Here is a 71514-nt window from a genome sequence, read left to right as displayed (position 1 = left end):
TCTCTGAATGTTATGCACTTACATCTTGGACAGTTGTCATTTGTGGTCTTCCACTGTCTTTGAACACTCTCCCTAGTTACTGTAATCTTCCCACATTACAGGCTTTCCCGTCTTGGTGGAATACAGACAGTGGTGATACAGGGTGTTTCCACTAAACAACTCCTATGAGGGCGAGGCATTTTATTACTGCCCATGTTCATCAGAGTCTAGCTTTCTAATTACCAAGTAGTTTGTGTGCCATGTAATATCCTTTAAGACAAACCTTTGTAGCTAAAACTTGGCAGAAGTAGATCCTTTCCTTTCCAGTTTATAATATTGATGGAATCACAGTTTCCCCAAACTTGAAATATTTTCCTCTGAATCTCTGGCTCTTTGTTACTTTGGAATTCTTTTCAGTTTTCAACTGGGTTGGATCCATTTTCTTGGTTAGGGCTCATTTCTCTGGAGTATTATCTTCAGGATCTTCCTAGAGTCACATGTAGTAGGTAAAATTTCTGCAACCATACATAACTGAAATATTATTTTCCCTAAAATACTATTTAATTTATACTCTAGCTAATTATTAACTTCTTAAACACTTCATAAATTAGAAGACATTGTTCCACTGGTTACTATTACATAATGTTGCTGATGGAAAACGAGATGCCAGTTTGATTCATGTCCTTTTCTAGGTAGTTTTTTCATAGAGATTTACTTGGTGAAGTTTTCCCTCTGTCCCAGTATTCTGGCCATCTGTTGAGTGTTTTCAATCTGAAGACTCTGATCTTCCCTCATTTCTGGAAGATTCTCTTCTATTAGGTACTGAATATTTCTTTATATATATATATCATACATATATAAATTATGAGTATATTATACATATAATAATATATTATGTATAAATATTTTTATTTCTTTTTACTGTTCTCATTTTTAATAAATTCTTTCTTAATTTATAAATAAGTTAATGAATTTTAAGAATGGTGGACTCCACTATGTGTCTATTTACATGCATTTATAAAAAATTTTTATTGAAGTATAGTTGGTGTACAATATTATATTAATTTAGGTGTACAACATAGTGATTTGACAATTCTATACATTACACAATGCTCATCACAATAAGTGTAGTTGCTATATGTCACCATATATTATTACAATATTATTAACTATATTCCTTATGCTGTACTTCCCATCCCCATGATAACTCTATTTTATGACTGGAAGTTTGTACCTCTTAATCCCCTTCACCCATTTCGCTCATTCCTCCACCCAATTTTAGAATGGTTTTGGATTTATAGACAAGTTCAGAGTGAGTGCAGGTGTTGCCATGTAACTCCATCCTCCTTTCCCCTCATTAGCATTTTTTACATTTGTGTGGTGCTATAGTCCCACTAATGAACCAATGTTGATGCATTATTATTAACTGAAGTTCATATTTTATTCAGATTTCTTTAGTTTTTACCTAATTCTCTTTTTCTGTTCTAGGATTCTATCCAGAATACCATATGACATTAATTTGTCATGTAAACCTAGGTTACTCTTGGCTGTGATAGTTTCTCAGACTTTATTTTTAATGACCTTGACAGTTTGAAGAGTTCTGACAAAGCATTTTATACAATGTCCTTCAATTTGGGTTTGTCTTCATTTTTCTTACATGGTTAGACAAGAGTTAGATATTGGTGGATGAAGCCCACACTCTGTTGAATGAGGACAGTTCTCATCACATCATTTTGAAGATATATAAAGTCAACATGACTTATCACTTTTAATGTTAATCTTTTTTTTTTTTTTTTTAATTTTTTTTTTTTTCAACGTTTATTTATTTTTGGGACAGAGAGAGAGACAGAGCATGAACGGGGGAGGGCCAGAGAGAGAGGGAGACACAGAATGGGAAACAGGCTCCAGGCTCTGAGCCATCAGCCCAGAGCCCGACGCGGGGCTCGAACTCACGGACCGCGAGATCGTGACCTGGCTGAAGTCGGACGCTTAACCGACTGCGCCACCCAGGCGCCCCTAATGTTAATCTTCATTGCTTGATCTTAATCTGGATCATCCTAATCCTCAGAATCTGAAAAATATGTTATATTACAGAGCAAATAGGGATTAAGATAGCAGAAAAGATTAACGTTGCCAATCAGCTGACCAAGAAGATTATCCAGGGTTATCTGAGTGGGCCTAATGTTATGACAAAGATCTTTAAAAGTGGAAGAGGGATGGGGCACCTGGGTGGCTCAGTTGGTTTAACTTCCTACTCTTGATTTCAGGTCAGGTCATGATCCCACAATTGTGGGACTGAGCCCCATGTCAGGCTCTGTGCTGATAGTGTGGAGTCTGCTTGGGATTCTCTCTCTCTCTCTCTCTCTCTCTCTCTCTCTCTCTCCCCTCCCATTGCATGCTCTCTCTTACTCTGTCTCTCAAAATAAATATGAAAAAAAAAAAAAAGGGAGATGGAGATAGAACAAAAGGTCAGAGTGATGCCATATGAGATGAACTTAACCTGCCATTTCTGGTTTGAAGATGAAGGATGGAGACCATGAGCCAAAGAATATGAGCAGCCTTTAGAAGCTGGAAAGCCAAGGTGACAGATTCTACACTACAGCTTCCAGAAGGGAAGAATGGAATCCTGCCAACACCTTGATTTTAGCCCAGTGAGACCTGTCAGACTTCAGAAATTTAATATGATAATTTGTGAGATAATTTGCAAGCTACTAAATTTGTGGCAGTATGTTAGAACAGCAATATAAGACTATTATAAGGGTGTTTAAAACTCAAACTGTTATAGTTTGTCTATTTCTCTATTTAGTTCTGTAAGTTTTTGCCCCATGTACTCTGATATTCTGATGTAGGTGCATATGTGTTTAGGATTATTCTTGTTTCCTCAAGTTTTTATGTAAATTCCAGTTAGGTAACACATAGTGTAATATTAGTTTCAGGTGTAGAATTTAGCAATTCAACACTTACATCTAAGGATTGTTATATCTTCTTGGGGAATTAACTCATTTATCCTATGTATTGCCCTTAACAAAATTAATATAAATTAATCTAAATACTTCAGCTTGTTTTCAACTAATGCTAGTATGATTTATCTTTCCTTATCCCTTTGCTTCTAAGTATCTGAGTCTTTATCATTTAAAGTGAGTTTCTTAGTGACAGTGTATAGCTGGGTGTTGTTTTTTTTATCTATGCTGACAATCGCTGTCATTTGATTGGTGTATTTAGCCCATTCATATTTAGGATACTTTTTTTTTTATATAGTTAGATTAGTATCTACTATCTTTGTAACTGTTTCCTATTCATTGCATTTTTCTTTTATTTTATCTCCCTTTCCCTTTTTCTGCCTTTTCTGGTTTTAACAGAAACCTCCTTTAAACCTTTTAGGGATTTACCTGAAGCTTAACATATATATTTTTAAATAATCTAAGCTCACCTCAAATAACACTATATCACTTCATGTACAATGTGAATATTTTGTAATAGAGTACTCCCAAATCCTCTTTCCTATACCTTGTGATATTGCTGTCACTCATTTTATTTATCCATATACTATAATCACCCAAAACACTTATTATTGCTTTGAGCAGTTATATTTTATATCTGTTAATAATAAGAAAAAAAAGAAGGTTTAATTTTATTTTCATTAAAAAAATTTTTTAGGGGCGCCTGGGTGGCGCAGTCGGTTAAGCGTCCGACTTCAGCCAGGTCACGATCTCGCGGTCCGTGAGTTCGAGCCCCACGTCGGGCTCTGGGCTGATGATGGCCCAGAGCCTGGAGCCTGCTTCCGATTCTGTGTCTCCCTCTCTCTCTGCCCCTCCCCCGTTCATGCTCTGTCTCTCTCTGTCCCAAAAATAAATAAACGTTGAAAAAAAAATTAAAAAAAAAAATTTTTTTAATGCTTGTTTATTTTTGAGAGAGAGAGAGAGAGAGACAGCATGAGCATGGGAGGGGCAGAGAAAGGGGGTGACACAGAATCCGACGCAGGCTCTAGGCTCTGGGATGTCAGTACAGAGCCCAATGCAGAGCTCAAACTCAGAAACCTCGAGGTCATGACCTGAGCAGAAGTCAGACATTCAACCCCAATACCCAGGTGCCTGAGCCTCCTGGGTGCCCCTGACCTTTCTTTTTTTATGCAGATGTAATTTTCTGATGTCATTTTTTTTTCCTGCCTGAAAAACTCCTTTTCACATTTTTTTGCAGGCCAACTATACTAACAGTGAATTCCTTTGTTTTTTGTTTGTCTGTAAATCTTTTTTTTTTTTTTCAGTTTTGCTACATTTTAATAGTAGGTACTTTATGGGATTAGTTTTTCAGTCTTGTGAGCAACATCAAGCAGAAGGTACTGAGTACCCCACAGGGTACGAATGCTGCCAAGCACCTCAGAACATTTACGCAGCTTGGAGAAGATATGGCTCTTGCCCCTTGAGTAACTGACAGTCTGGGGTCTGACAACTCCCAAAGTGTTGAGTAAACAACAAAGTAATTTATTAAGGCAAATTATTCATCCCTCTGAGCTATTGTGGACTGAATCATTATGGAATTAATCTAATCAAGATGAGAGACAAGACTAAATTTGGTTGAGAATTCTTTCAGACTCAAAGTTTTTAACATCCCTCTTAAACAGAACTAACAGACAATTGGGGTGCCTAGGTGGCTCAGTCACTTAAACATCTGACTTTGGCTCAGGTCATGATCTCACGGTTTGTGAGTTCAAGCCCTGAGTTGGGCTCTGTGCTGACAGCTCAGAGCCTGAACCCCACTCTGTATTCTGTGTTTCCCTCTCTCTGCCCCTCCCCTGCTCACTCTCTTTCTCTGTCTTTCTCTCTCAAAAATGAATAAACTTAAAAAAAAGAAAGAACTAACAGATAACTGAAAGTAAAGACCAGCTTTTTTGAAATGCAAGGGTTAGAACACTTAATTGTAACTACTTATTTTATTTATTTTTTTTAATTTTTTTTTCAACGTTTATTTATTTTTGGGACAGAGAGAGACAGAGCATGAACGGGGGAGGGGCAGAGAGAGAGGGAGACACAGAATTGGAAACGGCCTCCAGGCTCCGAGCCATCAGCCCAGAGCCTGACGCGGGGCTCGAACTCACGGACCGCGAGATCGTGACCTGGCTGAAGTCGGACGCTTAACCGACTGTGCCACCCAGGCGCCCTGTAACTACTTATTTTAAAAAGCAAACATTGAACAGTATGACTAGGGTTATTACACTAGTTTAAAAATAGTCCAAGTATTGGTGCTGCATTCTCCTCATACTAGCATTGGTCATTTAAAACAATGAATATTAAATATGCGAGTTCTACATATAACCCACAGAAAGCCCACCCCAAATCTTAATCTATGTATCCAATATCCGCCTCATGTGTGCTCTGGAAGTTTTATTTATACTCCATTAAGTTGAAAGTAATGTAAATAGGGGCACCTGGGTGGCTCAGTCAGTTAAGCATCTGTCTCTTGATTTCGGCTCACATTATGACCTCAGGGTAGTGGGATCGAGCCCCATGTCAGGCTCCGTGCTGGGCCTGGAGCCTGCTTAAGATTCTCTCTCTCCCTCTCTCTCTCTCTCTCTCTCCTTCTGCCCCTCTCCCCTGCTCACACACTCTTTCTCTCTCTCTCTCAAATAAATAAATAAATACATACATACATAAATAGTAGTATAAATAGTCAAATTACAATAAGCTAATGACCTGTGTATTTAAATATGGATGAAAGTCAATACATCTAAATAGGAAATAATTGACAGCCCTATCTACCTATATAAAGAAACAGCAGAGGGGCGCCTGGGTGGCGCAGTTGGTTAAGCGTCCGACTTCAGCCAGGTCACGATCTTGCGGTCTGTGAGTTCGAGCCCCGCGTCAGGCTCTGGGCTGATGGCTCAGAGCCTGGAGCCTGTTTCCGATTCTGTGTCTCCCTCTCTCTCTGCCCCTCCCCCGTTCATGCTCTGTCTCTCTCTGTCCCAAAAATAAATAAATGTTGAAAAAAAAAATTTAAAAAAAGAAACAGCAGAGGAACTCCAGATTTTGCACACTGACCACTTTAAGAAGAGGTATGCAGGCTTTAAGATTTCAGTCAGTTGTCAGAAAAATAGCAGTTACTACTACAGTATCTCATTAACATTAGCATCTGACTCAAATTAGATTACACGATTTAGAAGACATTATAAAACCACTAAAAATCTGTAATTGTTCTGAGATGGTTCCATCATTTACCCTAGAATCACTATCAGAAGGAATAACAATATGATGTAGAACAGCAGCTAGTCAACATGAGTACAAATATGCTCTTTCAGAAAAACAATCTGATCACCTGGGAAAATCACAGTCTCCTGAAGGGGACTTCCTACTCACGAAGCAGTCAGTCTTCATTCCTTCCTCTCTTCATCCCTCGAAACCAGTACTCTGCTTCTTGTCTGAGCCATTCCATGTATTTCATATAAATTGCATTGTACCATTTGTGACCTCTTGTGTCTGGCTTTTTTTACTTAGCACACTGTTTTTGCTGGATATATAATTCATTCCACTCCACTGAAAGATTCCAATTCACTCTCTTTTTTTTTTTTTAATTTTTTAAATGTTTTTATTTTTGAGACAGAGACACAGCATGAGCAGGGGAGGGGCAGAGAGAGAGAGGGAGACATAGAATCTGAAGCAGGCTCCAGGCTCTGAACTGTCAGCACAGAGCCCAACGCGGGGCTCGAACTCACGGACTGTGAGAACATGACCTAAGCTGAAGTTGGATGCTTAACTGACTGAGCCACCCAAGCGCCCCGTAATTCACTCTCTTCTTGCTTACATGGTTTCTGACAAGAAGTTAGCTGTAATTCTTACCCTTGTTCCCCTATGGACAATATGTTTTTCTCCTGTAGCTTCCTTTGAAATTTTCTATTTGTCTTTGGTTTTATACAGTTTGACTATAATGTGCTTAAATGTGATGTTTTTAGTGTTTATCCTTTTTTTGGGTGTTTTTTGAGCTGTCTGTATCTGTGTCTCTGTGTCTGTCAAAAGGTTTGGTAAGCTGTCAGCCATTATTACTTCAAATATTTCTTCTGCTTTCTCTTTTCTCCTTCTGGTATTCCAACTGCACAGATGTCACATATTGTGTCACAATTATTGGATATTCTGTTCTCTTTTAGTTGTTCTTTTTTCTTTTTTCTTGGATTTTATTTGGGAAATTTCTTTTTTTTTTTTTTTTTTTTTTTATTTTTTTTATGAAGTTTATTGACAAATTGGTTTCCATACAACACCCAGTGCTCATCCCAAAAGGTGCCCTCCTCAATACCCATCACCCACCCGCCCCTCCCTCCCACCCCCCATCAACCCTCAGTTTGTTCTCAGTTTTTAACAGTCTCTTATGCTTTGGCTCTCTCCCACTCTAACGTCTTTTTTTTTTTTTTTCTCCCTTCCCCTCCCCCATGGGTTCCTGTTGAGTTTCTCAGGATCCACATAAGAGTGAAACCATATGGTATCTGTCTTTCTCTGTATGGCTTATTTCACTTAGCATCACACTCTCCAGTTCCATCCACGTTGCTACAAAAGGCCATATTTCATTTTTTCTCATTGCCACGTAGTATTCCATTGTGTATATATACCACAATTTCTTTATCCATTCATCAGTTGATGGACATTTAGGCTCTTTCCATAATTTGGCTATTGTTGAGAGTGCTGCTATGAACATTGGGGTACAAGTGCCCCTATGCATCAGTACTCCTGTATCCCTTGGGTAGATTCCTAGCAGTGCTATTGCTGGGTCATAGGGTAGGTCTATTTTTAATTTTCTGAGGAACCTCCACACTGTTTTCCAGAGCGGCTGCACCAATTTGCATTCCCACCAACAGTGCAAGAGGGTTCCCGTTTCTCCACATCCTCTCCAGCATCTATAGTCTCCTGATTTGTTCATTTTGGCCACTCTGACTGGCGTGAGGTGATACCTGAGTGTGGTTTTGATTTGTATTTCCCTGATAAGGAGCGACGCTGAACATCTTTTCATGTGCCTGTTGGCCATCTGGATGTCTTCTTTAGAGAAGTGTCTATTCATGTTTTCTGCCCATTTCTTCACTGGGTTATTTGTTTTTCGGGTGTGGAGTTTGGTGAGCTCTTTATAGATTTTAGATACTAGCCCTTTGTCCGATATGTCATTTGCAAATATCTTTTCCCATTCCGTTGGTTGTCTTTTAGTTTTGTTGGTTGTTTCCTTTGCTGTGCAGAAGCTTTTTATCTTCATAAGGTCCCAGTAATTCACTTTTGCTTTTAATTCCCTTGCCTTTGGGGATGTGTCGAGTAAGAGATTGCTACGGCTGAGGTCAGAGAGGTCTTTTCCTGCTTTCTCCTCTAAGGTTCTGATGGTTTCCTGTCTCACATTTAGGTCCTTTATCCATTTTGAGTTTATTTTTGTAAATGGTGTGAGAAAGTGGTCTAGTTTCAACCTTCTGCATGTTGCTGTCCAGTTCTCCCAGCACCATTTGTTAAAGAGGCTGTCTTTTTTCCATTGGATGTTCTTTCCTGCTTTGTCAAAGATGAGTTGGCCAAATGTTTGTGGGTCTAGTTCTGGGGTTTCTATTCTATTCCATTGGTCTGTGTGTCTGTTTTTGTGCCAATACCATGCTGTCTTGATGATGACAGCTTTGTAGTAGAGGCTGAAGTCTGGGATTGTGATGCCTCCTGCTTTGGTCTTCTTCTTCAAAATTCCTTTGGCTATTCGGGGCCTTTTGTGGTTCCATATGAATTTTAGGATTGCTTGTTCTAGTTTCGAGAAGAATGCTGGTGCAATTTTGATTGGGATTGCATTGAATGTGTAGATAGCTTTGGGTAGTATTGACATTTTGACAATATTTATTTTTCCAATCCATGAGCAGGGAATGTCTTTCCATTTCTTTAAATCTTCTTCAATTACCTTCATAAGCTTTCTATAATTTTCAGCATACAGATCCTTTACATCTTTGGTTAGATTTATTCCTAGGTATTTTATGCTTTTTGGTGCAATTGTGAATGGGATCAGTTTCTTTATTTGTCTTTCTGTTGCTTCATTGTTAGTGTATAAGAATGCAACTGATTTCTGTACATTGATTTTGTATCCTGCAACTTTGCTGAATTCATGTATCAGTTCTAGCAGACTTTTGGTGGAGTCTATCGGATTTTCCATGTATAATATCATGTCATCTGCAAAAAGCGAAAGCTTGACTTCATCTGTGCCAATTTTGATGCCTTTGATTTCCTTTTTTTTTTTTTTTTTTTTTTTTTTTTTTTTTTTTTTTTTTTTTTTTATGAAGTTTATTGACAAATTGGTTTCCATACAACACCCAGTGCTCATCCCAAAAGGTGCCCTCCTCAATACCCATCACCCACCCGCCCCTCCCTCCCACCCCCCATCAACCCTCAGTTTGTTCTCAGTTTTTAACAGTCTCTTATGCTTTGGCTCTCTCCCACTCTAACGTCTTTTTTTTTTCTCCCTTCCCCTCCCCCATGGGTTCCTGTTGAGTTTCTCAGGATCCACATAAGAGTGAAACCATATGGTATCTGTCTTTCTCTGTATGGCTTATTTCACTTAGCATCACACTCTCCAGTTCCATCCACGTTGCTACAAAAGGCCATATTTCATTTTTTCTCATTGCCACGTAGTATTCCATTGTGTATATAAACCACAATTTCTTTATCCATTCATCAGTTGATGGACATTTAGGCTCTTTCCATAATTTGGCTATTGTTGAGAGTGCTGCTATGAACATTGGGGTACAAGTGCCCCTATGCATCAGTACTCCTGTATCCCTTGGGTAGATTCCTAGCAGTGCTATTGCTGGGTCATAGGGTAGGTCTATTTTTAATTTTCTGAGGAACCTCCACACTGTTTTCCAGAGCGGCTGCACCAATTTGCATTCCCACCAACAGTGCAAGAGGGTTCCCGTTTCTCCACATCCTCTCCAGCATCTATAGTCTCCTGATTTGTTCATTTTGGCCACTCTGACTGGCGTGAGGTGATACCTGAGTGTGGTTTTGATTTGTATTTCCCTGATAAGGAGCGACGCTGAACATCTTTTCATGTGCCTGTTGGCCATCTGGATGTCTTCTTTAGAGAAGTGTCTATTCATGTTTTCTGCCCATTTCTTCACTGGGTTATTTGTTTTTCGGGTGTGGAGTTTGGTGAGCTCTTTATAGGTTTTAGATACTAGCCCTTTGTCCGATATGTCATTTGCAAATATCTTTTCCCATTCCGTTGGTTGTCTTTTAGTTTTGTTGGTTGTTTCCTTTGCTGTGCAGAAGCTTTTTATCTTCATAAGGTCCCAGTAATTCACTTTTGCTTTTAATTCCCTTGCCTTTGGGGATGTGTCGAGTAAGAGATTGCTACGGCTGAGGTCAGAGAGGTCTTTTCCTGCTTTCTCCTCTAAGGTTCTGATGGTTTCCTGTCTCACATTTAGGTCCTTTATCCATTTTGAGTTTATTTTTGTAAATGGTGTGAGAAAGTGGTCTAGTTTCAACCTTCTGCATGTTGCTGTCCAGTTCTCCCAGCACCATTTGTTAAAGAGGCTGTCTTTTTTCCATTGGATGTTCTTTCCTGCTTTGTCAAAGATGAGTTGGCCATATGTTTGTGGGTCTAGTTCTGGGGTTTCTATTCTATTCCATTGGTCTGTGTGTCTGTTTTTGTGCCAATACCATGCTGTCTTGATGATGACAGCTTTGTAGTAGAGGCTGAAGTCTGGGATTGTGATGCCTCCTGCTTTGGTCTTCTTCTTCAAAATTCCTTTGGCTATTCGGGGCCTTTTGTGGTTCCATATGAATTTTAGGATTGCTTGTTCTAGTTTCGAGAAGAATGCTGGTGCAATTTTGATTGGGATTGCATTGAATGTGTAGATAGCTTTGGGTAGTATTGACATTTTGACAATATTTATTTTTCCAATCCATGAGCAGGGAATGTCTTTCCATTTCTTTAAATCTTCTTCAATTACCTTCATAAGCTTTCTATAATTTTCAGCATACAGATCCTTTACATCTTTGGTTAGATTTATTCCTAGGTATTTTATGCTTTTTGGTGCAATTGTGAATGGGATCAGTTTCTTTATTTGTCTTTCTGTTGCTTCATTGTTAGTGTATAAGAATGCAACTGATTTCTGTACATTGATTTTGTATCCTGCAACTTTGCTGAATTCATGTATCAGTTCTAGCAGACTTTTGGTGGAGTCTATCGGATTTTCCATGTATAATATCATGTCATCTGCAAAAAGCGAAAGCTTGACTTCATCTTTGCCAATTTTGATGCCTTTGATTTCCTTTTGTTGTCTGATTGCTGATGCTAGAACTTCCAGCACTATGTTAAATAACAACGGTGAGAGTGGGCATCCCTGTCGTGTTCCTGATCTCAGGGAAAAAGCTCTCAGTTTTTCCCCGTTGAGGATGATGTTAGCTGTGGGCTTTTCATAAATGGCTTTTATGATCTTTAAGTATGTTCCTTCTATCCCGACTTTCTCAAGGGTTTTTATTAAGAAAGGGTGCTGGATTTTATCAAAGGCCTTTTCTGCATCGATTGACAGGATCATATGGTTCTTCTCTTTTTTTTTGTTAATGTGATGTATCACGTTGATTGATTTGCGAATGTTGAACCAGCCCTGCATCCCAGGAATGAATCCCACTTGATCATGGTGAATAATTCTTTTTATATGCTGTTGAATTCGATTTGCTAGTATCTTATTGAGAATTTTGGCATCCATATTCATCAGGGATATTGGCCTGTAGTTCTCTTTTTTTACTGGGTCTCTGTCTGGTTTAGGAATCAAAGTAATACTGGCTTCATAGAATGAGTCTGGAAGTTTTCCTTCCCTTTCTATTTCTTGGAATAGCTTGAGAAGGATAGGTATTATCTCTGCTTTAAACGTCTGGTAGAACTCCCCTGGGAAGCCATCTGGTCCTGGACTCTTATTTGTTGGGAGATTTTTGATAACCGATTCAATTTCTTCGCTGGTTATGGGTCTGTTCAAGCTTTCTATTTCCTCCTGATTGAGTTTTGGAAGAGTGTGGGTGTTCAGGAATTTGTCCATTTCTTCCAGGTTGTCCAATTTGTTGGCATATAATTTTTCATAGTATTCCCTGATAATTGTTTGTATCTCTGAGGGATTGGTTGTAATAATTCCATTTTCATTCATGATTTTATCTATTTGGGTCATCTCCCTTTTCTTTTTGAGAAGCCTGGCTAGAGGTTTGTCAATTTTGTTTATTTTTTCAAAAAACCAACTCTTGGTTTCGTTGATCTGCTCTACAGTTTTTTTAGATTCTATATTGTTTATTTCTGCTCTGATCTTTATTATTTCTCTTCTTCTGCTGGGTTTAGGCTGCCTTTGCTGTTCTGCTTCTATTTCCTTTAGGTGTGCTGTTAGATTTTGTATTTGGGATTTTTCTTGTTTCTTGAGATAGGCCTGGATTGCGATGTATTTTCCTCTCAGGACTGCCTTCGCTGCGTCCCAAAGCGTTTGGATTGTTGTATTTTCATTTTCGTTTGTTTCCATATATTTTTTGATTTCTTCTCTAATTGCCTGGTTGACCCACTCATTCGTGAGTAGGGTGTTCTTTAACCTCCATGCTTTTGGAGGTTTTCCAGACTTTTTCCTGTGGTTGACTTCAAGCTTCATAGCATTGTGGTCTGAAAGTATGCATGGTATAATTTCAATTCTTGTAAACTTATGAAGGGCTGATTTGTGACCCAGTATATGATCTATCTTGGAGAATGTTCCATGTGCACTCGAGAAGAAAGTATATTCTGTTGCTTTGGGATGCAGAGTTCTAAATATATCTGTCAAGTCCATCTGATCCAGTGTCTCATTCAGGGCCCTTGTTTCTTTATTGACCGTGTGTCTAGATGATCTATCCATTTCTGTAAGTGGGGTGTTAAAGTCCCCAGCAATTACCACATTCTTATCAATAAGGTTGCTTATGTTTATGAGTAATTGTTTTATATATTTGGGGGCTCCGGTATTCGGCGCATAGACATTTATAATTGTTAGCTCTTCCTGATGGATAGACCCTGTAACTATTATATAATGTCCTTCTTCATCTCTTGTTACAGCCTTTAATTTAAAGTCTAGTTTGTCTGATATAAGTATGGCTACTCCAGCTTTCTTCTGGCTTCCAGTAGCATGATAAATAGTTCTCCATCCCCTCACTCTCAATCTAAAGGTGTCCTCAGGTCTAAAATGAGTCTCTTGTAGACAGCAAATAGATGGGTCTTGTTTTTTTATCCATTCTGATACCCTATGTCTTTTGGTTGGCGCATTTAATCCATTTACATTCAGTGTTATTATAGAAAGATACGGGTTTAGAGTCATTGTGATGTCTGTATGTTTTATGCTTGTAGTGATGTCTCTGGTACTTTGTCTCACAGGGTCCCCCTTAGGATCTCTTGTAGGGCTGGTTTAGTGGTGACAAATTCCTTCAGTTTTTGTTTGTTTGGGAAGACCTTTATCTCTCCTTCTATTCTAAATGACAGACTTGCTGGATAAAGGATTCTTGGCTGCATATTTTTGCTGTCTAGCACCCTGAAAATCTCGTGCCAATTCTTTCTGGCCTGCCAAGTTTCAAAAGAGAGATCAGTCACGAGTCTTATAGGTCTCCCTTTATATGTGAGGGCACGTTTACCCCTTGCTGCTTTCAGAATTTTCTCTTTATCCTTGTATTTTGCCAGTTTCACTATGATATGTCGTGCAGAAGATCGATTCAAGTTACGTCTGAAGGGAGTTCTCTGTGCCTCTTGGATTTCAATGCCTTTTTCCTTCCCCAGTTCAGGGAAGTTCTCAGCTATGATTTCTTCAAGTACCCCTTCAGCACCTTTCCCTCTCTCTTCCTCCTCTGGGATACCAATTATGCGTAAATTATTTCTTTTTAGTGTATCACTTAGTTCTCTAATTTTCCCCTCATACTCCTGGATTTTTTTATCTCTCTTTTTCTCAGCTTCCTCTTTTTCCATAACTTTATCTTCTAGTTCACCTATTCTCTCCTCTGCCTCTTCCATCCGAGCTGTGGCGGTTTGCATTTTGTTTTCCATTTCCTTTAAAGCGTTTTTCAGCTCCTCGTGACTGTTCATTAGTCCCCTGATGTCTGTAGCAAGAGATTCTCTGCTGTCCTGTATGCTGTTTTCCAGCCCAGCGATTAATTTTATGACTATTATTCTAAATTCACTTTCTGTTATATTATTTAAATCCTTTTTGATCAGCTCATTAGCTGTTGTTATTTCCTGGAGATTCTTCTGGGGGGAATTCTTCCGCTTGGTCATTTTGGATAGTCCCTGGTGTGGTGAGGGCCTGCAGGGCACTTCCCCTGTGCTGTGGTGTATAACTGGAGTTGGTGGGCGGGGCCGCAGTCCGACCTGATGTCTGCCCCCAGCCCACCGCTGGGGCCACAGTCAGACTGGTGTGTGCCTTCTCTTCCCCTCTCCTAGGGGCGGGATTCACTGTGGGGTGGCGTGGCCCGTCTGGGCTACTTGCACACTGCCAGGCTTGTGATGCTGGGGATCTGGCGTATTAGCTGGGGTGGGAAGGCAAGGTGCACGGCGGCAGGGGGGGCAGGCTTAGCTCGCTTCTCCTTAGGTGATCCACTTCAGGAGGGGCCCTGTGCAGCCGGAGGGAGTCAGATCGCTGCCGGAGGTTTGGCTCCGCAGAAGCACAGAGTTGGGTGTTCGCGCGGAGCGAGCAATTTCCCTGGCCGGAGCCGGTTCCCTTTGGGATTTTGGCTGGGGGATGGGCGGGGGAGATGGCGCTGGAGAGCGCCTTTGTTCCCCGCCAAACTGAGCTCTGTCGTCCGGGGGCTCCGCAGCTCACCCTCCCTTTGTCCTCCAGCCTTCCCGCTTTCTGAGCAGAGCTGTTAACTTATGACCTCCCAGACGCTAAGTCGCGCTTGCTGTCGGAACACAGTCCGTCAGGCCCCTCCGCTTTTGCAAGCCGGACTCGGGGGCTCTGCTTGGCCGGCGAGCCGCCCCTCCGCCCCGGCTCCCTCCCGCCAGTCCGTGGAGCGCGCACCGCCTCGCCGCCCTTCCTACCCTCTTCCGTGGGCCTCTCGTCTGCACTTGGGTCCGGTGACTCTGTTCTGCTAATCCTCTGGCGGTTTTCTGGGTTATTTAGGCAGGTGTAGGTGGAATCTAAGTGATCAGCAGGACGCGCGGTGAGCCCAGCGTCCTCCTACGCCGCCATCTTCCTAGTTCCTATTTGGGAAATTTCTATTCACCTCTCTTCAGGTTCACTGACTTTTTCCTTGGCCATTTTGAGTTTACTGACAAAAAGAAATGCCATCAAATGCATTCCTCATATCTGTTACTGTACCTTTTACTTCTAGCATTTCCATTGGGTTTATTTTTATAATTTCTGTACCCCTGCTTATATTACGTTTCTTTTTTTCCCCACTGGAACCCTTACCATTTTATTTATAATTATTTTAAGTTTCCTGTCTGATAATTACAACTTCTATGTCATATTTGAGTCTCATTCTGATGCTGAATTTGCCTCTTCAGACTTTTGTTTGTTTGTTTTTTGTTGTGTATTTGTGTGTGTTATTTTGTTTTGTTTTCGCCTTTTGGCATGCCTTGCAATTTTTTGCTGAAAGTCATAAATGTTGGATGAGGTAATAGGAACTAAAGCAATTAGGCCTTTAGTGAGAAGATTTATGTTAATCTGATAGAAATTGAGCTGTATTTAATGTTTTCTGTAGCTTAGGCACCAATGGCTTTAACTTCTTCTGCTGTCCTCTGTTGTCCTAGGCCTTGGGGTTTCACCATGTACTGTTTTCTAGATTCCAATTCTAATTTCCTTTCCTTCCTTTCCTTTCTTATTTCTTATTTGTCCCAAAGTTTATAGAAGTATGTTATTTAGTTTCCAAATATGTGGGGATTTTTGCAGGTATCTTCCCAGGTTGCTTTCTAATTTAATTTTACTGTGAACAGAGAAGATACTTCCTACAATGTGAATCTTTTTAAATATTTGAAGATATAATTTGTGGCTCAGAAAATGATCTCTCTTTGTAAATATTCTGCATGAATATGAATAGAATGTGCTTTCTCTTGCTGTGTGGTATGTTGTATAAATGTCAATTAGGTCATGTTAGTTGGTGGTTTCATTCAAGTCTTCTATGTCCTTATAATCTACTTATTCCATCAATTATTGAGAGAAAGGTATTAAAGTCTTTGACTATATTTATGGATTTGTCTGTTTCTCCTAATTTTATCAGATTTTTATTTATAAAATTTAAATGACTGTTAGATAATATTCATCATGTATTGTTTGTTTACTGCAAATGATTATTATTATCTAAACATTTAGTATTGTAATGTTCTCTTGATGAATTGATCCCTTTAATGTTATAGAATGGCCTTCTTTATCCTGGATAATATTCTTTCTTTGTTCTGTAATCCACTTTAATGTTAATAGAGCCATTCCAGCTATCTTTTCATTAATATTTGTATAATATGTCTTTTCCCATCCTTTTAATTTTAACCTATTTGTGTTTTTATATTTATTTTTCTTGTGGTCAGCGTATATTTGGGTATTTATTTTGTTTTTTTTTAAATTTTTTTTAATGTTTATTCATTTTTGAGAGACAGAGCATTAGCGGGGGAGGGGCAGAGAGAGAGGGAGACACAGAATCTGAAGCAGGCTCCAGGCTCTGAGCTGTCATCACAGAGCCTGACACAGGGCTCGAATTCACGAACCCTAACCCAAGCCGTAGTCGGATGCCCAACCAACTGATTCACTGAGGTGCCCCAGGGATTTACTTTCTTAACCAACCCAACAATCTGCCTTTGTATTTAATGTCATTATTGATATGGTTCAAGTCTATCATTTGTTTATTTTCTATTTGTTCTATCTATACTACATTAACTTTTTCCTCTTTCTGTTTGAGTTAGCTGATTATTTAAAAAAAATTAATATAATTTATTGCCAAATTGGCTAACATACAGTGTGTTTAGTGTGCTCTTGGTTTTGGGGGTAGATTCCCATGATTCATCGCTTACATACAACACTCAGTGCTCATCCCAACAAGTGCCCTTCTTAATGCCCATCACCCATTTTCCCCTCTCCCCTACCCCTCATCAATCCTCAGTTTGTTTTCTGTATTTAACAGTCTCTTATGGTTTGCTTCCTTCCCTCTGTTTGTAACTATTTTTCCCCCTTCCTTCCCCCATGGTCTTTTGTTAAGTTTCTCAAGTTCTGCATATGAATGGAAACATATGATATTTGTATTTCTCTGACTGACTTGTTTCACTTAGCATAATACCCTCCAGTTCCATCCACGTTGCTGCAAATGGCAGGATTTCATTCTTTCTTTTTGCCAAGTAGTATTCCATTATATATATAAACCACATCTTTAATTTTATTTTGAGAGAGAGAGAGCGTGAGCGCGTGAGCAGGGGACGGGCAGAGAGAGATGGAGAGAGACAGAATCCCAAGCAGGCCCCTTGCTGTCAGCATGGAGCGTGATATGGGGCCCAAACTCACAGACTGTGAGATCATGACTTGAGCCAAAACTAAGAGTCCTATGTTTAACCAACTGAGCCACCCAGGTGCCCCAAGCTGATTATTTTTTAATGATTCAATTTATTTCCATTTCTGGCTTAATAACTGTACTTCTGTTGTTATTTTAGTGAATGTTCACAGTTTATAGCATTCACTTTTAACTTACAACGTTCTAACCTCAAATGCTGTTAATACTACTTCATGTCTAGTAGGAGACTTACAGCAGTATTTTTTCATGTCCTCCCTCCTGGTTTTTGTGCTCTTGTTGTTATACATTAAATTTTTTCTTCTGTTATAAATCCCATTCTTCATTGTTATTATTTTTGTTTAAAGTGTCTCTTATCTTTTAAAAATTTTGAACAAGAAAAAGAAATCATTTTATAATTCCTTATACAGATACCATTTCCGGTGCTCTTAATTCCTTTGTATAGATACAAATTTCCATTGGTTACCATTTTCCTTCTGTTTAAAGGGACTGCTTTTACCATTCTTGTAGTGTGGGTCTGCTGGTGATGATTGCTTTTTTTTTGCTTGTCTATGAATGAAAACATCTTTATTTCACATTTGCTTTTGAAAATTTTTCACTGGGTATTAAATGCTATTCTGATGATATATATTTTTTCCATGTTTCTCACTTACACTGTTTACAATGAGAAATATGTTGTCATCTTTATCTTTGTTTTTCTGAACATAATTTAATTTTTTTACTTTGGCATCTTTAAATCTCTGATTTTAAGCAATTTGATTTGCATATGCTATGTATTCTCTGTATTTTTGTTCTTTGAGTTCATTGAACTTTGCTATGGAATGAATGTTTATGTTCTCCCAAAATACATAGGTTGAAGCCTAATCCCCAAAGTGATGATGGTGTTTAGTATTTCCACCTTTGGAAAGCAATTAAAACATGAGAGTGGAGCCCTTATGAATGGCATTAGTGTCCTTAAAAAGGAGACCCCACAAAGCTCCATAATCCCTTCAACCATGTGAAGACACAGTGAGAAGACAACCGTCTACAAACCAGGCAACTAGCTCTCACTAGACACCAAAGCTAAAGGCACCTTGATCTTGGAATTCTCAGCCTCCAGAATCATGAAAAATGAATTTCTGTAGTTTGTATGTCACTGAGTCTGTGGTATTTTTGTTATAGCAGCCCAAACAGACTAGGACAGCTTTTTGGATCTGGAGTTTATAATGATCAAATTTAGAATATATATTTGGCTCTTATTTTCTCAAATCCTTTTTCTGTCCTCCCTTCTCTTCTTTTCAAAAACTTCAATTGCCTTTGTATTCGGTCCTTTAAAGTTTTCCCACAACTCACTGATACTATTTAAAAAATACTTTAAAAAAATGTGCGGTTTATTTTGGATCGTTTCCATTTTTATTTATTCAAGTTTACTAATCATTTATTTCTGTAACTGTTAATCTGCTGCCAGTCATAGCCAATGTAATTTTCATCTCATTCATGGTCTTTTCCAACTAAAGAATTTGAATTTGGGTCTTTCTTTTAAATGCATATTTCTAGTGAACTTTTTGAATATCTAGAATACAGTGAACTTTTTAAATATCTGGAATATAGTTACAACATCTGTTTTAATCTCCTTGTCTATTTTTTTTTATTTTTTTTAACGTTTATTTATTTTTAAGACAGAGAGAGATAGAGTATGAACGGGGTGGGTCAGAGAGAGAGGGAGACACAGAATCTGAAACAGGCTCCTGGCTCTGAGCTGTCAGCACAGAGCCCGACGCGGGGCTCGAACCCACGAACTGCAAGATCGTGACCTGAGCTGAAGTCGGCCACTTAGCCGACTGAGCCACCCAGGCGCCCCTCTCCTTGTCTGTTAAATCTCTAACACTTTCATCAGTTCCATGTCACTTTTAATTTATTGATTTTCTGTTCATTATGAATTGGATTTCCTGCTTCTTTCCAAGCCTCGTAATTTTTGATTGGCTGTGAATTTTAACTTGAACTCTGCTCTGGAATAAAGTTAGATACTTGTAAATAATTTGATCCTCTTGAGCTTTGCTTTTAAGGTTTGTTCATCAGTATTGGATCAGTTTAGGTCTAATTATTCCCTGCCACTGGGACAAGACTCTTCTGGGTACTCTACTCCATATCCACAGAATTTACCAGGTTTTTCAGTATAGTTCACAGGAGCACATTCTCTTCTTACCCTATTTAAACATTAATTATTGTTTCTTCTAGTCATTTCATTTTAATATGACAGTTTTGATTGGAAGGAGAAGAAGGCCCTTTCCTTATCTCTGCTGGTGTCTATACTTAGAATTCCCCAAAATATATAGTTATTTCCCTTATTAATATCTTGGGCAAAGCAGTAATAAAATGTCTCTCTCTTTCTTTAATAAGATAAATACTTCAATATGCTCTCACTGCATTAGTTTTCCCAGACTGCTATCATGTTGACATCATCACATTTGTTAGAATTGGATTGTGATTGATATTTATTTTTTCTTTCCTCAAATTATCCTTGCATTTAAGATATAGCTTAGCTTGCATCAAATTATAATTTAACTTTTCTCCTTCAGCATTTGAAAATAGCACTATTTTGTCACTTTTATTCAGTGTTGCAATGGGAAATGTGAAGAGGTTTATCTAACGTTTACTCCTGTGAATAATGCTTTAGAAGTGCTACTTAAATTATGGTTCACACACCAGTGAACTATATTAACTGTTTCTTACCACTTCTTTACAAGATAAATATAGAAATAGAGTATTTCTAACATTTAGAGTAAATTGACAGAGAAATTTTAAGAATGTTGAATCTAACAATAATTACAACTTGTACGCATGTTTTTTATTGACTTCATTTTTACAATAATTTGTTTTAGAAAATTATCAGTCTGTGATATATTAAATATAAAGCAATAAACAGCACTTATAACAATAACAACTACAACAAAAAGATTCTCTGCAATTCAGAAACACTGCTGGATATAGTCAGAAACTCTGGTCACAAGGACTCATGGACCTTCAGGCCAAGAGGCCTCATAATCAGTGAGCCTGAGGTCACTCATCAGAACTGTAACCTGGGTGGCTCAGTTGATTAAGCATCTAACTTTGGCTCAGGTCATGGTCTTCTGGCACTCACATGCTTCATGAGGTCAAGCCCTGCATCGGGCTCTGCCTTGACAGTGTGGAGCCTGTTTGAAATTCTCTCTCTCTCTCCCTCCCTCTATCCCCCTCCCCCACTCTCTCTCTCTCTCAAAATACATAAACAAACTTAAAAAAAAAACACCTTAGCAATCTAGAGTTTACAGAGAATGGGCTATTATCCTCACAGTATGGGTTCTTCCTCTAAGTCACTTAATATTACACCTATAAGGAGAGCTTCATGGATTTAAGGTTGAAGTAAGGATAGAGTGACCCAGAGAAAGTTGCCTGGGTGAAGGAGAAGATGTGGGTACCCTCAGTCATGTCATAGAAAGAAATGTCATTATCCTCATAATCCAAAAAAATCACAATCTTTTGTGGACACTTTTTTATCAAGAGACACTCTTGCAGAGAAATGTTTTGGAGGCAATAGGTGAGAGCCCTGTATTCACATCCTTTCTTCTCTAAGACTCTGAATTTCTTGTTTTGTAGATCTTTGGATAACTCCCTGCTGTCTGTGGGATTCTCATAAATGCCTAGAGTCCACTCATCAGCGTCCTTAACATCCACTTCCCAGTAATGTTTTCCTGAGGTGAAGTCTTGCTGATTCAGTGTGATAAGGTTGCAGTCTCCTTGCTTATCCCTGAGAGATAGATCGTGTGTTTCCTCTTTGAAGTTCTCTTTTCTCTCTGGGTCAGAATTATTCTGATGAAAGATTTCCTGATTTACAGTCACAGTGGCTGAGGATAAAGAAAAGGGAAGGGAAGGGCCAACATTATATATTTCAGAAAGTTGTGCAAGCGAAACCTTGGAAAAACAGGATCAAGTAGTGAAAGAACACCTATCCCCTGAATGTGTGTGTACTGGGGGAGGTAGAGCTGTGGAGTGCTCTCACCTTGGGTGCAATTTACTTATCTCTTCTTATATTACCTATGTTATTATCAATGTCTTGGCAGAGTGCCAGAATGAGCTGAGACTTGTAGTGTTTACTTGAGAATAGTGTTTTTCCATGTTCTTTACAAATTAGAACCATGTTCTTCAATTAGTAACAGACTCCATGTCAGCTGACCTCTTTAAAAAGAAGAGTCGAGTTACTCTCACCATTTTGAGCACTTGTTACTCAGTTGGGGATCTCCTCAACAGGGGCTACAATTTCTGTTCAGAACCAAGTGGAACCCCCACCACACACACATACACACACAGAGATGAGAAAGCGTGGCCATTATATGAAAGCGGAAATGCAACCAGAGTAGCTAATCCTAGCAGCAATTTTCAGTTCAGGCCAACAGTTAATGATCTTCATGTCCTTGCTTCTCTTTACCAGAATAATCATACTTCTGTCTTTTCAACTAGGAGGTAATGTTAGGAGGGAAAAACAGGGTACCCTCAGGTAGGTTGGAAAGGAGTCAGAAAAATAAACAAAGAGCCACTCACCAGGCTGGAACTGTTCCTTCCTCCAGTCTGTAAAAGAGCAATACAAATTGAGACTGTGATGGAAGCATACCCACAGAATGAAGATGAGATACACACTTCCTCCTGGATCATTGCTGTCTCTTCTCAGCTCTCTTTCCGTCCTCTGCTGAGCCCCTTGAACAACGGCAGTGTCCAGAAACTACAAGACAAAGGATGTACTTCCTGCCTGCTATCTCAGATTAGAAACAATCCCCTCAATTGAGCTGATGCTGCAGAAATAAGTCTGGAGAACACTTGGAGCAGGGTCTAGTGTCCTAGGCACCTAAGACTTTTGTGGCACTCCTCACTGAGGATGAAAGTTATAAAATGTCATTGTATATTTTGTTTTGTTTTGTTTTGTTTTGTTTTGTTTTGTTTTGTTTTAGGGTTTTCCCAGCTTATGACCACTTCAGAGTAGAGTTAAATTTATGACCAAGGTTTTTAAACTAAGCTCTTTTATTTGGATACTTGTAATCAGATTTTTAATATTTTTCTCCAGAGACAGATTTCTCATGGGGGATAGAACTACATCTGCTTCTGCCTGGGGCCACTTCTCTTATGATAAGATTTATGATTTTATTTAAAGATTGGATATTCTCTTAGTGTCTTGGGGCAATAGGCAGATAAGAACTTATCCATAATTCTTGATGGTCTCTCACTGACCTGCCCTCTTCTAAGAAGGGTAGTACTCTATATACAGAATCAATGAATATGTGAGTCAAGAAGGACATCTGTGATCATGTATTCCAATCTCTTCATCTTAGAAATAAGGAGGCTGAGGTAAAGAAAGCAAAAATGACTGAATTCCTCAGCTGTAATTAACTGATAGATTTGGAACTAAAACCCACATATCCTCATCCCTACTATACTATACTTTGCTCTCTCTTGTAGAATCATGGAACGTGTTAAAGCAGCTCCGGAAAGAAAGCTTTTAATAGAAACTGCTTACCTGACTTTAGCCTTTGAGAGGGGCTCCTTGATCCTCTCTTACCAAAGCATTTACCAGACTGTGTGCATTTGCCTGGTTCTTAGTTTACTCATCCCTCCCACCCCAAGTTTAAGACCATTCAAGTTCTAAATGGTCAGAGATCATGGCTATGCACCAACATCTAACACAATATCTGGCATATAAAAATTGCACAACTGTATGTTTAAGGAATGACCTAGTATGCTTTTGAGGTCTAACTCTGTATTACATATGCACATACACTGTCTTAAACACATACAGTACATGGGCACAGGTATTAGAAGATATAAAATAGCCAGTTCCCTCTACTACCAGATAAACATATTTTTACAAATAATATTAAAATATTTTGAGAGATTGTTTTCAAACTTAAACCTTGTTCTTGTGTACTGAACTTTCTTTATTTATAGGTAAAATAAATAAAATCATAATATCTTTTTCTCCAAATGTGAAACGTAACATTATCTTCTCTTTTGAGCTTTATTCACAGTATAGGAGTGCTGATATCATATAGGATATTCTTTATTCTTCTTAAGTCTCATCAAAATCGCTCTGAATTCTTTCTCTTCCTTCTCCATTGTGGATAGGTTAACAATTTATGTCAAGTCCTACTCTATTCATGTGGAATTTACCAGTCAACAGTTATTTCTCTTTAGCTCTGAAAAATAATTGAATATTTGAGCTCCCAAATACAAAATACTATAGATTGGTACCAAATAAATCTTCACATCTTGCAAGTGGATGTGTGCTTGTGTGTGTTTATGTCTCTGCTTATTATACTCAGAATATCAGAGGCTCATGGAAAGAGCTAAGTCAGAGAGTTACTTACCAGGATACAGCAGGGCCTTCTTCCAAACTAAAACAGAACAAATCCAGTTAAGGCAAGCCAAGACATCCAGAGCCTCACATTCTTCTCCTTCCCCCTTAATTTTTTCCACCAATCACTGTTAAATCTTTCAGTCTTTCCCTCTGAGGAGAGGGAGCTGAGAAAGTGTTGGACATCAAAACATTGAGTGGTGTGGGAAACCCAGTTGCTTACCTGCATGGTATAGTGCCTTTCGCTGTTCTGAAAGAAATGACATTCAGTGAGAGACCCAGAACAGATGTCGACAGGGGAGCAAATTCTATACAGGGCATGAGAAGAAGCAAGACTCACCAAGTTCTTTCTTGAGGTTCTCTAAAAGAAGAGAAAAAATCCATCAAACTGGGTTTTAGCTGCTCTTGAGTTCATGGAGTAGCTGAATCAATTCCATGTGGCCTTCCCTTAAGTGTCCATAGTTAAGTAGGTGAGAAGGATTAGCAATCTAATCTTGACAAGTGCTAGGAAATGACAATCTAAAAATGACAAGTGCTAAGAAAAGTTACATGGGAAATGTCATGGGGTCACTGAGGAAGGAGGGCCTATGCTTCATGAGAAGGTAGGAATTTTTAGGTTCTTCAGAAGCTTATTCTCGAAGGAAGAATAGGAGGAGAAGATGGGGGAAGACATTTACACAAGGAGAAACAGCAGCATAGGTTGGGTACAGATGCATGAAGGGCATGGTGTGGTTTGAGGAGCCCCACCTTAGAGGCCTGATGATCACTGCCCACAAATCTCCAAGCTTCCCACATGGTTTTCTCCTTTCCATAGGATTCCCAGCTTTATGGAATTCTTGGTACCCTCTATTTTCCCTGGGGTCCCTTGGCAACCTTTTATTTTCCCATGTACATTATACATCCTATACCCCCAGCTGTTCCATGAACATCTGATTTGTCCTGCTGTTCCAATTTACCTTTCGCCTTAAGTGCCAATTCCTTTTCATTCTCCATCTGATCTCTTTCCTGAGATTCTTTCTTCCTTTTCTTTACTTCTCTTTCTTTGGCTTGGTGTTCTCTCCAGCCAATGTAGCTGATCCCAGTGAGGAGGAGCACCAGCGTAGGGACTGTCCCAACCAGGGCTGCCTTCCATGGGGACATCCTGGGGAAGAAGGGCTCTGACACAGGCATGTGAAGACACAGTGAGACTAGCCTAGAGGCTATCCTGCCCTCTCTCCAGGGCTCCCTCAACTCTGTTTCCCCCCTCCCTCCCCTCCCCACACCCCAGCTCTGCCTTGGGGTTTGTGCCTCACTCACCTGGGAGGAAGATGGCTGACACTTTCTCCTGACCAGAGAGGGGATTCTGGATGGAACAGGTCACATTGCCCAGAGAGCTGTCTGTGACCACAAGAGATGCTTCCACATGGAAGAGCCCATCTTCATCTTGGGTGTGAGACTCAGTGAGAGACTGTAACTTCACACCCATCATGTCACTCCACTGTACCCTGGGTTTTGGGAACCAGCCTTCTGCAGAGCACAGTACTCGTATCCCACCATCCTCAGGCCCCATCATGTGAACATGAGGCACAGAGCCCAACCCTGAGGAGAGAAGGCATGTTCCTAAGGCCTGTGGTCCTTGGGGTTTAGAAGCCCCCAAGGCTGAAGGCCAAAGTGCCCTCACTAGACTGATGAGCAAACTGAAGCTCAGAGGTAAAGAAACCTCTCGTAGTGAGTGTTAGGCCAAACTGTGATTCCTTTTTGAAATCAACTTGATGCCTTTGCACTATATTTGGACTAAGAAAGCTTTGGGGTCATTTCATGGATAGGAAAAAACAGGTACAATTAAAGCTATAGAAGGAGTTTAATTCTATAAATTGTCTTTTCCTACTGAATGTATAAAATTCTACTAATGTCTGAGGGTGTCAGTACCAATCTGAATTAATATTAGTTTATTTTCTGGAGTCTTTTAGGATACCAAAACAACCCTAAAAATATTGCCCTTTTTGGTGTTTAAAAGTAAATAGAGTATGTAGTCATATCCTCACTGTATAGTTTAGGAAACTGATATCCTGCAAGGTAAATTAGCACATCAATATCAATATATGGAAGATCATAAGAAATGCCACGTTAGGAATCCAAATGTCCTCATTTTTCTCTTTGTTTTACACCATGAAGCACACTTCTGTGCCAAGTTGACATACCTATAACATGCAGCTCCACAACGGCTTCTTGGGAACTGTGACCATCCTTAAAATGACACCGGTACTGGCCATGATCAGAAGCACGGACATGTTGGATCAGCAGGGCCACACCCCCTTTGCTGATGGAGTCCCTCACCAACTCTGTCCTGCCACGGTATTCCAGCATTTGCTCCCCACTTTGTTCCTGTCCATTCTGGTACACAAGCACAGCAGGGGAGAGTTGGGCTCGGTACCACCGGATGTCCATGTGGGTTGCACTCTGCTCAGGTGACAGCTGGCAAGGCAGAGTGGCATCTGTCCCTAGCAGAACCACGGTTGGCTCAACCGGTCCATTTACAGAAAACCCGGACACTGCATGAAAATCAGACAGATTGGGGGAATGAGTGAGGGGGAGACAAAAACCCCAACTGCATTTTTCTTTTTTTTAAGATTTTTTTTTTTTTGAGAGAGCACGTGTGCCCATGCACACATGTGCACATACAAGCAGGAGGGCAGAGAGAGAGGTAGAGAAAGAATCCCAAGCAGGCTTCACATTCAGCATGGAGCCTGACTTGGGGCTCCATTTCCACACTGTGAGATCATGACCTGAGAAGAAATCAAGAGTCAGTTGCTTAACCCATTGAGCCACCCAGGTTCCCCCATTTAATACATATATACGTATACACAAGGAAGAGCTTTTCTTTATGATAAATTCTTGTAGAATTGCTGAATCAACACGTATATAAATGAAACATTTTAATACTCCCTGCCTAACTGAGATCAAATTAAAGAGATGTTAACAAAAAAATATCATTATTGTAAACTCATGCCTGGTTTGTCTATAAACCTCGAGTCTGAAAACTTCCTGAGGGACCTTCGTATTTATGGAAGGACTCAAGTCCTTTTTGACAGAAAAAAAATTTTTTGTCAAGCGTCATAACCAGATAGAGCCCAGAGATCCTGAGTCCAAATTCTTTATGCTCAGACTTGGGTTTTCTTGGCAGTGTGAACATTATAAAGTATGTTTTTAACTGATAATTACATCAAAATTAAGCAGGCTAAAATCACCCATACTCAATAAAGATTTAGATAAACATAGCTATGAGTTTTTTAAGGTCTACCCAAAGTAATAAGGGGTGTTGATACAAAGATCACTCCCATTCTTGGCCAGAACTTTCCAGCATTCTGTTAGTGTGAACACAGTCACGGTTTTCCCCCAATATTGACTGCCCTTGAGAAGAGATACACTGGCGACTGATGAATGACCAAGTATTTTCATCATCTGAGAAGAGCCATTGAAAACAAGCCAATAAATAAAAAGCCTGAGGGAGAACACTGACCTGTTGAGTACCATGTAGACACCTGGAGAAGGAGGACAGGAAGGAGGAAGCCAGCATAATAGCCAGGAGAGCCCACCATCTTCTTCAGAACAGAAAGTAAAAGCACAAAATATTCACTCTGACAAGGAAGAAGTACTCTGTAGGAGAAGCTGGTGAGTAAGTTAGCAGGAAGAAGGCTTTTAGGGAAAAAAAATCCCCTGTTCAAAGATTTACTTTCATACACACTTTTTGGCTGTTATTCCTGACAGACCACTACCAATTCCAACCCCTCTCCAATGGGTTTTCCTTCCCTCTCTTCTTTCTGAAAACCAACTGTTTCTCCAGCAGAGAAACTATAAGTCATTCTCTTGTGCCCTGGGGGTTCTCTTGTTTATCTATGGACTCATCCTCTCACCAAAGCTCTCTTGAAATTAAAAACCCTGAGTTCATTTTGAGAAATGAAAGCAGACACAAAATTAGTCCACTCCTATTAGCCGATCTAACTTCCTCCTTCTTGCATTTATTCACTGATTCATTCATACATTTATTTATTTGTTTGACCACAAATACACTTGTGGCTTAACTCCAGAAAGAGAAAGGAGTTTTCTCTCCATGTGACCTGGAGCTCAAGCCCTTTTGTTTTTGGGATCCATATTTCCCACAAACTCACCTCCACATCACCACACATTTCTTTCTCACATCCAGATTGAGCCAGGGGCTTCCTGGAAACTCCTGATCTCCTCAGTGCAACTACAAGGCCCAGCTCCAGAGACAATTGGTACCTGGTTGTTCTTGTGGTCAGCATCCAAAGGTGTGGCTGTAGGTGCTGGGAGCAGTAAGTTTCTAACCCATCCCTGGATTGGAAAATGTACTTAGGAAGGGGGGCAAATGGAGCTGCCAAGAGGCGCTGACTGGTGAATGCCTCTCTTAGAAGGAGTCGAATGAGGAAGTCACAGCCTGCCTGCAGCTCTTCCTGTTACTTTGAAAAGTAGAGGTAATAGAATTAATCCTAGGGGACTTTGGACTGGGCTAAGATATAAAATGATAGGAAGTCTAAGGTGTGCTTTGGTCAAAAATGCTCACGTCTTCCTACCTGCAAAGGGCTGAAATCACATTATTCAGGGAGGGAGAATCCCTTTCCTGTGTGATATTCAGGGATGTTGGTTATCCCAATGTTTAACTCACAAAGTTAACTGATTAAGAGAATAAGAACCACAGATACAGGCTTCCTCCTATCACACCCCAAATGACACTGGAAGCCACATGCTGCGCTGTGCAGGGGAAAACAAGAGGTCAGAAATGGAGGGCTCTGTACTCTGAGGAACTTAGGGCTGTATATCCAAAAACTTTAGGGCTCCCTAAAGTAACATGGAAATAATAACACAATTGTACAGTCCCAGACGTAGAATGTGCTCAAAAGGCGTTTCTTTCCATTTCACATTCTTTCCAAGTCCAAGTCATGTTTTTTCATATCACACAAAGTTGACAGATAATTAGGGACACAAATAGCAATTGTGTAAATATTAGTATGTAAGCCACTAGCAGTCTGGTGAAAGGGATACCAAGATTCTAAATAAATATTCTCTAGAGACAGTGAGGTACATTTGACTCTTTAAAAATAAAATTTATGGAGATATAATTTGCATGCAATGGAATGTATGGATTTGAAATGTACATGCCAATGAAGTCTTACAAATGCTTACACTCATAGAACTACCACTTCCCTCAAAATATGGAACATGTTTGTCTCCTGAAAATTTCCCTCATCTTTACTGTCAGCCAATTCATTCCAGGAAAAATAAACAGTATTTTGATATGAATCATCATAGCTTAATATTGCCTTTCCTAAAACTTCAAAAACAATGAAAAAAAATCATACAGCATGTCTGCTTTAGCATTTGGCTTCTTTGTATAAACAAAATGTTTTTTTTTTGGAGATTCAACCATGTTGTATCAGCACATTTAAAAATTTTTTTTATTGCTGCATAATATGGCATTGTTTGATTATCGTACAATATGTTCTTTTAAAAAAATTTTTTTAAATGTTTATTTATTTTTGAGAGCGAGAGACAAGAGTGTGAGCAGGGGAGGGTCAGAGAGAGAGGGAGACATAGAATCTGAAGCAAGCTCCAGGCTCTGAGCTGTCAGCACAAAGCCTGATGCTGGGCTTGAACTCATGAGATCATGACCTGAGCCGAAGTCAGATGCTCAACTGACTGAGCCACCAGGTGCCCCTACAATATATTTTTCTACAGTTCTTTTCAGGGTTGCTTTCCCACCTCTCTCACTCCCTACTCGTCCACTCAAGCCCTCTCCCATCATGTAGGGCAGCCCTGCCCACTGAGCACTGAGCTCTAACATCCACCTAATACATTAAGTCTGAAGTATTTGGGAATGAGAAGGGAACACTGAAAGAAAAAAAAGTGAGGGTTAAAGATACTAGTTACCTCTTGTTTACTTTGTGATTTCTGAATATGCTTGTATGTGTATTCTGTTCCCAAATGTAAATAGATCAATATACATTTCCAACAAAGCTAGAAAATAAATGTGAAAAATTCATATATATATATTAAGACATTTTCCCCAATAATAGAGAATTGTTTGAGGAAAGTCAATATGTGGAGAATATTTTAAGGGAATTACATCATGTCTATAGCAGTGTTCATGTTTTTAAGGGGAAAGGTGAGGAGGGAGGGTAAGTGAGCACTACAAGATATTATTCATTTCGAAAAGCAGTTTTAAGACAGTGTGAACAGTATGGTCTTATTTGCTTAAGAAATATGAAAGGATAGACATTGAAATCACAAAAAAAGGTATCCCGTGGTATTTATTTTTGAGTGGTACAAATATGGGTGTTTCTTTTTTATATATATATTTAAATGTTTATTCATTTTTGAGAGACAGAGGGAGACAGAGTGTGAACAGGGGAGGGGGAGAGAGAGAGAGAGGGAGACATAGAATTTGAAGCAGTTTCCAAGCTCTGAGCTTAAGTCCCATGCAGGGCTTAAACCCACAAACTGTGAGATCATGACCTGAGCCAAAGTTGGCCGCTTAACTAACTGAGCCATCCAGGCGCCCCAAAAATGGGTGGTTTTTTTAATATGAAATTTATTGTCAAATTGGTTTCCATACAACACCCAGTGCTCATCTCAACAGGTGCCTTCCTCTATGCCCATCATTCATCCTCCCCACCCTCCCATCATGGATAAAGAAATTGTGGTTTATATACACAATGGGATACTACTTGGCAATGAGAAAGAATGAAATATGGCCTTTTGTAGCAACGTGGATGGAACTGGAGAGTGTTATGCTAAGTGAAATAAGTCATACAGAGAAAGACAGATACCATACATTTCACTCTTATGTGGATCCTGAGAAACTTAACAGAAGACCATGGGGGAGGGGAAGGAAAAAAAGAGTTAGGGAGAGAGCCAAACCATAAGAGACTCTCAAATATGGGTGTTTCTATCTGTTATTTTTGCTTATCTTGAATTTTCAAATTTCTCTCACATAAAAAAGTGAAGAATAATATGTATATAAAGATTTTTAAAAATACAAATGTGAAGTACAATAGGAAGGATTCATTTGTAGGAAACGCAGGACTGAAGAAACAGTCAACATTCCTGGGAGTGAAAAACTGGCTTAAAGTAGAAACCAAGTGAAAGGCTCAGATATGGGAGTAGACACTGCTGAAGGTCAAAATATTGGGCGAGAGCACTTGGTGTAACATGGAATGTTGCATCACTAAACTGTACACCTGAAACTTACACTGTATGTTAACTAACAGGAATTTAAATTAAAACTTAAAAGAATATGTTGGGCTAGAAAAACGGGTTACTGGATTCTTCCAGAATCTGATATTTTAAATCAAAGAGATAAAATCCAAGAAACATAAGTTAAATTAAGTGCATTAGATCCAGAACTTCAACATTCATCTAATAGGTTTTCCAAACTGGGAAGCAGATTAGGGCCCAGAATCAGAAGAAAGAGTACTTCGTAAAGAGTTAGATTTTTGGAGGGAAAAAAGATGTCACTTATGCATGAATTTTTAAAAAGTTTTAGAATCCCAAACAAATAAAAAAGAATCTCAAAGCTTCCAAAGTCCAAAAAAATCCCTCATGTACAAGAGAAGAATCAGATTCCATCATACATCTGCCATGTTGAATGTTAAATTATTTGCTAGAAAACAATTCAAAGTAGTCTTTACATCCCTGAGTAGAAACTAGAATTATCTAAGTGACAAAATGAACATCTAAATGTAAGGGCAAAAGACATTTCTGGACAAATAAGGAATCAGAACTTTCCCCCTCACAAAACTTCTCTTATGTAAAGAGTGAAGAGTTGGAGGTTTTGACCACAGGGGCTTGGAGCAGGGAGGTTTGGAGATACATCTCATGCTCTGTTTACTCCACTTGGGTTGGAGTAAGGTGGAAAGATAGGAGATTTGGTAGATGTTGTCTACTGAAGTTAGCTACCTAGGAATGGAGGAGCCACATGCTGACTTTGTGTTTTTGTTTTTCTGGTAGCCTCTCCCAAAAGAGCAGTTGCCTCCAAGAGAAACTGTGTGGCTTTTCTGTGGTAGTGACTTATTTCATAAATTTAAATTCAAGTATCATTCACATTCATGTCGAATCCCTGACTGTTTAGAAAATGTAAATCCAAATCCCTATTGAGATTACATACTTAAGCAAGTTTCAAAAAGAATGCTTGAAATAAGCAGATATTTTGGTATTTGTTTATATAAGAACAGGTGGAAAAGATCTGGAACTCCCAGCACAGTGGAGGAAGGAGTTAGATAAGTGTCACACTGGATCATTTCTACTAATCCATGTTGTCTGCAGTGGATTTATATTAATCAAAAATTAAGAGAAATTGTTGGATCTCACAAAGTCATAAAGGTTTGATATAGCATAGTTTATATAACATAACTTCTATAACTTCATTTATATGTTTCTATAATAGTTCTGTTAATTTCTGACTAAATTATAAATAAAATTCCTTTTTGAGTTCCCAACTGATTTTGCATTTTTAAATTTTTTTAATATTTATTTATTTTTGAGAGAGGGAGAGACAGAGCATGAGTGGGGGAGGGGCAGAGAGAGAGAGGGAGACACAGAATCTGAAGCAGGCTCCAGGCTCCGAGCTGTCAGCACAGAGCCTGATGTGGGCTCGAAATCACAAGCTGTGAGATCATGACCTGAGCCAAAGTCGGATGCTTAACCAACTGAGCCACCCAGGAGCTTCTGATTTTGCATTTTTTAATTCAACTGTATGCTATTAGCACCATCCAAAAGTCTTTGTTGTTCCTAAATGTATCTATTTGAAAGGACAATTTTGTTTCTTTGAATTTCTCTGAATGTTATTTTTTTTTAATTTTTTTTTTGTTTTGTTTTGTTTTCAACGTTTATTTATTTTTGGGACAGAGAGAGACAGAGCATGAACGGGGGAGGGGCAGAGAGAGAGGGAGACACAGAATCGGAAACAGGCTCCAGGCTCTGAGCCATCAGCCCAGAGCCTGATGCGGGGCTCGAACTCATGGACCGCGAGATCGTGACCTGGCTGAAGTCGGACGCTTAACGGACTGCGCCACCCAGGCGCCCCTGAATGTTATTGTTTTAAAAATTAATAGCGCCATATCTACAACTGTATTAGAATGTGTCTGGTTTGTATTTATTTCTTGTTCTCTATGTCTCTTATAAACCATTTATAGATATTTAATCTTAGACACAGAGTTTCAAAAATCTAAATTAGAGTTTTAAAAAAAAAATTTTAGTCTCTAACTCAGAATTTCTGTCATTCTAAGCAAGAAACAATTATTCTAGAATTCATAGACCTTAAAGGATCTTCAAAACAAAAATGATTTATGTAGACAGGGGACAGTAATCTCATCCTTACCTCTCCCATTATTTATAGCATTGAATGAATATGAAAATCTAAGAGGATCATTTGGGAAATTTTAATACTGTTTTTCTTTTATCCTTGTTGAAATGGATAAAATCTGGATGTTAGTGGAGAAAATTTCTGTCTGGGAGATAAGTTAGAGGGTATGAATGTGCCCATGTCTTCTCAGTTCCCTGTCTAATGAAATGAGGGAGTCCAAAATTCTCATCAGAATGGCAGACATATTGTGGTGAATGAGCAAGATACTAAAATAAAAATTGCTAACAACTTACACATAATCTATAAGTTATTGACACTCTTCTAAGTGCTTTACATACACTTGTGTACTCCTCACCCAAAATAGGGTACATACTATTATCCAACTCATTGTCACATGAGGAAACTGAGGCACAGATAGGTTGTATAACTTGCTTAAAATCATAAGTTGTAAATAGCCTCACCAAGATCTTAACTCAGGTAGTCAAGTTCTAATATTTATGCTATTAACCTAGACAATATACTTCTCAGAAAGAAAGAAATGACTTGCTTTTGATCCTGTCTATATTTTATAAGCAAGTAATCATTAGATAGATTTACTATACATGACAGGTCAAAGTTTTCTTTCCTTATCTTATTTTACTTTCGGTTTTGAGTGTGTCAGTATCGTCAAAGAGAAGTATACTGCTGAGAGATTCCTATGTAGGGGCCGTCTTTCTTCCAGTTGTCTCAACCCCCTTAAAAAACCACCCCAGGCTTCCTCCTAGACCCCATGTTTTGCAAAGTCTGATATCCTCTTGGCATCTTGGAGATACCTGTTGGCAGCCAAGAGCAGGTAACTGGAAGGAATGGATGAGAGTATTTATCCATGGTGCCTGTGGCCTGAGTCTGAGAAGTTTCAGGATGTCTTCACTTCTGTAAGAAGAATGTAAAAGATGTGAGTGTTGCATTTTTGTGGGTGATGGGCAAGAGAGAGGGAAGCGAGAGCATTTGGGCAAGGATCCTAAGGGCTGACAGAGGACAAACCAAGTTATATGTGCTCCTCCATCAGATAGGAATGTGGTGGGGGGTGGGCGGTGAGGGGAAGTAGAATTTGTTGAAGCCAAATTAATGTTTGTACTAAAGCCATCTCTTTCTGTGGTTGCTCATTGCCTCCCTTCTGTCTCTTTGTCCATTGGAAAAAATATTGAGTTAGAGAAGAATTTAGAGAGATTGTGGACAGATTTGTTATTGCAGAACTTGGCTGTTGAGATGAAGACTGTTCACTTGGAGGGACTGTTCACTGGGTGGCTCAGTTGGTTAAGCATCCAACTCTTGATTTTGGCTCAGGTCATGGTCTCATCGTTTGTGGGATCAAGTCCCGTGTCGGGGCTCAGCATGGAGCCTGCTTGGGATTTTCTCTCTCTGCTCCTCCCCCAGCTCGTTCTCTCAAAATAAATAAATAAACTTTAAAACAGACTGTTTCCTTGAAAAGGGAAACAAAAGTTCTTTTTTTGGGAGTGTTAAAGGCTTCTCTGATGTTCTCTGAGGGACACGCTACAGTTGTTTGAGAGGTTCTGGAGGCCATTTCTTAGAATCACTGCAAATTGTCTTAACTATGACTTTTTTTTTTTTTTTTTTTTTTTTTTTTTTTTTTTTTTTTTTTACCTTATGGATCCCATTTTTGTCTTTACCCTAGCTATTTTCAGGACCTTACTCTGTGTCATACTGTTGTCTGCTCTGGGAAAGATGGTGGGTTTCCTGGACTTGTCTCTGCTAAGAGACTTCTTCTCTCTCCTACTTCTCCAGGTGTCCATGTGGGGCTCAGGTAAGAATATTTTATATTTTATACTTTATATTCTTGGATTCTTTTGTTCTCTGAACAGAAGGAGTAAATTACCCTATCACTATATGCCTGGGTTAATTACAAATCCTTCATTTTGATATAATGATTTATCTGCCCATACATGAGGGCAAATAAGCCATTATATGATTAGTTTAGCGAGAAAGACCAGCTGGAATTATTTCACTAATGCCTTCTAATTCATTCAGGTCTCTGCTTCATGAAGAACACATTTTTCTGAGCCCAAGACCTAATTAAAAACCCTGGTTTCATGATTTCCCAACACTCTTCCCTACTTCTTCATAGAATTTCTCACCATTGCAATTAAAAAATTATTTGTTCAATAAGAGATTACCCTATTGATTGGGTAGAGATACTCTTTGTCTTGTGCACCACCATCTTCAGTCTCAATGTTTGCTACAGAAACTAGTGTATGAATGACAATGTCTACGGGCTTCTACTGGGCCAATAATGATGCTGTATTCCAAAATGTCCAGACAGGTCATTGATATTCTTTTCACTATGGCTCTATTCCACAGATTCATTCTTGGTTATCAGCCCCTCAGAGCCAATTGTAGCCATGCTGGGCATGGACACAGTGCTGCCCTGTCATGTGTCCCCGGCCATGAGTGCAGAGAATATGGAGCTGCGGTGGTTCCGTTCTGAATTCTCAGAGGCTGTGTATGTATATCAGGATGGAATGGAGCAGGTGGGAGAACAGCTGGTAGATTTCAAAGGGAGAGCAGAGTTGGTGAAAGATTACATCACTGAGGGAAGAGTATCTGTGAGAATCTACAGTCTCCGGATCTCAGACAGTGGAATATACAAGTGTTTTTTTAAAAAAGGCAGTGAATTTCAAGAAGCCACTTTGGAGCTGAAGGTGATCGGTGAGTAATTATCTGAGAACACAGATCGTTCTAAGGGAATGGAAGTGCTCTGCATTTGATTTCTGGGGAGGATGGTGAACAGAACAGAGACAAAAAGGTACATATTCTGGGAGCTGGTCAACGTCCTTGACACTGGGTTTAATCCGAAATTCTCTTAATCTATTTATACACTTATTGTGCTGTACTTTAATATTCAATGACTTCCATAAGTATCTGCCATAAAAAATAGATCATTTATTTCTCTGATATGTCTCTCCTCACACATTTTGAAGGAAGACACCATGATTCCCTAAAATTACCATCAGAGACCAGAGTCCTGCTTGGCTGCTGTGTTGGGTAGAGGCTCAGCTGGGAATGTCAGTGGTTGAGTCTTGAATGCACTGTTTGGAGGAAGTGACTATGGGGGTTGGGCAGGGTGGACAGGTATTGCAGAGAACAAAAGTTGTCACCAGAGGATTGAGGCCAGAAAATAACTGACGCTCAGTGGCTAAGTGAAGCAGAAGTAGAGGAAATCATCAACTGCGTAGCTTTTGGGAAATAAAAAGGCCCTGAAGAGAGAGACCAGTGTGAAAAGCTGGAATGACTGAGCCTTGGTCCATAGGACGTTGAATTGGCCACTGTCAATTTTGGCACCATTGGTGCTGTTTTATTTTTAATTACAATAAAATTATAACTCATTGTATCAAACTCCAACAATTCAAAAAATATAGAAAATATAAGTTGATAATCCTTCTGTCCTTTCAATATTCCTTTTTCTCCTCCAAAGTAACTATCAATACCAGATTGTTCTATGTCCTTCCAGTTATATATTTATATAAAGATATCATTAATTACATATAATATTATATATAATAATATATAATTATATATAGTAATATATAATTATATATAATAAAAGAATAGTACAATAACATAGTATATATTATATAATATAACAATATATGATTATATTATTTTATTATATATTATATATTATAATATATGTTATATATTATATAATTATTATAATATATTTATGTAGCAGACCTTGATCTCTGTTCATAAACTAACCTTTAAAATGTTTATTGTAACTTGTTTAAATACAAAATTGAATCTTTGAGCCCCCAGCCAATCGGGCTAGTGTGAAGCTTTGTCTTAATTCTTCCTGGGGCTTCCTGCCCCTCTTTCTCTTGAGTAATCATTGTGCAAAGGTCCTATGCAGCGCAAAGCATTCAGGATTCAGCTCCAGTCTTGGGCCCTCACTGGTTAGTGCTAGGATGATCATCATCCCAGACTTTGTTAATCTCTTCCATTAACTGCAAAGATTAAGTTACGGATATTATTAAAAACTTTTGATGCTACCCTTCTAGAAGCCCTGAAGATCTCTGTCTCTTTGTTAGGTTTTGAGAAACCTCCCATTCAATCTACCAAAGCTTCCTTCTGTTCCCCATATGGACACTAGCTCATCAACATTCTTCTTTCCACCCATACTGCACAATTACTTTCACTAATTTGTACACTCGGCAATACAGCAAGAGAGTCGTCTTCTCCATTCAGTTATGCTTTAAGCCAAAAAAATATTCCTGAAGCTGAAATATTATAGTTGGAATCAGGAGAGGGGAAAGTTTAGAGGAAAACTTAAGTAAGTTAATTTAGCACAGTTAACACATTAAAGTGTCAAGTAATTTTCTGCTCCAAATACACACACTAATATTATTTACAATATTTCATGATATATTTTTTCTATAACTTGCCTTTTTCTCCTTTACAATATATGAGACAGATTATAAAAAATTATGCTTTTTAACGTCTAAACATATTTTCATTATATAGAAATTCCATAATTTATGTTAATATTTACTTTTTAATGAGCATTGACAATTTTCAATTTTATATTATCGCAAAAATCATAAAATACATATATTTGCATGAAAATATGCGGCAATATAAATTGATATAATATAAACTTCTCAAACAATTAACTTTATAACATAATTTTTTTAATGTTTGTTTATTTTTGAGAGACAGCATGAGTGGGGGAGGGGCAGAGAGAGAAGGAGACACAGAATCCAAAGCAGGCTCCAGGCTCAGCTGTCAGCACAGAGCCCGACGCGGGGCTTGAATTCACAAACCATGAGATCATGACACAACCTGAAGTCAGACGCTTAGCCGACCGAGCCACCCAGGCGCCCCTATAATTTATAACTTTTTTATCCTATACTTTAATAATTCCAGTTTCAGGATAACCATAATGTCACCCTGACAGTCTAATAATTGTTCTAGTTTTTATTCTCAGTATTTATCTATACTTTTGATGACATTGAATATTATTTTTCTTTTTTTCTTTTTTTTTTTATTCACATAAACTTGCTTATTTTTTTAAAGTTTTTATTTAAATTCCAGGTAGTTAACATACAATGTAATATTAGTTTCAGGTGTACAATATAGTGATTCAACAACTCTATACATTACTCAGTGCTCATCATGATAAGTATACTCTTTAATCTCCTTCATCTTTTTCACCCATCCACCCCACTTCCTCTCTCATAACCATCAGTTTATTCTCTATAGTTAAGAATCTGTTGTGCTCATGAACCGTTTTACTCACTTCTATTCATTTCCTTAGTTCAAGAGAGTTGGTACCTCCCTCAAGTAATTCTGAAGATTTTCTTTCAGGTTGCTTTCTATTTTTTACAAGTGTGTCCTTCCCAGGCAAGTCAGTATCTGACAGTAAAAATTAATAGTTTCATTATAATTTTTAGCCAAAAAAGACAATGTCTCTGAGGTTTATAATATATTTCCTACATCTGAGGAATTGGAGTAGGACTGAGCCAGAACTAAGAAGAACCATGTCAGGAGATAAGTTTAAAAAGTACAAAATAATAAATAGCCTTAGAAGCCAGGATAGCCATTATTCTCAGAGACAGTGGATTCTTCTAGCATTCTAGTAGTGTAATGTTTTAATATGGGTGTAATGTTTTAATATGGGTGCTGGATCCATTAGTAGACCCAACCTGTGAAAAGTTAAAAAGGAGAGGTTGTGGAGGGAAAATAAATAAATGAGAGTGTAAAAGTGAAAAACATATTGACTCCTTCATGGAATCATTTCACCTGGCTATCTTCATCTTTTTGTTATTCTGTACTCAGAGGAAGAAAGAAAATTTGGAAAACATTACAAAATGAGATTGTTTAAGGAAGTGACTACAAGACTCAGTTTAATCACAGAAAGGTAGTGGTTCTAGAGACTTCAGTAAGTGGAATGGATAGATATAGATATATTGGTGTGTTCCTGAAAGAAATTAACATTGGTAAAATTTGCTCTGCTTTTTTCCTTCTATGGCCAATTGCAGATATGCCTGGGTAGAGAAAATGTGATAGTCATCAGTATGAAGACCTAGTGTCAGCTTCAAATCTCTTGAAATTTTACTACAATTACCCGTTTACCTCATAAGAGAAGAAAACAAACCCTCTCCTCCCACCAAGAATGATGGTGCTTTGTCCATATCCCCACACTGGTGTTACTGTATAAATTAGGGACTTCTGGGCCAAAAGTGTCCACGTCTCAAATGAATGACTTTCTCCTCTCCAGGTCTGGGTTCTGGTCCTCATGTTTTCATGGTAGGTCCAGAAGGTACAGGAATAAGACTGACATGCACAGGCAAGAGGTGGTTTCCCCAGCCTGAGGTGCAATGGAAAGATGCAATGGGAGAGAAGATACCATCTCTTTCTGAGGTTGAGACCCAGGATGACGATGGGTTATTTCAAATAGAGGCATCCCTCATTGTAAGAGACAGTTCAAAGAGAGAAGTGTCCTGCTCCATGAAGAACCCCTTCTTTGGACAAGAGCAGGTGGAAACCATTTCTATCCCAGGTCAGTGTTGCTCATTTGGGGGACAGGATAAGGGTAAGGAAGGGACATTTAAGAACTAGGATGGAGTAGGATTGCTTGGTGTATGTTTTTAATCAAGTCTTTGGGACCTCTGTATCAGAATCCTTCTTCCCTAGGACCTCCCCTTGGATGACGGCATTTGCTGTGACTTTTATCATACTTGGGATGTTCCTGGGTGCTGTTGTGTTTTTGGCCTGGAAAGAACGACAGGAGAAGAAGAGAGCACAGGAAGCCCAGACAGAAAAAGAGAAAGAAAGTAAAGACAAAGGTAAAACTGTGAATCAGACTTGGTGGGATCTGTGAATTTATGGGTTTGTTGGCTGTATATATAAAAGTATGCATGGTATGATCTCAATTCTTATATACTTATGAAGGGCTGTTTTGTGACCCAGTATGTGATCTATCTTGGAGAATGTTCCATGTGCACTCGAGAAGAAAGTCTATTCTGTTGCTTTGGGATGCAGAGTTCTAAATATATCTGTCAAGTCCATCTGATCCAATGTGTCATTCAGGGCCCTTGTTTCTTTATTGACCATGTGTCTAGATGATCTATCCATTTCTGTAAATGGAGTGTTAAAGTCCCCTGCAATTACCACATTCTTATCAATAAGGTTGCTTATGTTTGTGAGTAATTGTTTTATATATTTGGGGGCTCCCATATTCAATGCATAGACATGTATAATTGTTAGCTCTTCCTGATGGATAGACCCTGTGATTATTATATAATGCCCTTCTTCATCTCTTGTTACAGCCTTTAATTTAAAGTCTAGTTTGTCTGATAGAAGTATGGCTACTCCAGCTTTCTTTTGACTTCCAGTGGCATGATAGATAGGTCTCCATCCCCTCACTTTCAATCTGAAGGTGTCCTCAGGTCTAAAATGAGTCTCTTGTAGACAGCAAATAGATGGGTCTTGTTTTTTATCCATTTTGATACCCTATGTCTTTTGGTTGGTGCATTTAATCCATTTACATTCAGTGTTATTATAGAAAGATATGGGTTTAGAGTCATTTTGATGTCTGTAGGTTTCATGCTTGTAGCGATGTCTCTAGTACTTTGTCTCACAGGATCCCCCTTGGGATCTCTTGTAGGGCTGGTTTAGTGGTGAGGAATTCCTTCAGTTTTTGTTTGGGAAGATCTTTATCTCTCCTTCTATTCTAAATGACAGACTTGCTGGATAAAGGATTCTCGGCTGCATATTTTTTCTGTTCATCACATTGAAGATCTCCTGCCATTCCTTTCTGGCCTGCCAAGTTTCAGTAGAGAGATTGGTCACGAGTCTTATAGGTCTCCTTTTATATGTTAGAGCGTGTTTATCCCTAGCTGCTTTCAGAATTTTCTCTTTATCCTTGTATTTTGCCCGTTTCACTATGATATGTCGTGCAGAAGATCGATTCAAGTTATGTCTGAAGGGAGTTCTCTGTTCCTCTTGGATTTCAATGCCTTTTTCCTTCCCCAGATCAGGGAAGTTCTCAGCTATGATTTCTTCAAGTACCCCTTCAGCACCTTTCCCTGTCTCTTCCTCCTCTGGAATACCAATTATGAGTAGATTATTTCTCTTTAGTGCATCACTTAGTTCTCTAATTTTCCCCTCATACTCCTGGATTTTTTTATCTCTCTTTCTCTCAGCTTCCTCTTTTTCCATAATTTTATCTTCTAGTTCACCTATTCTCTCCTATGCCTCTTCAATCTGAGCCGTGGTCGTTTCCATTTTATTTTTCAGCTCGTTTATAGCATTTTTTAGCTCCTCCTGACTGTTCCTTAGTCCCTTGATCTCTATAGCAATAGATTCTCTGCTGTCCTTTATACTGTTTTCAAGCCCAGCGATTAATTTTATGACTATTATTCTAAATTCACTTTCTGTTATATTGTTTAAATTGTTTTTGATTAGTTCGTTAGCTGTTGTTATTTCCTGGACGTTTTTTTGAGGGGAATTCTTCTGTTTCGTCATTTTGGATAGTCCCTGGAGTGGTGTGGAACTGCGGGGCACTTCCCCTGTGCTGTCTTGAATACCTTGCATTGGTGGGCAGGGCTGCAGTCAGACCTGATGTCTGCCCCCAGCCCACTGCTGGTGCCACAGTCAGACTGGTGTGTGCCTTCTCTTCCCCTCTCCTAGGGGCGGGATTCACTGTGGGGTGGCATGGCCCATCTGGGCTACTTGGACACTGCCAGGCTTGTGGTGCTGGGGATCTGGCATATTAGCTGGGGTGGATCGGCAAGGTGTACAGGGGTGGGAGGGGCAGGCTCAGCTCTCTTTTCCTTCTGAGATCCACTTCGGGAGTGGCCCTGTGGCACGGGGAGGGAGTCAGACCTGCCGCTGGAGGGATGGATCTGCAGAAGCACAGCGTTGGGTAGTGCAAGCAAGTTCCCTGGCAGGAACTGGTTCCCTTTGGGATTTTGGCTGGGAGATGGGTGAGGGAAATGGTGCTGGTGAACGCCGTTGTTCCCCGCCAAGCTGAGCTCTGTTGTCCGGGGCTCAACAACTCTCCCTCCCGTTGTCTTCCAGCCCTCCCGTTCTCCAAGCAGAGCTGTTAGCTTATAACCTTCCAGATGTTAAGTCCTGCTTGCTGTCAGAACACACTCTGTCTGGCCCCTCCGCTTTTACAAGCCAGACTCTGCTTGGCCAGTGGGCCGCCCCTCTGCCCCGGCTCCCTCCCACCAGTCTGTGGAGCGCGCACCGCCTCGCTGCCCTTCCTACCCTCTTCCGTGGGCCTCTCGCCTGTGCTTGGCTCCAGAGACTCTGTTCTGCTAGTCTTCTGGCGGTTTTCTGGGTTATTTAGGCAGGTGTAGGTGGAATCTAAGTGATCAGCAGGACACGGTGAGCCCAGCATCCTCCTACACCGCCATCCTCCCCTGTTGGCTGTATATATAAATGGCATCTATAGGAACATAGAGATAGGAGTGTACTTAGTTAGAGTCCCAAGACCTCCAGTAAGACATGGAGCCTAGGATCTTCTCTCCAATGGAGAGAGAAAACTGACTGCTATAAACATGGAGTTAGAAAAAAAAAATGGTCACAGTAATTCTCAATTAAGGTGAATTTCTTGATCTAGGTATATGGAAGTAGTGTTCAGGACCTGAGCTTAGGAAATGTAGTCTGGACTTTTTTTCCATAAAATGTTTTGTTATTTTCTTTCCTTTTTAGAATCACTTGAGAAAGAGCTTGGTAAGTTTTCCATTTTTCTTTGCTCTAGTACAAGAAATAGAGTCCTTACTCCATGCTGGTACTTTGCACCTCACAGGTTGTTATTCCTTTTCAGGGAGAAGAAAGCAATTATATCAACAAGGTAAGTTATATCAGTGTTGTGGTTGGACCAGTCATCTCATGTGTCCCTCTGTTCTTATCATACCCTATTCACCTTGCTAGTGAGGAAGGGATCCCCCACCCTAATTAGGATAAGATGGTTAGACACATGACATCCAACACTGGACATATGAGCTTGACAGCAGTTTATTAATCACCTATACTCCTATCCTGGGGGAGGAGGACACCACAAGTCATGCAGACCACATGGGTTTTCACTTGGGAACAGAGTGAACCAGCAAGGGCTGAGGGAAGCAGGCTTTTTAGTAATAATAAGATGAAATTCTACTAGTCTCCTTGGAAGTATATGATTGGCTTGTCTGAGTAACTTTTCAGGTTGATAGGAAGGTGAAAGCCATTAGGTTGAGGACCAGGTGCGGTTCAGCTGGCTTGACTGGTAGGGAAATTAGTTGAATGTGGAGATTTTCCTGCTGATTGGAGGCATATCTGGTGAGAGAAGGGGAGCTTATGGCGTTTAGAGCCCTGTGAGGTCCAAAGATGTCAAGGCAGCACATGAAGTTTTAGGCTTTACAATACACTCTCACAATTCAAGTTTATCTTATCCTTCTCCCAAAAGAATCAGAACCTCCTATTCTATCACAGATATGTTGGCGGAATGTGGAAAATGTGAGAAATAGAACAGGAGACTGAAGGAGACAAATACCCCAGAGCTGTCATTGAGGTGATTAATACAGAAATATAGCACTATTATAAATCTTCATATCTCATGTGGTTGTAACAATTTAATAGTCTGGAGTGAAGGTCTTAAGGATGAGAGAATCTAATTCCTTTGTTTTATTTCAGACTGGAGAAAAGCAAAGTTATATGCTGGTGAGTAACAGATGTCTTGGGACTTCAGGCACCCCAGGATTTCATGAGGCAATTCTAGGGCATTTTTCAAAGACATGCTATATTCTGGAAAATTGACTTTGAATGTGGGACTTCAAAAAAATACAGGGGATTCTCTCTCCTAGTTGAGAAGACATGTTCTTTTTTTTCAAAAAATTTTTAATGTTTTATTTGTTCTTGAGAGAGAGAGAGAGAGAGAAAGAGACAGAGCATAAGCGGGGGAGAGGCAGAGCAAGAGAGAAACACAGAATTGGAAGCAGGTTCCAGGCTCTGAGCTGTCAGCACGGAGCCTGACGCGGGGCTCGAACTCACGAGCTGTGAGATCATGAACTGAGCCAAAGTCCCACGCTTTGCCAACTGAGTCACCCAGGTGAAAAGACATGTTCTTGATGTATTTTCTTATATGAGTTTTTTTTCGTTTTAGACTGGAGAAAAGAACAGTTTGAAGCAGGTGAGTGACCTTATTATTTTGACCCGCACAATCTCTTCTATCACAAATTAGAAACTCTTACATTTATATAAACCCTCAATAAAACCTGGTTGGTTTTTCATTTCATGGCTTTCAGTTCAGTCTCAATCTCATGCTGAAATGTGAACAGATTTCTTACATTTCTGATATCATTCATTCATTTACAATTAATTTATAGAACTCTTTATTCAGGATCAAATAAATAAAGGATATCTGATCTCTGATTTCATGGAAAAGTACATGTACAAGTTGTAATGAAGGTTATGAAAGAATAAGATTTCCATGAGAAAAATATGGTGGATTAAAGGAGTTTCCCTGAGGAATTGACTTCTCAATCTGGGACTTAGTGATACGGTGGATTTATTCGCGTGAATAACACTGCAAGAGCAGTTCAGTAAGAAGGAAGTCTATTACATCAGCCTGAGACAGGGACTAGCTCATTGTATCTCAGTGTAAGTGGAAAACTATCTTAGAGTCTTTCCAGAATTATGAGTTGATTATCAGTTTCTAGTACATGTTGCTTTACTCTGAATATCCTTGCATCCACAAATGTTTCCTAGTTAATTCAATCCTCCCCAAATTAAAGCACATTCTAGTATTCCCACATACAAATTCTTATGAGAAAAATTCTGACTATTGACGATGTTTGATTTCAGAAGAACAGATTAATTATTGCTGGTATCAGTACTGGAGTCTGCTATTACTACTGGTATTAGTGTTACCATAAATATTGGAAGCTAAAAAATTTACCAAGTGTTCATCATGGGCAAGACCTAGTTCTGAGTTCTCTACACATTATCTTGTTTATTTCTCACAACAGTCCTATGCTGGGGTATCATAATTGTGTCCATGATTATGAGGGTAAAGTGAAGCTGAGAGAAACAAAGTAATTTCAAGATCACACTTACTAAAGACAGAGTGATTATCAAAATTCAGATCTTTCTGACTACAGAGCCTAAGATTTCAGCCATTAGAAATCTAATAAGAGTGCATGAGAAGTGGGTGACTTAATTATTACATAATAAATGATTCCAAATGAAAATGATACCAAAGAAGCTTAAATGAAAGTCGATACACTGTGACTGGAATATGACAGGGCCTAATTACTCAGAGCAAGCATAAAGTGACAGCATCTTTCCTAAGGACAACCACTTTCCACTGTGGAATGACCTGTTTCCCCCCCCCCACATTTGCAGTTGCTGTTACCCTGGATCCAGACACAGCTCATCACAACCTCATCCTATCTGAGAATAGAAAACAAGTTTCTTTAATGGGAAATGCTCCTCAGAATGGTGATGCCTCAGTACGCCAAGGACAAGGGGAATCTGAAACCATCTTCAGTGTTCTGGGCCAGAATTGCTTTACCACAGGGAGACATTACTGGGAGATAGAAGTCAATATAGGCACAGAAGTTGGACTTGAACCTGGGTGGGCTGTGGGTGTTTGCTCAGATACAGCGGAGAGAGATGGGTGGTTTGTAGAAAGTCCAGAGAAGAATTTCTGGGTGATAGCATATAACAAAGGAGTTCTCATCTCCCGCCCAGAGTCTCTGTCACTGAGACAGCATCCTCAAAGGATAGGAGTTTTCCTGGACTTGGAGGATAAGGATGTGTCCTTTTACAACATGGTTGATGGATCCCACATCTATTCCTTTACTGGAATCACCTACGAGACCCTCCGTCCTTATTTAAGCCTTCAGGGTGCTGGCACATATGTGACCATCTGCTCAGCTTCAGATGACACTGAAAATTACCCTGAGTCTTCTCCAAAGACTCATTTAAAGAGTCGTGATATGGGTGTTGCCCAAGAAGCTAATCCTCTGTTACCTCCATAAGAGGTGAAATGTCAGCACTTCTGCTGTCTCTGCTCAGGCTTCTTATAAGTATATTCTCAAAGAAAGCTGCCCTGGGTGCCTGGGTGGCTCAGCCAGTTAAGTGTCTGACTTCGGCTCAGGTCATGATCTCACAGTTCTTGAGTTCAAGCCCCACGCTGGGCTCTATGCAGACAGCTCAGAGCCTGGAGCCTGTTTCAGATTCTGTGTCTCCCTCTCTCTCTGCTCTTCCCCCACTTGCACACTGTTCTCTCTCTCAAAAATAAATAAACATTAAAAGAAAAAAAAAAAGAAAGCTGTCCCTGCGTGGAGAGTAGGTCAGCTTCACTAGGTACATTTTCAGCCCCTTTCAAAAAGAGAGGCAGAAAGAGAAATGGGACAACTACAAAATGTCTGGGGGAGTTTTCTCTCGCATTGGTTTTGGGGAAATCCAGTGTCTTTTTTGAGCAGCAGCAAGTTGTCACAAGAAAATCCCAAACAAGTGCATGGCCTCTCTTCTGTTCTGGTACTCAGTGTGTGTTGAAGTAGCATTTTTAAAACTACATTTAAAGAGGGGTGCCTGGGTGGCTCAGTCGGTTAAGCATCTGACTTCAGCTCAGGTCATGATCTCACAGTTTGGTTCGTAACTTCGAGGCCTGCATTGGGCTTTCTACTGTCAGCGCAGAGCCTGATTTGGATCCTCTGTCCCCCCTTTCTCTGTCCCTTCCTGGTCACACTCTCTTTGTCTAAAAAATAAATAAACATTTAAAGAAACTGCATTTAAAGACAAAAATCTGGGGCGCCTGGGTGGCGCAGTCGGTTGAGCGTCCGACTTCAGCCAGGTCACGATCTTGCGGTCCGTGAGTTCCAGCCCCGCGTCAGGCTCTGGGCTGATGGCTCAGAGCCTGGAGCCTGTTTCCGATTCTGTGTCTCCCTCTCTCTCTGCCCCTCCCCCGTTCATGCTCTGTCTCTCTCTGTCCCAAAAATAAATAAACGTTGAAAAAAAAATTAAAAAAAAAAGACAAAAATCTCTCTTCTTACTAGTTTTGTTATCAAATATGAAGGAGGGGGTGGTGTTTGAAGGGAAGAATCACAGTTGAGTAAATTCTTGATACATGTTACTAGTGTTAGGGATACACAAAACTGTCCAAGTTTTGTGAAAGTTAATAGCTCAGCTTGTCCTTTCTTCAGCCATTGACCTCTAAACTTGGAGTCTGCCATGGGGTAGGGAGGACTAATATAAAACTATAAACCATTTGAGCAGGAGCCCAAGACTTCTGTGAGAGAAACCTACCCACCCCACCCCCCACATACACACACCCTCTTTGTTGTTGTTTTTTTACCAAATTCTCACTGGTTAGCAGGTCCTGAATTGTGCCCTATGTGAGTATGTGAATGAAAAAGGAATTGATGTTGCAGTTTATGTTTTTAGAGAAAAATAGTCAAATAAGAATGAAGAAACATCTACAGGCTTCATGGAGAAAAAGTCATTGAGAATGCTGATATATATATATATATATATATATATATATATAATTTTTTTTCTTTCTGACCATCTTCTTCCCACTCTTCAGGGTTTCTTTCCCTTTAATGCAACTAAGCCTATGTCTTCAAGGATATAAAATATGAGCTTCTCCTGTTAAACAAGCTCCCTCTTCCTGGAGATAGAAGAGATCCACTTAGATTTGTATACACTATTAACAGATCTTTAAACCATACGTCTCATTATCAACCTCTCTTGGAAGATGTATCTCCTTAGCAACATTCTGCTGATGCATTATAGCCAGTATTGAAACCCAGGAAGAATGAAACCAGAGCCCAGAATATTAAATTTACTGACAGTAAATGGAGGGCTTATATAATAAGCAAGCAAAAATAGAGGCAGGAGAGAGGTAAATGAATGGTAGACAAGCATTAATAGCCATAATCAAATGGACATAGTGGATGAGAAGGGATTTCTGGACATAAGAACCCTTTACATGGAGATAACCACAAAATAGGAACAAATGGGATTGAAACTGTGATATAGAACAGGAAGGATAACAGGTTGAGTTTTGGATATTTTACGTTTGTTATATACCCTGGACAATCAGCATAAGATTTCCAGATGTGTTTTTAAGTATCTCAACTGAAGAAACTACAGAATGCTTCCACCTGTTACTCCTCCACTCATTTTTTTGTTTTAGAAAGGCCAGCATAAAAGCACTTTTATTGCAATAATAAAACTTGACATGCATATGTAGTGTGGGGAGGTGGGAGTGGGTAGACAGCAATAATTTCTCTCACCAAATCATTATACAGGACAGCAAAGGGTGAGAGGGGGGAAGAAAAACAAGGAAACAGATCAGCAGGGGTAGCTGAACATCCAAAACCAGGAGACACTGAAGCTTTTCTCAAGACAACACTCAAGGGTTTGTCATGATGTCTGGACTTTCATTGGATGACTATAACCAGCACCTTCAATTTAAACTCTAAAAAAAATTTTTAACATTTATTTGTTTTTGAGGGGGGGAGGGGCAAACAGGGGAGGGGCAGAGAGAGAGGGAGACACAGAATCCAAAGCAATCTCCAGGCTCTCAGCTGTTAGCACAGAGCCCGACACGGGGCTAAAATCCATGGACGGACCATGAGATCATGACCTGAGTTGAAGTCAGATACCTAATTAACTGACTGAGCCACCCAGACGCCCCATCACTTTAAACTTAAAAAAAATGTTTATTGGGATGCCTGAGTGGCTCCATCGGTTAAGCATCTGACTTTGGCTCAGGTCATGATCTCATGGTTTGTGGGTTTGATCCCTGTGTGGGGTTCTGTGCTGACAGCTTGGAGCCTGGAACCTGCTTCGGATTGTGTGTCTCCCTCTTTCTCTGCTCCTCCTCCGCTTGCACTCTGTCTCTCTCTATCTCTCAAAAATAAATAAAAATGTTAACAAATTTTTAATAAAATGTTTATTTTGAGAGACAGAGAGTGGGGGAGGGCCAAGGAGAGATGGAGAGAGAACATCCCAAGCAGGTTCCATGTTATCAACACAGAGCCTGACACAGGGCTCAATCTCATGAAGCATGGTGACCTGAGCCAAAATCAAGAGTCAGACACTCAGCCAACTGGGCCACCCAGGTGTCCTTTCATTTTAAACTTTTGATTAAAGTTCTTACAATTGGGGAAGTAGAACTTGGATAGCTATGAAATTACTAAAGTCCTGAATATCCATTAAAAAAACCACAGGATGGAAAAAAAATAGTAATAATAAGCCAGGCCACAAAGAAGGTTTCAGAAGTCCCTCCTAGCCTGGGCACAGATACCTGTAGTGTCCAGCAACTCAGTGAGAATGATCTGCCTATGGCCCAGCAATAGCGCTGCTAGGAATTTAGCCAAGGGATACAGGAGTGCTGATGCATAGGGCCACATGTACCCGAATGTTTATAGCAGCGCATTCAACAATAGCCAAGTTATGGAAAGAGCCTAAATGTCCATCAACTGATGAATGGATGAATGATGAATGAATGAAGAAGATGTGGTTTATATATACAATGGAATACTACTTGGCAATGAGAAAGAATGAAATCATGCCATTTGCAGCAACATGGATGGAACTGGAAGGTATTATGCTGAGTGAGATAAGTCAGTCAGAGAAGGACAGATATCATATGTTTTCACTCATATGTGGATCTTGAGAAACTTAACAGAAGACCATGGGGGAAGGGAAGGGGAAAAAATTAATTACAAACTGAGACGGAGGGAGGCAAACCACAAGAGACTCTTGAATACAGATAACAAACTGAGAGTGGATGGGGGATGGGAGAGAGGGGACAATGGGTGATGGGCATTGAGGAGAGCACTTGTTGGCATGAGCACTGGGTGTTATATGTAAGCCAACTTGACAATAAATTATATTAAAAAAAACAAAACCAAACAAACAAACAAAAAGGCAGAGGGTTTAACGGGAGACTGGCATGGTATATTGGAGGCAAGGATCTCCCACTCCCCACTTTAGTTTTAGGTAGGACTTTTAATTTGACCCAAGGACATGTCTCAACTTGGAGAGCAGGCCCTCAATAACACCTCAAATCTGCTATGACTTAGCAGTGCAGCAGCAAGAATGTTTAATATATGACAGATAAAAATTTCATCCAAAATAATAAAATAAAGATTCTTGCATTCTCCCCCACCCAACCCACACCAATTCCTATTCTAAAGTTAACCCATTACCTGTTCTGTTAATACTTGACTAATACTTACATGGAAACTTAGATCCAAAAGACTGAAACTGAACCTTCACCGCAAAAGCAAAAACTAAATAAAATGAGTAACGACATTTATGGCATATAGTTTAGTTCAACACACTTAGGGGAAGAAAGGGAAAGAGCAAAAAGCTGGGTGCCAGAACATATTCAGTCAGGGTCATGTTTATACAGAGTGTTGTGGAATGTCAGAAAAAGCTCCATATGATTCACATGTGCTACTGGAGGCACTAGATCCCTCCATGACACATCTAAGAATGGGGAGGAGGCCCTGTCATTCCTGTCATTCCAGTTTCAGAAGCTCCATGCCAAAGAGGACAGTAGCATTTGGTGGGATGATGCCTGGGTTCCCAGTGGCACCACACTGTAGATGTAGTCTAGGGAGACAATTTTACTCTCTGACCCACACTCACCTGGGCAATCCTTTCTTCCCAACCTCGGATCACCTCCTACATGCCTAGCATAAATGTAAAGGGATTGTTTCTATCCTGGGAAGAATACAATTTTTTTCCATCTTCAAGTATCACTGGGTAGTACACCACATACGTCTGACCATCCTTGGACAAGGTTCACCCACCTCCAGGGGAGATGGTCTCCTCCTGCACTCCCATGGCTGCAGCAGAGGCTGGGCAGACAGGCAGACCCACTGTGGACCTGGCTCTGAAATGTTGTTTTCATTGTTGTGGTGGTGTTGTTAAGTAAGCTCTAATGAAGTCAGGACTCTGAGATTAAGAGTCATATGCTTCACCACTGAGCCAGCCAGGCGCCCCTATTCCTCCACTCATTTTAATGGGTTTTGTCCTTCTAAGCTTAGATCTTAAAGAACATAGGCTAGAGGTGGCAATGAAAGAAAATATGAAGGCTAATTTTCTGCTGGGATCACAGTTGTAGAAATGTGAGGGGTAGCATCCTCCATCATATCCTCATTTCTGCTATGAGTAAATCAACGAGCAATGAAGGATCTCCAAGTAGCCCATAGTTCCTGACAAAGTAGTGACCTTGAATTCACCATCTGACTCCATCAATTAATTATTTATTGCTGGACCACTCTGGCAATCCCATTCTGAATAGAGCCTAGAAAGGAATGATAAAACATTCAAAAAACAAAGAGACACCTTACTAGAATAAAAAAATATCTTAGGGCAGGAATTAGCCTTACTAATCACTTTATCTCTACAGCTGACCGCAGTGCATTATACAGATAAAATATCTTATAAATATCCTGTTTATGAATCTATTCCTCTATTTCATAAATGTTTATTGATCAACTAATATATGTCACTTTTTGTGAGGACACACACACACACACACACACAATCACTGCCCTAATGGAACTGAAAGTCTCTGGTTTCCTCCAGTCCTCTCCTTTAAATTGAGATCCATCCAATCTGTACATCTCTTCTGAGAGTCCCCATGCTTTTCATGACTACGACCAGCTACCTATGCATCAGGAGTGTCAGGGAACAGGATCCTTGATGGCCAATCCATCCATCAGCCACAGTGATGGCTCAATGATTGGGGTGTTTTAGTCAAGCCACCAATCATTCTCCTTCCCCATGATTTTCCCAAGTGGCATTGGAACTGAGAAAATAAATCAATCCCCAATTTGGTGAGCTAAAGAAAAACAGGTTTCTTAATACATAGTGAAAGAATGTGACTGATAAAAAACACATTTTCTTGAGACCTTCCTAGGGAAAACCTATATGTTTATATATAGGGCTGGCACAAGTACATAAAACTAACAAGCAAAAAGACTGATCAGGAAGGAAGACAAAAAATAAATAAATAAAGGGATATTTAACTTTCAGACTTTATTAGACAAAACATTTTAAATTATATTAGATCAAAATAGAGTAATATTAAAAATATTTTATGGGGCGCCTGGGTGGCGCAGTCGGTTAAGCGTCCGACTTCAGCCAGGTCACGATCTCGCGGTCCGTGAGTTCGAGCCCCGCGTCGGGCTCTGGGCTGATGGCTCGGAGCCTGGAGCCTGTTTCCGATTCTGTGTCTCCCTCTCTCTCTGCCCCTCCCCCGTTCATGCTCTGTCTCTCTCTGTCCCAAAAATAAAAATAAAAAAAAAATATTTTAAGGCAAAACTAACATATCTACTAATAAGTTTGTATTCAAAATATAGAGTATATCAGGGTATATTAATGTACCAAAAATGGTAAGTCATTGGCCAAACCCTACAGAATGTACAACACAAAAAGTGAACCCTGATGTGAACCCTACCTATGAACTGTAGTTGGAAATAATGCATCAATATCAATTCATCTGTTGTAACAAATGTACTACACCAGTGCAAGGTATTAATAGTAGAGGAAATTGTGAGGAAAGAGAGGAGGGATATGAGAATGCTCTGAATTTTCCACTCAATTTTGTAGTAAAACTAAAACAGCTCTTAAAAAAATAAAATTTTTTAACAGAAAAAAGGAATGAAGTACTGGTACATGCTACAACATGGATGAACCTTAAAAACACTATGCTAAGTAAAAAAAAAAAAAAAAAAAAAAAGCCAGACACTAAAAACAAAATCCATATATTTTACAATTCCATTTATATGAAATATCTAGTATAGGCAAATTCATAGGGACAGAAAGTAGATTAGTGAGATTAGTGGTTTCCAAAGGCTGGGGAGAGGAGAATATGGATAGTGACTGCTTAATCGTTATAGAGTTTTCTTCTGGAACAATATTCTGGAACTGGATGCTGAAGATGGCTGCACAAAATTATGAAGGCATAAATACCACTGAATTGTATACTTTAAAATGGCTAAAAGAATAAGTTTTGTGTTATGTGTATTTCAGAACTGAAAATTTTAAAACTAAGTAATATAAATGTGTAAATACCAGTGGGAGAATAATACATAGTTTCAAACATAAATGTATGACTTAAAAAAAAAAAACAGAGGGGCGCCTGGGTGGCGCAGTCGGTTAAGCGTCCGACTTCAGCCAGGTCACGATCTCGCGGTCTGTGAGTTCGAGCCCCGCGTCAGGCTCTGGGCTGATGGCTCAGAGCCTGGAGCCTGTTTCCGATTCTGTGTCTCCCTCTCTCTCTGCCCCTCCCCCGTTCATGCTCTGTCTCTCTCTGTCCCAAAAATAAATAAACGTTGAAAAAAAAAAAAACAGAGAAAAAAATACTATGAGCCAAAAGAGACTCTCCAGGATGCAACAAATGAATGATTTTCAAAGGACAGTGATTACTGTGATGGCTGTCATCCTAAAAAACAGCAGAGTGCCATTAGTAGGTATTCCTCATTGTCACTTCAGAAGACTTTAAGACTTTTTCCAAGTCTTCCCTTTTCCAGAGTCTTTCCTCTTCCACATGTAGCTTCTCTTCTTTAATTCATTATGACTTTAAAAAAATTTTGCTATGTGTATCATTTATCACTTATGTATATTTATCTTGGAATTATAAATTTTAATTGTGCACTTTTTTTACTCTAAAAATAAAACTGATATCTTCATATACATGACACAATGAATTTTTCTCTTTTTTTCCTTTTATTGTTAAATAATTGACATATATCACTATATAAGAGTAAGGTCCACGGCATGATGATTCATTTTGTATATATTGTGGAAATGTTTACCACACTAGGTTTAGTTAACATCTATCATCTCATATAGATACAATGAAAAGAAATTAATTTTTTTCTTGGACTAGAATTTCTTTTACTTAAATTTTTTTTTATTTGAGGAAAGTTGACACACAATGTTACATTAATTTCAGGTTTACAACATAGTGATTCAACAAGTCTGTATATTATGCTATGCTCACCATATGTCACCATACAATACTATTGTAATATTATTGACTGTATTTCCTATGGTGTACCTTTAATTTTTGTACTTATTCATTCCATAACTGGAAACCTATGTCTCCCACTCCCCTTCACCCATTTTGCTCATACCCCTACCCCTTCTCTATGGTAACCATCAGTTTGTTCTCTGTATTCATAGATCTGATTCTGCTTTTTGTTTATTTATTCATTTGTTTTGCTTTTGGATTCCACACATAAATTAAATCATATGGCATTTGTCTTGGACTAGAATTTCTGAAAAATTTTTTCACTCCAAGTTCTCTATTAACTTTTTGAAAAAGTCTGGAACAGGAATTCCACATTTCATATGATATTCAAGATTATATCTCAGTTATCATATTTTTCTCTTTCCATTTAGCTGTATTTTCTCTTACTCTTTTCAACAGTATTTTTCATTTACTTAGCCCCACTTGGAAAATTGTCACCTTCGTAAAGAAACATATCAAATAATAATTCCTTGCATTTCCTCCTATAGGCCTAATTGCATTTCCCGTTGGATTTTCTAAGAATCTTTGGTCATCACATATCAGGTTGTGATGAGTGGCAGGATATCAGACAGCTTGGGAGAGGATAGTTCTCTGAAGGATCAGTCTCCAGATCAGATTTGAAGCCAGACTGACATTAAAGCATCTTGATTTGGTAGCTTGACGATGGTGTGAAACCTTTCAAGCAGCTGGTAAAAGGAGAAGAGCTGGGACTTAGAATATAATCCTTGTTTCCAGAATCCAAGGTTGTTATTTCCCTTGGAGATGTTGCAAAATTTCATGGGTGCAGGAAAGATGTCAGGAGAACCCACATTAAAGGATCAAAGAATGAAAATGAAGAAGGAGTGTAGTTTCAGAGAAGAAAACTTGGGGAAAAGTGTAGATAGAGCACTTGTTGGTCATATTATAAAAGTAAAGGTATCCAGAGGCTCTTCAAGGGAGATTCTGACCCATCCTGGAGCCATGGAGAGGACGCTTGGAAGAAAGGTAATGGCCCCGTACTGGTTTCTATAGTGACTCATTGCCTGAACACATTCGCAGGTAACACAGGGATGACTCCCCTGCTACATTATCCTTGGCAACACCTGAGACCCATACTGTCTTGTCCCCAACCTCCACCTCACAGTAGCACTTCCCTCACATGAGCCCCTCCTGGCTTGGCACATTGAGCAAGTTGTCAAATCTCCATAGGATGTATGGTTGCATGAGTGTTCAGGGGTCACATGCTTGTTCTCCTCAGAAAGTATCATTCTGGGTGAGCTCTATTTGGATCCAATGTCATGTTCATTATAAAGAAAGAAAATCCATTATGATAATAATCAATGTGGAGTATTTTAAAATATAAATTTCATTACATTAACATCCAAACAGGCAAACCAAAGTTGCAGTGACATAAGAAATTTGAAGTGAAGAAACTTTATAGGGCACAAAAAACAATCTCTATGTCAACACATAAGGGCCCTTTATCCACAGAACAAGAACCACCAATAAGTGAGTCACCATTATTTCTAAAGATCTTAGTGAAATGTTCATACCAACAGAACCTCAGTCAAGTCTCAGCTATCAGTCTTGAAAGCATAGATGACTATGCTACTTTTTTCATCCTCTCCTTAACTAGATCACTTGGGAATGTTCATAGTGGGATCCAATTATTGTATTTTAATTCTTTTGCTACTTTTATCACTGTAAGCTCTGATATCAGTCAACACCAATTCATTACATGAATGTAAAACCATGGACCTTATGTTTCATTAATTACTGAATGTTCACTGAAAGCCTCCCCTATGCGGTTGCTGAAAAGAGAGGCTAGGGAAAGTGCACAGCAAGGTTCCCATTACAAAGTATGCTCCATACCATTTCTATTTACCTGACTTACCTTTTTTATAGCTCTTCCTCATCACCAGGCCTACAGCTGCAGCAAGAAGCAATCCACAAATAAGCACTGTCTTCCATGAAAAAGTCATCATGGACTCTAAAATGGAAAACCCATAAGCTCATTAAGTCATGAACCTGGGAAAATTCAAAGATTGTTCTTTTTATCTGAACAACTCCTGGGCTAGAAAGGAGGATGAGAAGTGGGTCTCTCAAGGAGATAGCTGGTCAGTTCCTCCCTGCTCTGCAGAAGCTGAGGAGAGACCCAAAGTTTATGCTAGCTTTATTGTTTGCTCCTGTCAGAAATACACACACACACACACACACACACACACACACACACACACATTTCTTTCCCTTCTCTTTTCCAATTATATAACCATCGCTGGAGTAATGAGGGTAACAAAAGGATAAAATTATTTAATCCACAGGCATGAAGATGATGTTAAGGAAAACTAGTTTCTAATTCTGAAGACAATCCACAATAAAGAAAAAAGAACACCAAGAGTGATATTGTTTTTACATCAGAAGAAAAGGCTTTGTCCTTAGAGTAACAGTAGAGTCAATCTTAAAAGTTAGTGTATACACAACAATATAACCTTAGGACTTTAGTCAAGGGATATCAATAGGAACTCCAGGTGTCCTGAAGACCAGTTTTGCAAGAGATAGTGGAGATTTTACCAGAGAGAATAAAATAAAAATTAAAATATGGTAGAGCAATAAAATAAGTAAGTCTGCATTTGTCTTCATATTTATTTTCCACAGTTGAGAGGAACACATGGAGTCACCAACCTGAGAGAGAAAAAGTTGCCATTTTCTCCTCACCAAGAAGGGGGTTGCTAATGGAGCAGGTTACATTCACAATAAAGCTGTTTGTGACCAATAGAGATGTCTTCACATGGAAAAGCCCATGACTTCCTTGAGTCAGAACCTCTGAAAATGATGGTATTATCTTTGCTTCCATGTCCTTCCACTGCACATGGGGCTGTGGGAACCACCCTTCTGAACTGCACATCAACTCTATTTCTCCATCCTTCTGTCCTATTATGGTAATCAGCGGGGAAGAACCTAGACCTGGGGAATAAAGATCAAGGAACAAAACCTCAAGTATCTGCCAAGTGGTTATATGGCCAGTAACTTCACTGAGCAGAAAGAGCTTGGCAAGTCAAAGGTTTGGGAAGAGAACAAAGCTTATAGTGGAATTATATTCCACTGAGAGATGACATTGGCTGGAGTGGTTTATTGTTTTGTTTTTTATTTTTTTGTCTTCCTAAATTCAATCCTCAGAGAGAGTCAGAGGAACAATAAATTTTAAATCCAATCTTTTCTGTATCTGTGAACAAAATAAGTTTGACCATGACACAAATCTCATGGACAGGATAAAAGAAAATGATTAAGAGAATATTCTTAAAGATCAAGATTTTAGAAATATGTGTGTCCAGTGGCAGAAAATGATGGAGTCCATTTAACTTCTCAACGTGTGCCCTATGGATATGTCATGAATATGTTTATGAACGGAGACACAAAATCAATGAGAGAAACAAATCAATTATCTAAGATGTTGACCTGTGTCTTCAATGGCATTTGCTAACCTTGAAAAATCAATTCTAACTCACAATATAAGCAGTGGGAAATTATCATTCAGGGAGTGATTTTGTCTTTCTTCTTCCATCCTGCCAATTCTGTTGATACTTATTATTTTAACTGATATGTAGATCTAGTTTAATCTTTGCACAGTTATACTTCCTAGTAACTACACATTTTCCAGAATTTTAATAACACTCTGTGAAATAATTAGTTTTGTGTAAAGTTATGGAGTAAAATTCTCCAGTTTTAGTAAACATGTGGTCATTTTATGGAGATCCTGGTAAGTGCACAGATTTTATACCCAGAGAATTAAATCTGGTTCATTTGAGTTTTGAACTTATAAGTATGTACTACAGTTCCTGTGCAACAGAGTGTTCAATATAAATTTGACAAATGAATGGTCATTCAGAAAATTTCAGGTACCAGGGAAATTTCCAGGAACTAGCATGTTAAAGCAGTAGGAACAGAGGTTGAAACCAAAACATCTGGAATCCTTACCTACTATCTTCAGATCCAAACTGGCCTCCTGGTAGACACCATCTTTTTCAAAACGGCACCGGTACTGCCCATTATCTGACGTTGTGGCGTTGTGTATCTGCAGGGTCAGTCTCCCCTCATTGATGGCATCACTCACCAAGGCTGTCCTCCCTCTATATTCTGTCATCTGCTCTTCAGTCACATGTTCCCCATCCGCATACACATAAACAGCAGGATAATGGTGTGATTGGAGCCACCTCACCTCCATGCTTTGTGCATTAGTCTTGGGGGACAGACAACAGGTTAGTTGTATGTCTTCTCCCACTCTGACAAGGATGGGCTGGGAAGGTCCAATCACTTTTAAGGAAGCTATGAAATACAGCAGACAAAACACAATGAAAGAAACAAAATGAAACAAATAGTGCCATCAGTAAGAACATCTCCAGTGGTGTTTAGAACCCATGGGCATCCCAGGGAAGCTGTGAGGCACAAGGTCATCCTTTAGAGAGGGGGAAGTTTGGTGGAATCAGGATAGAGGTTGTCCCTGTCCAAGGTAGAACCATCCCATGATGTGTGTCAGTCTGAAAAAAAAAAAGAACTACTAATGGAACCCACACCTGCCCTTACTTATAATTTTATTCAGATTACACCCCAATAAAATAATTTTGCAATTACTACTTCTAGAATAAAATTAGTATTTTATCACTTCACATCTATATGACCTCTTTAAACTACTCAATCTGTGTATGCCTCAGTTTCTTAAACTGTAAAATAAGTATATCACTATCAAAATAATAAGATTGTTCTGGAGTTATACACAAAAATCTATATAAACCTCTTGGATGATCAAACAATGTGAGTGGAGGCATGCAGACCGTGAGACTCAAGGGCACCGTAACCATTCTTTCTGTCTTGATAATGAGAGGGGATAAGAATGAGTGTCAGGTGGATTTTTAGTAATGAAATATCAAGAAACCTTCCCCTGGTTTGATTTTTATAACACCTTATAAGGCGTTATATTTTAGTTCCCTGAGGTCCCACATATGTGGAATTCTAAACACACATCAGGTTCAATGTCATCAGATTATTTTGCAAAGCATTATAAGATCAAGAATTGGGGAGGTTGTTAAAATACAAAACATAAAACAACAACAAATACACAAAAGAGTCCTAATCCTCCCATTGTGAAAATGGGAGATATTCTCTGGTGGCTTTCCTGGACCCAAGCTATGTTACACTTCCAGTTCATCAGGCTCTGACCATGCCAGTTTTGCTTTGTTCTAAATTGAGAGTCAACCTTTTCTATCAAGTGGTAAAAATGTTTTCACATAGGTTGTGATCATTTATAATAGAAATACAGGCATAAATTCGTGTATTGTCTGGATGGGAGTCAATGGCAAAAATGTCCTCATTATGTAATTAGCCAAAATCTGCCAGGTACTTCTTTAGAAAGGAAACTTTCTGTCAACACAATCCTAATTTTCAGATTATTCCTTTCTATTCTAGCTAAAATTTGACTCCCAATTATTTCCAGCATTTTGTTTGCTTTATCCTTCAATTTTACCTAAAATAATATTATCTCCATTGCATATATATATCTTTTAAAATCTTAAGGGAAAAGTAGGAGTCAGAAAAAATGAACTAGGGATTAGTCTGCTGCTCTTTCTCTATCCAAGTATTTTACAGTAAATTGCTTAATAAAACAGACGATTTCCTTATCTCTATTACCCATATGAGTAGGTGTATCATACATATATGAAACTCCCGTTTTTCCAATATCCAAGTAAAAAATAAAGTTTAAAGTGCAGGAAAAAATCATGTAGTGCAATATGTTAATAATTGAGATTCTACTAGAATACAAGTTCCTTGTGAGAAGCTCTGCATAATTCCCTTTCTCTATATAGTTTTGTCCATACCCTTCCACACAATTCGTGATGACATATGTTGTTTTGTTTTATGTGGTGGTATTGTATGTATGTTACTGAAATGCCCTCTGAATATTCACTGAAAATTAAATATTCTCTGGAGAGTGCAGTTTACTGCATAATACACCAATTCCTTAAAACCTGATAATCCCATCATATGTCATGTAATCCTCTTTCAATCAGCATATTCAATTAAGTGAAATATATATATATATATAGATATTATATAATATTAAGTTAATTATATCATATCATATCCAGACTCTTAGGGCCTGACACTACATTAGAGATTAAATTCAACACGTTCATTCTGAAGATGAGGAAAATAGAGACCAATGATCACCAACCCTCAAAGCTCCTGGAGGTGCAGCCCTGTAATCCCCACCTGACAGGAAGCCAGGGGAGCTCCATATTTTCTTCATGTTTTACTGTGGTCCCAGAAGGTCAGCACAACTAGGAACAGCACAACATCAGATTGCATTTTGTGTGCTGGGTCTGCAATGGACGTGTCAAATAGATTCAGATAACTTGGAGGAGTGACTCTTTACCTAAAGTCTTCCTGGGGGACAGAGAGAGACATATGCCAACCTGCCCCAAACACTGGCTTGACTTTCTGATCTGTAACTAACAAGTTTTGTTGGTTAAGGTTTCTGACTGCTCATAAGCAGATACCACCCAGGCAGAAAGGGATCTAACTTAGAAGGTAAGACTCACAGGGGTGAAGTTCTCCTCAGATTGTGGCATTACCTTTGACCTTCCCAAGGCCCTTCCCTTTATCTTTATGGCTCGATAGGGTCGAAAGTGTCACACTAGACTCTGGCAGAGATTGAGGTGTGTTTGCCACCATGATTTTCCTCAAAAATTCCTACATGGACTGAAAAGTATGCTTAAGCTCATCTAATGTGCACATAGGCACACACACACACATACATACATACATTCCTGTAACTGGTGATTTGAGAGAGAGCAGGATATTGATGGAGAAAATAAGTGATACAAGGTCATATGCATCTGGGCAGGGAGCAGGCTGGTTATCATGGTTTGAGAGAAGACATCACAGAAAGGAGGAAGATGGTAAGGAAGTAAAGGAAAAACTGAAAGAGACTCAAATATCAGTTGGTTACTTTTTAAACCATTTATCTTTATCTTAGGTACAGTAATATAATAATACTGCAGTCCAACTACTAAGTAAAAAAAAGAAACAGAAAAACAGGAAATGATTGATTGACCCAGCACATTGTTCCAGCCTGATCTGGGAAAGTAATGGCTCCCATCCAATAGTGATGAGGCTCCCATCCACTGGGGTAAGGAGAAGGTGCAGAAACCATAGCAGGCCAGAGGGTTAAGGTGATGGGTAGTGACTTCCAGTTACCATGACACTGCCCCTTCACACTAAAATATTTTAAAAGGACCTCCAGAGCCCCACCACCTGTCCTATACCATTCCTTAGACACAAAGGAATGGTGTCTAAGGACACCACCCTTTCCTCCAGTCAAATAGAGCAGAAATTATGTCTGTGCCCCTTACGGGTGTCTATCTGAAGCTCACTGGGGTCCCTGTGAACACTTAAAGTCAAAGGTTACACTGTGCAATGGTGCTTGAAGGAGGCTGTGGAGGCCTACATTTGGCTAGTCACCTTTGGTAGTTACTGAACTTGATACTTGGTAAAGTCGTGCCTCAGTTTCTCATCTGGATCACGAGCTGTCATGGTAGATCCTGCTGGCTTTGTCCAGGAATTACCACTTTCCTTTGGGGAGGCAAAGTCTTTTCTACATTTGTGCATCCAATGTCTACTTACCTAGCTCATTCTGGAGTTTCTCTGTAAAAAGAATGAAAATAATATATTAAAGAATTTGATCTAAGGAAAGGAGAGAAACTATTAAAAGAAAAGAAAAAAAGAAAAGAAAAGAAAAGGAAAAGAAAAGAAAAAAGTTCTACTTTGAATTGAAAAGCTGAATTTATAAAAAAGAAATTAAATGCAGAAAAATATTCTTTCCCATAGATCATTTTGTGATCCAGCTGTGTTTCCTTTTTTTTTTTTTGCACACACACAAAAAATTGTTTGTTTTTCCTGATATTTAACATATTGAAATTTAATATCTTATAAAAATAATGCATATTCTTCTTATAAGTGCATGGAAAGTATAAAAATATATGGGCATACACAATTATTACCTCAAATTCCAAACTGACAGATTAAACATATATATAAAGCATTTATATATATAAAGCATGTAATATATATATTCAGCTCCTTTTAACATTCACATGTGGGGGCCCCTGGGTGGCTCAGTTGGTTAAGGGGCTGACTTCAGCTCAGGTTATGATCTCACAGTTTGTGGGTTCGAGGCCTACGTCAGGCTCTGTGCTGACAGCTCAGAGCCTGGAGCCTGCTTTGGATTCTGTTGTCTCCTTCTCTCTCTGCCCCTCCCCTGCTCACACTCTGTCTCTCATTCTCAAAAATAAATAAACATTTTAAAAAAGACAAAAAAATTCACATGTAATGTTTACTTTAAATTCTTTCACATATCCATTTATATGAGTAAGAATAACTATATCTTAATATCTAAATATAAGAAAGTGTCCCAAAGTCTTAGTGCTGTTTTAAGTTATTTAAAAGCCATTATTCTTCACATGATTGTAAATGTTTATAGATAGATAGATACGTAAGTAGGTAGATAGGTATAATCTTCATCATTAATAGTCCATCATGAGGATTTTTCAACCATTAAAATCATTTGAAAATATCATTTTGCATCAATACTATAATTTATAATAACATAAGACACAACACTCCACTGTTGTATTGTGCCTTTTTTGCTGTTTTTGTTGCTATTTATAAATAAGGTTATAGATAAGATGCTATTATGTAAATAGTTGTCTCCATCTCTGATAATCATCACATGATAGGTTTCCAGAAGTAATTGGCACAATGTGGCATAGGAAAACATTTTAATTGAAAGAATATAGTTTTATTTTCTTTGTCATGTGATGCATACTTGTGAGTAAAGAAAATTAATTCAAAAAGAAAAGGTAGAACTTGAAAATAACTGGAATATCATTCACAATAGCTATTCAATCAAAATATTCAATCAAAATTCCAACCATTAATAGTTTATACCTTTTAATACATATTATTAAATTTTAGATATTTTCCTTGATAAAAAGAATATTCAGTGCTAGGGAACAGTCCCTTGAACCTTTCTTGTTAATCTGAGCACATTAGTACTAGAGGCAGAGCTCTGACCTGGAATGGAGATGACTGAGCTCTTCTCCTCATTGAGGATAGGGTTGTGGATGAAGCAGGACACGGTCTCCAAAGAGGCATTCCTCACCACAAGAGTGGCTTCCACATAGAACAGGCCGTTCTCATCTTGGATGGAATGCTCAGAGACAGACAGCAACTTCTTTCCTGTGGCATCTTCCCAATAGACCTGGGGCTCTGGGAACCAGCCTTTTGCAGTGCACACAAGCTGGACTCCACTTTCTATAGGTCCCTCCATGTGGATGTAAGGGGAAGATCCCACACCTGTGGAAGGAAGACACAGCCCTGAGGCCTGGAACCCAGGGAGGCACAAATCATAGAAACTGAGATTCCAGTGACATGGCTTATAGGGAGGGGGCAAGAGTTCATAGGTCTGGGGAGCAAGAAGTAGTCCAAAATCTTCTTCGCATTCAAACTGGAGTTCATATTCACTTTGTTCTCCAGTCTGGATGTATAAACTTTAGCATACGTATTTTTCTTCAGATCCAGACAGGAGGAGAATAGAGAAAGGGACATAACGACATTTTGCTTATGTCACTAGTACTGCCAGCAAAGATGTGTTATAATTTATTCATTGAGCTTCCCAATGCCACAAACTCTGTCCGACATTTTAGATGATACCTTGACTCTGATTAATTAGAATGTTTAATAAATATAAAGCCAGAAATCATCTACTTGGGGACTATTCTTGCTCCTTGGGGAGCAAGTAGATAACCTGCACATGTAGAATGGGATGCCCCATGAGGAGCTCTTGTTTCTAAATCTTCCTTCCAGTAAATGGGAAAATGTTTTTGAGAAATCCCAGTTATATGTAATCATGAAATTCTTTCTTTATCCAACATCACTCTCAAACCCAAACAAAGGGGTCCCCATAGATGATAATTCTGACTCTATCACTTGCTGGGGGAAAGAGACTCACTCCCTTCACCTAGAGCCCTAAGAAATGTGTGGCTTATTTTCAAAGGTTCCTGATAGTGAACAGCTGCCTCCCTCTCTTCACATCTCAGAAATACATATGCTCTTTCATCCATCTTCAATCACCTAGAACATAAAAATAATGATCGTAGTTGTAGGTATTAAGAAAAAACAGTGTTAGGGAACATTTTTAGTGTGAGTCAGAGATGGTAACATCTCCAGAGAACTATTTCCCTGAGAAGATAAGTGGATTTGCCTGATTTTCTCATTAGCATATGAGGGAGTTATTCCTGTCAGGGAACCATATGATTATTTACTTTTCAGATGCGTGTTTTTTTCCCTAGCACAAATCGTTTGGTCAATCATCCCCTTTTTCTCAACTGTTTCTCACTTTGCTAATACAAGAGCATCACAGTGGGTATGTCCAAATGCGTCTGCAAGTCCTCAATTCATTGAACACTAATATTTGGTAGTCTCCATAAAAGCACAAAGTTCTTAACCACTTTGTTCTCAGCACTAGTTTTCTAACTGGGGGGCATTCCACAATGAAACACAATTTTCACATTTAATTTACTGCGTATTGGAGGTCGGGTAGAGAACAACCCATTCCATTGAGATATGACTGCTGGGCAATCAGCTAGATTCACTCACTCAGTGATTGACTTACCCTAACACATTGGCCTGATATACCACAAATCTGTGGCTCAGAAAAAAACTGTTAATGACCGGATGTCACAGATTGCCATTCCATTGTCAAGAATAGTCAAAACTGTGTAAGTTAAATTTGAGAAGACTGTTTTAGGTGAGCTTGCTTTGAAGACTTCAGAACTATCTGCCTTCGAATGAAGGCATTCCTCTTCAAATGAAGAGGGCTGGGCATTAGGAACTGCCTTGATGATTAGAAGGTAATTCTTCAACTGGCAATAAGCTTACCACAAGTTAATAAAGCTCTCCTTCCAAGACTCTGTCTTTTCCAAGATATTCACCTGCTACTTCAAGCAACAAGCTTGTTTCTTCATAATAGTTCTTCTCTTGGAAGCAGCACCAGTATTGCCCATTATCAGATGGTCGAATGTTGTTTATCTTCAGAGTCACACTTCCCTCAGGAACATCATCCTTTATCCACTCTACCCTTTCTCTGTACTCCTCCATTTGCATCTCAGTCACATCAGCTCCATCCCACTGTGCAAACACAACTGCGTTGGGATCTGAACGGTACCATGTCATCTTTGTGGGCATCATGGCCCCCTTGGGAAGGATTTGACAGGTGAGTAGAGCATCTTCCCCAATCCTAGCCAGTATAGGATGTGCAGGACCAATCACTCTCCAGCTATCTACAAAACAGAGTGAAAAAGAGGAATTGGGAAATGTCAGTTGGAAGATTAATATGCTTGCTTTGGGATGTCCAACCTATCAAAATGGAGGCACCTGGAGAAGGAAGGGTTTTATTTTTAGTGTTTTAAAGAAATCTAGCATGATATTTGCACATTTTGCTGTTAAAAAGACAATTTTGTGTATTGAGGAGAACATGCAGTTGAAAAAAATTGAGTGTCAGTACTATATCTGTCACCAGCTGTGTGATTTTGGGGGCGAAGCCATTGTATCCAGTGAGATTTGAGATTTGGAATCTCAAGTTCTTCTCCTTTAAGATACTAAAGCTACAATTTCTGGGTTGTTTTATTCTCAAATAAGTTAATGTATAAATTGATTTTTCACATTGGGAACATTGTCAGTGATTTATTTTATATTTTATAGTTAGTGATTTTACTCTATACTGTTAATGACTGCTTTCATAATCATTTTTCCTAAAATTTAGGTAATAAATTCATTCATTAGATTTTTCAGCTTTTCAGGATTTCTCTGGTCCTAGGTAAGGAACTGGGATTATTTTTTAACTTTAAACAATTTTTGGTCTGGAGTAGGCAAGATTCCAGTTACTGGAGCTATGTATGTACAATTCAGTTTTTTCAAGGGCATTTTGTGGTGGAGTAAGGGCAGTGTTTTGTCTAGAGAGTCTGAGCTTTTTAATCAAATTTTGAGTCATGTTTGACCTCTTTGTTGTTATCTACAAATTGAAGAGATATTTAATAATTCTATTTGTTATTAAGTTTAATAATCTCATCAGTCATGTTATTATATTCTTTCTTATCCTAAAATGCTCTGGGGCCATTTTCACTTTCTCTGCCACATCCAATCATCCTAAAAAGGAGCTTCAACTCTCTCACTTGCTGATCAATATCAAGTCAAAAATCACTATAGAACTGAATGGAGATGTGCTTGCGTTCTTCATTTATGGAATCCAAATATGAAGCTAGATCTGAACTCATTCCATCTAGTTGACATCTTTTACAGGTTAAGAAATTGCATTACACAGAGGGCAGGGCATCCCCACATCACATCACATAGTTTCTGGCAGCAATCAGTCTGGTGCCTGTGCCTTCTGGTGCCCTGTCTAATATGTTTTCCACTTCTGCATGCTGCATTTTCCGTGGGCCTCTGACATTTCCCTCTGACACCTAATTTTCATAATCTTTTTTTATTTTTTTAATGTTTATTTTATTTTTGAGACAGGGAGAGACAGAGCATGAACAGGGGAGGGTCAGAGAGAGAGGAGACACAGAATCCAAAGCAGGCTCCAGGCTCTGAGCGGTCAGCACAGAGCCCGATGCGGGGCTGGAACTCACGGACCGCGAGATCTTGACCTGAGCTGAAGTCGGATGCTTAACCGACTGAGCCACCCAGGTGCCCCCATAATCTTTTTTTTCTTTTTTTTTTTTTAAATTTTTTTTTCAACATTTATTTATTTTTGGGACAGAGAGAGACAGAGCATGAACGGGGGAGGGGCAGAGAGAGAGGGAGACACAGAATCCAAAGCAGGCTCCAGGCTCTGAGCCATCAGCCCAGAGCCTGATGCGGGGCTCGAACTCACGGACCGCAAGATCGTGACCTGGCTGAAGTCGGATGCTTAACCGACTGCGCCACCCAGGCGCCCCCCCCCCCCCCATAATCTTTTTTAAAGACACAATTCAGCTACTGAGATTTCAAAATCCATTTCTTGGAAATCTCTTCTATTTCTTGTTTCCAAGTATTTTCATGCTGTTTAATTTATGCTAAGAAGCAGTCGATTGTCTTGTCTCCAAAGTGCTGTCTTGCATGGAAGCAGGAAGGTGGATGAATATCTTAATGCGTTCCTGGTAGTATTTTATGTGAAGCCTCATTTAATCCTAAAGTCTGTCCTAGCCTATAAGACACAGATATACTGTTATTCTTATCATAGAGACAAGGAAACTAAGGGAGAAGGTACTCAAGTAACTTCCCAAAGATAGCACAGCTGGAAGTGGAGGACCCTTTCTGGAACATAGATGCTTTGGTTCCTGGATCCCCAGTCCTAATATTGTCCTAGCCCTTTTGATTTGGAACTCTGCATGTTGACTGTATCGCTGGGACATTTGGGCATACAGTAAAAGGAAGAAGGGCATTCATTGTACCTGGCTGCCTCATGGTGAACAGTACGAAGAAGAAAGAGGCAACCACACCAGACAGACTGTATCCTGGAAAATCCACCATTCTCCCTGGAGCAAACACAAGAGAAAAATATGAGTACACTGTCATGGAGCAAACTCACTCTGTGGTTTCCAGTAATTACACAGTCACAACAAGGAATCAACATCAACCCCTCCACAATCAAACAAGGAAACGGACTTGACACCATTTCTCTGCAGTTACCGTTCATTTCTGACCCCTTACGTCAGGTGGGGTACTTTAATCAATTTTTTTAGGCCTGAGGGAAGATTTCTGATTGAAATAAAAAGCCCTCCTGAGCTAAAGGGACAATAATATTTCCATGTTTTAAAAAATCTCCTAACGTCCATTTATTCTGAGCATGTAGAAATTTTTTTTAATTTTAATTTTAATTTTTTAAAATTTACATCCAAATTAGTTAGCATATAGTGAAGCAATGATTTCAGGAGTAGATTCCTTAATGCCGCTTACCCATTTAGTCCATCCGCCCTCCCACCACCCCTCCAGCAACCCTCAGTTTCTTCTCCATATTTATGAGTCTTTTATGTTTTGTCCCCCTCCCTGTTTTTATATTATTTTTGTTTCCCTTCCCTTATGTTCACCTGTTTTGTCTCTTAAAGTCCTCATATGAGTGAAGTTATATGATTTTTGTCTTTCTCTGACTGACTAATTTCACTTAGCATAATACCCTCCAGTTCCATCCACGTAGTTTCAAATGGCAAGATTTCATTCTTTTTGATTACCAAGTAATACTCCACTGTATATGTATACCACATCTTCTTTATCCATTCATCCATCAATGGACATTTGGGCTCCGCATCCTCACTCTGCAGCCAGGAAGCCATTGCTAGTGCCTTGGGAGAACCCAGGGGCAGGACACGCTTTGGAAAATGAAGGACAGAGTGGTGGAAATAGGGCTACAGAAGGAGACCGCCAAGGAAACCACCCTAAATGGCCTTTCAGTGTCATCTTGAAATACACAGGAATAAGTATAAGAAATAGCGCAACTGCAGAGGTTGGCGAACCCAACATGCCCGTTGTACCAGCATTATAAAAATACTTCCACCAACTAAAAAGCTTTAAAATTACTAGGACAAAAATAGAAGGCTAGCTTCAGTTCTGAAAACTGAAAAATTCAGAGTGAAAGCAGCATAAGACTCATTCCATCTGATACATCAAATATCTTATTGCTTCACACCAAACTGGAAGAACCTGCTTAGGAGCAACAATAAACTAGTTATTGCTTCTCTTTCTCTTAATGCCAGTTAAGATTCTACAGGGCAGGGAAAGCAACATTCACTCAAATAGAGATTATAAACCAAGTGTTTCCGGAGATGATTTATACTTTATTATGACTGCTCGTCGTTTAAAATGATGCACACTTTCATCTAAAACATCTTTAGGGAGGGGGTGCCTGGCTGGCTCAGTCAGTAAAGTGTCAGACTCTGGCCCAGAACATGCTCTTCGGGCTTGTGACTTCAAGCCCCGCTGTGGGCTCTGTGCTGACAACTCAGAGCCTGGAGCCTGCTTCAAATTCTGTGTCTCTGTCTCTCTCTTTCTCTTTCTCTCTCTCTGCCCCTCCCCCGATCATACTCTGTCTCTATCTCTCTCAAAAATAAATAAACATTAAAAAAATGTAAATACCTTTAGGGAAACTGATACAAGCCCAGTCACAACATGAAGATCTAAAAGAGCACTCAAGTATCAATATGAAAATGGGGCCAGGTGTTAGAAGACAGCATAGACCATCTGTTGCTCTCTGCTTGAAACATTATCAGTCACTTCCCCTCTGAATGAAGGAGATTGCCTATGCCCCCTCTTGTGAAAAGCAGATACATTTTGTTCCACCAAGAAAGAGCAAATAAAACCTGTCAAGTTCATGCTAAGCACCATGACTCAGTCATGTGAACTAAGAAGGACCCGCACTTGCTGCAAATCAGTTTATAGATTTGTGTTCCTTTAGGCCTTTCACATTAAAGCAGGGGGGAAACCTACAAATGCAACTAGAAAAAAACTGCCCAAATTAATGAAGCTTTCAAAAAAATTTTAACGTTTATTTATTTCTGAGAGAGAGGGAGAGACAGACCGTGAGTGGGGGAGGGGTAGAGAGAGAGGGAGACACAGAATCCCCAGCAGGCTCCAGACTCCCAGCTGTCAGCACAGAGCCCAACGCAGGTCTGGAAATCACGAACCATGAGATCCTGACCGGAGCTGAAGTCAGATGCTTAACTGACTGAGACACCCTGATGCCCCTGAGACTTTTGAAGAGAATGGTGAAAATGTGTCTTAACCTTCACTGGTGCTCAGAGAGAAATTCATGAGCGAGTATAAATGGAGAGAATGACTGCCTTAGACCAGGGTTCTGAATGGGAAAGGTAACAATCTTGCCCTTAGAGAGTCTTTGGCAATGTCTGCAGAAATTTTTGGTGGTCACAACTGGGGGAAGGGGGCACCCGATGAGCTGCTAAACATCATACAATTCACAGGAAAGAATTATCCAACTTAAAATGTCAACAGTGCCGAAGGAAAACACTGTCATGGACCATCTGCTGTCAGTGTGCGGAAAATCTCTGGCAGATTTTTTGTATATAAATACATGGACTTACATTGCAAACTTTAAATTAAAACATTTTTATTACAAGGTTTTTTACATCTCAATTTTACCATTCGAACATAGGCCAGGAATCTTTTGAAATTGCCATTGCTACTAAATATGGTAAACTTTGGTATTCCCAAGAGATGTGGTCTAATTTGTGTATGTATCATTGAATTCTTAAAAGCCTATGTTTCATTTAATTTTCTGGATAAAGTATAAGTATTAAGCTGCAATGATAAATGAGTGATAAGTGGCGGTTTGTGTTGAGGAATTTGGTGAGTAACAATTCCGAATTCTGCGACCTATGTGTGCACTATTAAAATTCACACCAAAGAAAATGACAAATTACTACATATTTGGGTCATTAGGGTTTTTTTTTGTTTGTTTGTTTTGGTTTGGTTTTTTTCAGTAAAAGACCTCAAATGTTAAATTCGCAAAATGCCAAGTAATTACAGTAATTAACTGGTGAGAATAAATTTATTCAGTCCACAAAGTTTGAAGTTTATATATCTATATAAGTTTTAAAAATAGATATAACTGATGATATGTTACACATTTTTATAGAGGGAAAGCAAGGTAAAACAAGAATTCTAGGAGACAAAGTGACTTTGTGTTTACTTCTATGACCTTGAGAATCTCACTCTATTGTCTTGAACTTCTCCATTCTCTCCTCTCTGATGGAGATACTCATTCCTAACATTTGTTCAGCTGTATCATCGCCACGACAGACAAGTGAGGCCCAGAGACACAAGCACAACATCACGCACAAGTTAATAACGTGATCCTGCTGTTCTGAGTTTAATCTAGTGCCCTCACGCAGCCTGCGGCACAGCAGTACTATGAGGATCACATAAACTACAGCAGGACTTTGAAAAGCACGGAGTTGGGTATGAGTGTCAGATGCAAGTGAAAGGTATTAGGGCAAGCGGCAGAATTTCGTTGTGGGCGCTGACTGTCCACATATCCCATTTCCTCATCTTAGTCGACTTCCCCAACTTCCCCTGGCCATCCTGGCCAGGGACGCAGCAAGCCACTCACGTGTCTCTTTTCTCCTTCAGGGTGAGACTGGGGGCTGCTGGGTCTTCTCAGTTGGTCTCAGGTGTACCCTTCATCCACGTGCAGGTGTCCAAAGGCAGGTCAGGG

The 71514-nt window shown here is 39.3% G+C and overlaps 3 protein-coding genes and 1 pseudogene across 3 annotated transcripts; 1 reads left to right on the top strand and 3 right to left on the bottom strand.

The window, feature by feature from the left end:
- Positions 1 to 20648: 20648 nt before the first annotated feature.
- On the bottom strand, positions 20649 to 28192 carry LOC124528903 (butyrophilin-like protein 1). Its single transcript, XM_047102764.1, has 10 exons — positions 27951 to 28192; positions 27302 to 27383; positions 25983 to 26333; positions 25099 to 25380; positions 24759 to 24959; positions 24143 to 24163; positions 24026 to 24052; positions 23816 to 23842; positions 22002 to 22028; positions 20649 to 21307 (listed from the first exon to the last, which is right to left on the bottom strand). The coding sequence occupies exons 1-10, from the start codon at positions 28083 to 28085 to the stop codon at positions 20793 to 20795; spliced, it is 1668 nt and encodes a 555-aa protein (XP_046958720.1). The 5' UTR covers positions 28086 to 28192; the 3' UTR covers positions 20649 to 20792.
- Positions 28193 to 33842: 5650 nt separating this feature from the next.
- On the top strand, positions 33843 to 46334 carry LOC124528690 (butyrophilin subfamily 1 member A1-like). The gene is made up of 10 exons (XM_047102437.1): positions 33843 to 34094; positions 34836 to 34964; positions 35519 to 35866; positions 39435 to 39716; positions 39835 to 40002; positions 42878 to 42898; positions 42993 to 43019; positions 43841 to 43867; positions 44310 to 44336; positions 45551 to 46334. The coding sequence occupies exons 2-10, from the start codon at positions 34886 to 34888 to the stop codon at positions 46186 to 46188; spliced, it is 1617 nt and encodes a 538-aa protein (XP_046958393.1). The 5' UTR covers positions 33843 to 34094; positions 34836 to 34885; the 3' UTR covers positions 46189 to 46334.
- Positions 46335 to 50688: 4354 nt separating this feature from the next.
- LOC124527921 (peptidyl-prolyl cis-trans isomerase FKBP1A-like) lies at positions 50689 to 51016 on the bottom strand (annotated as a pseudogene).
- Positions 51017 to 54475: 3459 nt separating this feature from the next.
- BTNL2 (butyrophilin like 2) lies at positions 54476 to 67820 on the bottom strand. The gene is made up of 8 exons (XM_047103052.1): positions 67742 to 67820; positions 65240 to 65587; positions 63321 to 63602; positions 61872 to 61892; positions 58170 to 58517; positions 56877 to 57158; positions 56089 to 56184; positions 54476 to 54510 (listed from the first exon to the last, which is right to left on the bottom strand). The coding sequence occupies exons 1-8, from the start codon at positions 67818 to 67820 to the stop codon at positions 54476 to 54478; spliced, it is 1491 nt and encodes a 496-aa protein (XP_046959008.1).
- Between the last annotated feature and the right edge of the window lie 3694 nt (positions 67821 to 71514).

Source organism: Lynx rufus, unplaced genomic scaffold (genome assembly GCF_022079265.1).
Source record: "Lynx rufus isolate CCGP_SWC_20201006 ecotype Redwood Valley unplaced genomic scaffold, mLynRuf1.p SCAF_6, whole genome shotgun sequence".
NCBI classification, from domain to species: Eukaryota; Metazoa; Chordata; class Mammalia; order Carnivora; family Felidae; genus Lynx; species Lynx rufus.
Note: the sequence above shows the minus strand (reverse complement) of the source record. Positions and strands in the feature narration are given on the sequence as shown.

What these genes read in the sequence shown, in the direction of transcription:
- LOC124528903 (XM_047102764.1), bottom strand. Translation starts at nt 28,085, where the DNA reads ATGCTGACCACAAGAACAACCAGGTACCAATTGTCTCTGGAGCTGGGC. An exon ending in AAATGTGTGGTGATGTGGAG is followed by an intron (nt 27,384 to 27,950) that starts GTGAGTTTGTGG and finishes TCTGTTCTGAAG; the next exon opens with AAGATGGTGGGCTCTCCTGG. An exon ending in GAAGGCCCTGCTGTATCCTG is followed by an intron (nt 22,029 to 23,815) that starts GTAAGTAACTCT and finishes GCTCTTTTACAG; the next exon opens with ACTGGAGGAAGGAACAGTTC.
- LOC124528690 (XM_047102437.1), top strand. Translation starts at nt 34,886, where the DNA reads ATGGTGGGTTTCCTGGACTTGTCTCTGCTAAGAGACTTCTTCTCTCTC. An exon ending in AAAGCAATTATATCAACAAG is followed by an intron (nt 43,020 to 43,840) that starts GTAAGTTATATC and finishes GTTTTATTTCAG; the next exon opens with ACTGGAGAAAAGCAAAGTTA. An exon ending in AAAAGAACAGTTTGAAGCAG is followed by an intron (nt 44,337 to 45,550) that starts GTGAGTGACCTT and finishes CCACATTTGCAG; the next exon opens with TTGCTGTTACCCTGGATCCA.
- BTNL2 (XM_047103052.1), bottom strand. Translation starts at nt 67,820, where the DNA reads ATGGTGGATTTTCCAGGATACAGTCTGTCTGGTGTGGTTGCCTCTTTC. An exon ending in GTTCACCATGAGGCAGCCAG is followed by an intron (nt 65,588 to 67,741) that starts GTACAATGAATG and finishes TCTGTTTTGTAG; the next exon opens with ATAGCTGGAGAGTGATTGGT. An exon ending in CTCAGTCATCTCCATTCCAG is followed by an intron (nt 61,893 to 63,320) that starts GTCAGAGCTCTG and finishes TTCTTTTTACAG; the next exon opens with AGAAACTCCAGAATGAGCTA.